The 59,086-nt window shown below is 39.6% G+C and overlaps 4 protein-coding genes and 1 long non-coding RNA gene across 8 annotated transcripts; 1 reads left to right on the forward strand and 4 right to left on the reverse strand.

The window, feature by feature from the left end:
- The first annotated feature begins 535 nt into the window (after positions 1-535).
- Positions 536-3,967, forward strand: LOC310735234 (Ig lambda chain C region). The gene is made up of 3 exons (XM_083557832.1): positions 536-896; positions 1,161-1,228; positions 2,001-3,967. Exons 1-3 carry the CDS (start codon positions 853-855, stop codon positions 2,324-2,326), a joined length of 438 nt encoding a protein of 145 aa, XP_083413958.1. The 5' UTR covers positions 536-852; the 3' UTR covers positions 2,327-3,967.
- Positions 3,968-4,248: 281 nt separating this feature from the next.
- Positions 4,249-12,503, reverse strand: LOC310735235. 2 transcript variants are annotated; one of them, XR_014536248.1, is made up of 3 exons: positions 12,472-12,503; positions 11,880-12,232; positions 4,249-6,395 (listed from the first exon to the last, which is right to left on the reverse strand). It is a non-coding gene; the product is annotated as an uncharacterized lncRNA (long non-coding RNA). The 2 variants fall into 2 exon arrangements; XR_014536249.1 differs by lacking the exon at positions 12,472-12,503 and having other exon boundaries at positions 11,880-12,352.
- A 10,295-nt stretch (positions 12,504-22,798) lies between these two features.
- arrdc2 (arrestin domain containing 2) lies at positions 22,799-29,443 on the reverse strand. 3 transcript variants are annotated; one of them, XM_083557952.1, is made up of 8 exons: positions 29,310-29,443; positions 28,891-29,154; positions 25,312-25,381; positions 25,072-25,219; positions 24,628-24,987; positions 24,380-24,542; positions 24,138-24,292; positions 22,799-24,045 (listed from the first exon to the last, which is right to left on the reverse strand). In XM_083557952.1, the coding sequence occupies exons 2-8, from the start codon at positions 29,147-29,149 to the stop codon at positions 23,992-23,994; spliced, it is 1,209 nt and encodes a 402-aa protein (XP_083414078.1). In that variant the 5' UTR covers positions 29,150-29,154; positions 29,310-29,443; the 3' UTR covers positions 22,799-23,991. The 3 variants fall into 3 exon arrangements, with proteins under 3 accessions (XP_083414078.1, XP_083414077.1, XP_083414076.1); XM_083557951.1 differs by having other exon boundaries at positions 28,891-29,151; positions 29,310-29,405; XM_083557950.1 differs by lacking the exons at positions 28,891-29,154; positions 29,310-29,443 and adding an exon at positions 25,651-26,051.
- Positions 29,444-31,923: 2,480 nt separating this feature from the next.
- homer3b (homer scaffold protein 3b) lies at positions 31,924-42,276 on the reverse strand. Its single transcript, XM_083557977.1, has 9 exons — positions 41,897-42,276; positions 39,811-39,967; positions 39,601-39,732; positions 38,427-38,534; positions 37,690-37,823; positions 37,275-37,431; positions 33,975-34,085; positions 33,493-33,573; positions 31,924-33,411 (listed from the first exon to the last, which is right to left on the reverse strand). Exons 1-9 carry the CDS (start codon positions 41,899-41,901, stop codon positions 33,199-33,201), a joined length of 1,098 nt encoding a protein of 365 aa, XP_083414103.1. The 5' UTR covers positions 41,902-42,276; the 3' UTR covers positions 31,924-33,198.
- Positions 42,277-45,971: 3,695 nt separating this feature from the next.
- On the reverse strand, positions 45,972-54,559 carry il12rb1 (interleukin 12 receptor subunit beta 1). The gene is made up of 15 exons (XM_083557825.1): positions 54,054-54,559; positions 53,530-53,653; positions 53,168-53,346; positions 52,724-52,860; positions 52,602-52,635; positions 51,676-51,798; positions 51,003-51,076; positions 50,068-50,278; positions 49,833-49,961; positions 49,650-49,748; positions 49,419-49,568; positions 48,665-48,823; positions 47,721-47,835; positions 47,565-47,640; positions 45,972-47,270 (listed from the first exon to the last, which is right to left on the reverse strand). The coding sequence occupies exons 1-15, from the start codon at positions 54,103-54,105 to the stop codon at positions 46,926-46,928; spliced, it is 2,007 nt and encodes a 668-aa protein (XP_083413951.1). The 5' UTR covers positions 54,106-54,559; the 3' UTR covers positions 45,972-46,925.
- Positions 54,560-59,086: the final 4,527 nt, after the last annotated feature.

Below are 59,086 nucleotides of genomic sequence, written 5' to 3' on the forward strand. Positions count from 1 at the left end.
AACTGTCAAATGGGCTGTTTTGTTTTTTTTTACTGTAAAATTGTCAGGTGCCTTTGGAAAACACCAACCGCAAATACACAAACACACAAAAACACCACGGCCTGTCTCTAATTACATTTTCATTAGATTAGATTAGTTTCAGTTAGATTAGTTTAAATTTGATCATTTAAAATTACAGTAGTTTAGTCTAAATTAGATCATTTTATTTTTAAATTAGATTAGTTTCTATTAGATTATTCTAGATTGGATTAGTTTAGTTTAGATTATTTTAGATTAGTTTAGTTTTTAGTCAAGATTAGTTTATTTTAGTTTATTTTAGATTAGATTAGATTAGATTAGATTTAACCTCCTGTCACTGTGCACAGTACAGGAATTATTAAACCATCTAAGTGATTTTTATATGGGGTGTAATGATGTTATGACACAGAGAAGTGTATCTACATATTCATTTAGTCATTCGGGTATAGTTTTCAATTCAAGGTTAAATTCAAGGTTAAATCATAGACAAATACAAACACAATAAAAAAAAACACCACACTGGTGAGGGTACAACAGAACAATCAGGAGAAATACAAATAACACGTCTATACACGTAAACTTTAGTCAACTACAGGGGGGTACATTTCATTAACGTGATATTAATACAACGAAATAACACACACACACACACACACACACACACACACACACACACACACGGAACAAGAGTGACGGAAAAGGAGGAACCTTTTTACTGGTTATGGAGGTGCAGTGGGTTGTGTAACATCAGATCATCCACACACACGTGCACGTGCACGCACACACTCACACACTCACACACACACACACACACACACTTAGAACACACTGACAATGAGAGCAGAGACCCTGATCCTTACAGGATTACTTTTACTGAGGTAAAGGATCTCTCCCTATCTCTCTTTCTCTCTCTCTCTCTCTCTCTCTCTCTCTCTCTCTCTCTCTCTCTCTCTCTCTCTCTCTCTCTCTCTATCTATCTATCTATCTATCTATCTATCTATCTATCTGGCTGTCTGTCTGTCTGTCTGTCTGGCTGGCTGTCTGTCTGGCTGTCTGTCTGTCTGTCTGTCTCTTTCTATGTATCTGATCAGTTGCATCCAGTGTCTGCAGGTTTGAGATGATCAGAATGTTCTGTTTCTCAGGTTCGGTCGAGGAGAACTGGACCCTAAAATCATTTCATTTAGTCGAGGAGTTCAGCTGTTTGTTAAAGGTAGGAGATTTATTCTGATTATTTGTTTATTTATTAATTTTATTAATCTTGTTTTTTTATTATTTATTCTTTTTTTTTTCGGGTTGTAACTCGTGCAACTTTTTTCAGATTTTTTTACATATAAAACACGTTTTTTAGATGTGATGCTCTCGTGTCCAAAAAATAATTCCCCACACATAATCACAGATTCCTCACTCGGTCTGAATGAGGAAGCTTACACCCTGTCAAAACAATGCAGCTCCATGCCACTTCTTCTGAAGGGTTTATTGCAGCTGGTCCTGGTGCAGAGCAGGAAACATTACTGCCTCCATGGGAAACTGCCATTGTTATGCTTAGAGACCGTTTTCCATCAGCCACTGCACGTCTCATGATCTCATGATCCCATTTTGAGATAATAAGCACTTTTATTTAAGTCTCCCCTGCACCTGACTCCATATCTCTCATTTATCCGTCCCTGTTGTTGTCTTTAGATGTTTCAGTGCTTCATGTTCCAGGTTTTGGTTGTTGTTTCTTTGTCTCATGCTTGTGTTGCTATACTTGCACTGTAAATACAATTTCTTGACTTGACTTCCATCTCCTGCTCACATTACACGACACCCAGGTTCTCTCAATCATTTGCTCAGTTTTCAGCTTTTCTTCCACCTCCCACTTCTTCCAAATGTTGATACGCAGCTCCCGGGGCTCCTTGACCTTTTTTTCTTTTCAGTTTTATTCTTCTGTCAGTTTCCTCCTATAAATTCGTGTCTCACCATAAATCCTGGTACCCACACAGGTATTTATGTCGAGGCTCCCAAACTGCAGATCCTGCTACCTGCAGGACTTTGGATGGAGACGTCCGACGCCGACATCTTCACGTGTATCATTACGGGATTACACACCGCACAGATACGTGTCACTTGGAAGATTAATAAGACCACAGTGACAGAAAGACACACTACGGCTGACATCTTTAAGGAGCCTGATGGCACGTACACTGCATTAGGGCACTTCTACCCCTCACCGGGGCACAAACTGACGACCGAGGAGGTATACAGATGTGAGGTCGAGCAAGCAGGAACGATTTACTATGAAGAAGTCTGGCCGTCTCTCTGTGATTAGACTCTGTGACACACAGTGGATTTGGCGTGATGCTTTATAGACTATTTTGGATTGATATGAAGGCCTTACTTGGGGTTGCCAGGTTTGTGTTTTCCAAACCACACAATAAATTCCATACACTATTAAGCATGTACATGGAAATAAATAAATGTTTGTGAAATGCTTTATAAATAAAAACCGAAGACTTTAATTCATGATACTAATTCATAATAATAATAATAATAATATGTAATATTAATAAATAATAATTCATGTATTATAAGACTATTGTAAGACTTGTTCATAAACCTGTTCATTCATGCACTTATCCATCACCTGCTCATTTGACCAAGTTTTTGGGTGATCCTGCACCTTCTCCTTCTACTGGCTCTTAATCCTGTTCTTGACATACTGTTTGTTCTGAGATGCTGTTCCGTTCACCACGGTTGTAAAGACTGTGGATATATGAGTTATTGTATCCTTTTTGGCAGCTGAGATGTTTGAGGAACATGTGCTTGACTTGTATTTGCATGATGAGGGAGGTGGTATCATAGTGGGTGAGGCATTGGACTTTGGATCAGAAGGGAATTAACATCCCAGCCACACCAAGCTGCAACTCCTGGGCCCCTGACCAAGGCCCTTAACCCCCTAGCTGTTTAGTTGAGTGATTAAGATGAAGGTAAATCACTCTGGATAGGTAAGGATGTCTAAAAAAAAATGTTGTAAATGTAAATGCATGAAGTCACATTGCTGTTATTTGATTGGCTGGTGGGTTAATTGCATGCATATACAGGTTCCTATTAACTTGCCTGGTGTGTGTATTTGGTAATGATTTGTGATCTGTTTTATTGACCACTGGGTTCCTTTTTAAAATCCATTAGTAAGGATCTATTATGCATTATATGGCAACCATGTTTAAATATTAAATGAAGAACATTAAGAGCGCCACATGGGGGCGCAACGTGTCTGTAGTCTGGACTGGAGTCACCGTGTCTGACTGGAGTGTGTGATGAGGGAAAGACCTGATTTATAGTTTACTGTAAATCTGAGACAAAGTGTGTTTAAATCCTTGTGAAAACATTGTTAGGGAAATGAATTCAGATAAAGTATTTATTTATATCAGATCAGATCCAAGTTATTTTATTTATTTTCTTCATTTTAAGTCTCTTTCGTTCATTCTTTCTTTCTGAAATGTTGATAAAATGAGATTTTCATATCCACATATTTATGTATTACTATAATTGACATTTTGTACTTACAAAAACCTCACACACCACATAATCGAGTGCGCGCACACACACACACACACACACACACACACACACACACACACACACACACACACACACACACACACACACACACACACACACATAATGTTTCCAAAAGTATGGGGACACCTGGATTTTCCACACACAATTGTATCAGACGTCTGTGCAGCTCAGTGGTTCAGGTTCTGGGTTACTGATCAGAAGGTTGGGGGTTCAAACCCCGGTATCACCAAGCTGCCACTCTTGGGCCATTAAGCCAGGCTTTTAACCCTCTGTGCTCCAGGGGTGCTGACTCTGCACTCTGACCCCAGCTTCTGAACAAGCTGGGATATGAGAAGAAAGAAATTCACTGTGCTGTAAGGTATATGTGACAAATAAAGGCTATTCTATATGTGTGTGTGTGTGTGTGTGTGTGTGTGTGTGTGTGTGTGTGTGTGTGTGTGTGTGTGTGGCTGCACACACATAAACAGCTCAAAAGGGCATACACAGTGGCACACACACACACACACACACAAACACACACAGGAAGGCAGCACTCTGCAGAAGCATCAGCAGTCTGTTGGGTTTAAAAGCTGACGTTTGGATGAATTTAGTTTGAGGTTTGTTCGATGTTGTGAAGATAACAGCAGAATCAATCTCATTTCTGCTGACGTAAGCATTTATTTTCTGTGAATTTCTGTTCCTTTAAATTGATTCCTGCAAATACAATGCAAGAGAACGCTGTAGATGTAATAGGTTTCTTCACTGCATACCTCGTTAATGGGACATGGTCATGTGTGTGTGTGTGTCAATAAAGAAACATAGAGAGAATTTATGGTATTGTTTTTGAACAAACTGGGGCATAGGTTAATGCATTGTACAGCAGCTGAGATGAGAAGCTCCTCCTACATGCAGAAAAAAAAAAAAAGAAAATAGCGTTGACTTCATGTCAGTGTCTGCCAGCACACTAATCACTCCGAAGAGGAAGTGAAGCGAAGGGAACGTGAAGTGTGCGACCTGGGAGCAACATGGCGTGACGGCATGCCTGCAGAACCGGCTCATGAACCTTCATGTTCTACAGACAGGCTGGGACATGTCTCCAGAGAAGAGACAAAATTAGGTTGTTTTTTTGAGAGGCAGGGTTTGTCTGCAGGGATGATAAACATTTCCCATCATCCTCAGCAAACTTTTGAAAAAATTCATAAACAAGCTGGGGGGGGGGGGGGGGTGTTCTGTATCAAGGTAACAGATTCATTTATTTATTATCCACTTCGTTAGACCCCCTGGTCTACAGCGATGAAAAGATCCTCATCACTTAAGATTTTACCACACATAAATTAAGTTGTAGAATGTTGTAGGTCACATCAGCTTCATGATGAAGAAAAAACCCACTGAACTTCATTAGAAAGTCACACCGGCTGCATCCTTGGACTATTTATAAGATGTGCTGCATCAAAGCGGAGTGAAATATGGAGTGAAGGTTTCATGATCTCTCTGACCATGAAGTCATCTGTGCTCAAGTGGCTTCCTTTTCAAATCAGGTTCAACTGCTGATTATAAATAACTTGTTTATTACACCGCTTTGGCAGATGTACAGCCACCAATATCATAATAAACAAAATCGATCGGAAAAAAGTATTCAATCTTATTGATCTAATTTTTGGGTTTCAAAGTAACAATTACATGGCAACAGTGGAAGAACGTGTACTGTGTGTAATCCAGACTCCAATAACATGTTGGCGTGCCTTCACTGTTTTCTTCTTCTGTTCTCGGAATGAGCAGCAGTAACGAGTAGCTCAGAGCCTCAGGGAAGCTGTTTATGAGTGTGAGCATATCTGTATCTCTCTTATTTATTTTCTCATCTCTCTCTATCTTTCTCTATTGGCTATTCCAAAAGTCTGCTCTCTCTCTTTTCTTTTCTCTCCCTCCCTGAAGACAGAATGATGACTAATGCTGGCTGCTTCCCAGTTCACTGTTTACATGTCTGCATTTAGGAGAAGAGGAACCGGTCTGAACCAGCGCATACTGACCCACAAAGTTATTCCAGAAGCCTCACCCCCTCGCTCAGACTGCAGCGCTGCATCAAATGTGGGTTCAAATTCCTGGAAAGTCACGGAGGATTCCCGTTTCATTCCCATAGGGCTCACAGGTGCCATCATAAGCAAATCCGAGACGTCACGTGGAACGTGTTTACTTACACACATGTTTGTATCTTGTATTTTGCGTTTTTTTTAGGTAATTGCCACATGTGGAGAAGTAGGAAGCTTCGGAGGAGATCATTTTTTAAACATAAAAACAAAAGAGTGAAATATCAGAGAGAGAATCCCAGAAGGTTGAACTCACTCCATTCTGGAGGAACAGAAGGGAACGTACTGTTACGTAAAACTGACATGAAACGATGGTTGAATAAGTAAACATGATGATGATGGATTGTTCTGCAGGTTAAGCAGGAGGTCGCCCTTCCCCCTGTTCCCTTCTCTGACTTGTATTACTCACACCAGCTTTTTCCTGACTCACTCGCTCTCAGTCAGCATTTCACAAACACCAGGCTGAAACTGTGGCGAGGCCTTTCAGACTTACTCACCGAAACACTGCAGGTCTGCACGATCGCATTGCCAGGTGTGTGAAGTGTGTGTCAGATTGCGGTTTGAACTAAACTCCCGAGAGCAAAAAGGTCTCCAGGAGTTAACAAAGTTGCTGAGTTAGCTTCTAAACAGCTTTCCTCAGGACATTCCCGTCATTGTGTCCTGTTAAAGCTGCTGTAAGTGATGTTATCAGCTGTTGCTAACTTCCTGAACTGAAAAGGGCTGACCGCTTTCCTACAGACCTACACCTTTCATCTGAAAATCCTGCTCTGAAAGAAAAAGAAAACAGTGTTGGTATAAGATCAAGAAAATTATTAACGCCTACAATGTGAATTTGTGAATTTTGGGCAGAATAATCACACGTTTTTAAGCTACATCTAAGAAAGAAACACCATATAACTGCATATGCTAGTTATGCTAGTTATGCTAGCACCTGAAATGGGGAATAAATGGGCCGCAATGAACGGCAGGATTTATATAATTTTTGTTTGTGTTCTTCATTAATCATCATTTATGATTTTCTCTATTGAAAGAAAAGTTTATACACAAACAATCAGGCCATTAATAAAAGTAAATAGAAACATCAGTTAGGACACCAAACACAACTACACTTTCATTTTTCAACTTGATGCTATTCAATGTTATTGATTTGAAACTTGATATTTTAATAAATTAGACATTTTTATTGTTGGGGGTGATGAATTTTACCCAATTTTGTGTTTTTTTCTCTCAGAAATATTTCCAAAGTGAGTTTGTATTTCTAGCTTTTAGGTTCATTCTGTACATATACTGAAAAACAAAGCTTTCTCCTTTATATATTGTCCATGTACTAGTTTTATACTTTGTATAGAAAGAAACAAATAAGGAATTTGTGGCATGAAATGCACATGTAAAAATCTTTCTGTAATAAAGAAAATGTCACGCTCGTCTATATTGTGTGTATTACACTTTGAGGATCACTCTAGATCAAAATGTAAACATTACTGATTCCAGAATAATGTCTATGAAGTGTGTGTTCGAACTTCACTTCAGTTTATATTCAGACCAGGTTTAATTTAAAGAAACCATATTCACATATTCACGAGGTCTTTTATCACATACACCTGTGGGTAAACATCACAGTCGTGTGTAAAGCCACGACATTTGACCTTTTGCTCATAAATTAAATAAAGCACATCCTGGTTCAGAGGTCATGTTTGTCTAGCAAACACCTCAAGATGTAATTCATGAGATCATAATGAAATGAGTGATCTCATAACTCCTGATTCACGGCAAAAATAGGGTGGAAATGTCAAAGCAATGATCGTGATGAACCTGTCTGGACCCAGCCAGAGAAATCGTTTCCTTCTGCTTCGGACCCGTCGGCGCTTTGTTTTTCCCACTGCATAATTCAAGCAGCGATAATTTTTTTTGCAGGTTTTTAAAACCCAAATACTTCAAATCAATTGCCGGAAATGCATTATTGGCTACATAATGCTGCGTTCGAGAACTTCTAACAACGAGAGGTCTTTTCCCACCTTGTAAGTTTAGAATGTCCAGAACATTCGAGCCGTTGTAATAAAAATATAATTTATCACGTTCTCCACGTTTTTGGTCCTTCCTGGTTTTCCCTGTACATTCTTCTGCTTACAGGATGAACACATCAGGCCTCAGGGGTCCCCGAGCGCTAAATGGTGTTTCTTTTGGAAGTGTTTCTGCAGAACAGCTGTGCGAGGGCCCCCTGCCAAGTGACTTTTTTTCACAAGCCCCCATTTCACACAGTTCACATGTTGTTCATGCTGAAAACCACAGCAAACACAGCAGGAAATGGCCGCTGCAGAACAAAGGTTTTCAACATTGTCCAAGGTGCTCCCAGTAGTAAAGATAAACCGTCCTGATGACTGCCGCCATCGTTTTGTCTCCTCACTGAGCGCTTCCTGTTGTTGCTCTGGTTTATTCTGGATGCCTGTGTCTGGTTTTGGGTCTGGTTAAGTGTAGATTAATTACTTTCAGGAAACATGACATTATAGGACTAATAACACTGTCAAAATATTACATAATGCACAGACAGCACATGCTGATTAACCAGGAAATGAAAATCATGAAGCATGTGAAGCTTTATACCTTCTGTTTGGTTTATTATGTAACTCGGTCATATGTTTTGTTTAGTTTTTATGCTCAGTCAGCAAAACATCTCAAACCAAATAAGTTTTAAAGTACAAGGACCAGTTTGTTTCTGATTTCACTCTGATATCTTTAGTGATGTCATTTGTTTACATCTGTTGCTCAACAAACCTCTCATGGGTCTCGTCGAGTGTTTTCATATTTTGAAAAGTGCGCATGATGAACAAAATGTTGTCTCACAGCCGAAAAAAGTGTGTATGATGAACGAAATGGTGTCTCACGGCCGGAAAAAGTGTGCATGCGCCTCAAGGATAAGGTTTTTTTTTTCCATCTTCACTAGTAACTAAATCACTTTGTTTTTAAAAATCCGGCAGAAGATCAGTGTTCACACCGCAACTTCATCCCCCAGACCTCGATTCTCCTTAAAGGGCAAACAACACAGTAAAGCCAGCAGGGATGCCATCCCCTCTGTAACCTCTCCACCCGAGCCTGGCGCTGGGCCAGAGCAAAAAGCAGCGCAAACCAGAGCAAGCCGGTCCAACCCTTCACAACCTCGAACACACTCACCCACCTCATGCATTTCCACTTCCTTTCCCTCGTTATATCTCACACTCTCGGGCCTTTCGCTCGTTTTCCTTTGTGTGTTTTCGAACTTCATGCCTGAGAAGCAGCTGTGTGATCACTGCTATTCGACTTCGCTTCCCAAATCGCAAAAGAGGAAAAAAGAGTTATAACTCTGAGTCCTTTTTTTAATGTAATGCACAGTAGTGTGTTTTAGTGAAATGTTTTGTTCGATACTGCATCAGGCATGTCTGTGAGTTTGAAGTGGTAAAAACTGCCTGGTCCTGCCACATGTTTTCAATCAAATCAGGTCCTGTGTTGAACAGGACTGAAAAACAACTCTCAAGTCATTTCTGAGAAAAATAGCTGAGTAACACTTCGTAGTAATGGCCGACTCTGAAGACAAAAAAAAAGCTGCTTGGTATGTGTTTGGCTCAAGGCAAACCCATTAGTCTTGAACGTAGCTCCAGTGTAACAGTTTCAGTGCCAAAACAATAAAAACAGCCAGTGTATTCTTGCCCATATGGGTTTTTATACATTTACTGCAATCGCATATCGAGTTCCCAGACAAGTTGAGTCAACGAACCTGGTCACCTTGTTTACTACATTTCTAAAGCAGCTATGGTATAAACATGCTTTCTTGAGATGCTATTTTAGTAAACGACCAACTACTATCTCCACACCCTTTCTGTTCCACAGATGGGCCGTGCCAAGGATCGCGTCTTAAAATAGCGAGGCTGTGACATGTAAACGCAGTATCATCATCCTGCCAGGAACAAATAATCCTAATCCAGAAACTCGTACATGTTACAACACTTCTTTAGGTTCATTTTTTGCTTGTTGTTAACTGTCCGAACGTTTTTCTTTTCTGTTATTGTGTTTTGTAGAGTAACATGCCCCCTCAGTGGACCAGGCTGTTTTCACAGGAGGAGGCCGTTTGACTGGCATTTGTAATCTGAACAGTCACAGACTTTTCCTGGAGCTCCTTAGCAAACATGGGACTTGCTTCTGCAGCTTTCTTTATACGAACATGAGACAATGAACTTATTTTTTCAGGCCGGTGACTAAATATAACACCGGAAAAAAAAACATTGAGTCACAGCCATCAACATTTTATTTGCCTGCGAGGAGAATCAGAATGGATGTCAGTCACATTGCAACCTTTATGAACCTTAACCTTGTGGCTGCAAAAGTAAACAAGTACTTGTTTGCAGGGGTTTCCAGGGGTGTGCAATTTTTGCCAAATTACGTGATTCTTTTTTCCAAATTAGCTTGCGACAATGAGAGATTTACACTCACGACCTTCCAATAAAAAGCACAATGCCTCAACCTGACATGGGCAGAATATAATTTCTGAGACTTCCTGTAATTTTTCACCAAGGTGAAGACAATTCCAGTGGGATCTTGGTCCTTGGCTTGGATTATTGAATATTCAGAGGCTGACACTTGTGTTAACATGACCGTCTTATAGTTATTGTCCATTCCAACAATTAATCTTGCATTAATTCTTTGACAAAAATTAGGTTATATATGTTGGGTTAAAGTTGCCTGAAATGCTACCATCAGCAAAGAACTTGGTCCCTCTCTCTCTCTCTCTCTCTCTCTCTCTCACACACACACACACACACGCACACACACACACACACACACACACTTTTCTTCTTCCTGTTTCCAAAAAGTTCACCCCGAGTGTTTGTCCTTGGCTAGAAATGTTCAGAACAAGCAGTACATGCATGCTTCTTAACCCCACCATTTTTACAGAAATGTGGGTGTGAGGAGAAACTTAATTATTTTCCAAGATGGAGGTGAGTGACATTAAGCTCTTGCTCTGTATAAACAGAAATGTAGGAGGTTCCCCCTCTGCTGTTTCTTCCTCCACTGCTGCTGTTTGTGGTTAAATGCACACAGACCACAGACAAAGAAAAAACTTTTTTGTTCCATATCATTTCCACACACTACAAAATTGTACAAACTGCATAGCATTCATATTAATCTTCATCTGAATTTGTGTAGTGTTTTTTTTAGCAAATATGATGTTTATTGTTTAATCAATAGGATCGTTATGGTCTTGTGTATTCCATTGTGCCTGTGCATAACCACAAAATCTGATGATGTAACCATTGATCATCAGACACTGAGCTGGTTAAGACGAATGACAGATAAAAAAAAAATTATTTTTGTTTTATGCCACAAATCCAATTGGCTTGAATGATTTTCCACACTTATTCTATGTGCATGTGGTCCAACATTCCAATATGTTCTCACCTGTAGCATAGTTTAAAAGTGGATATCATTATAGATTATACCAATAGGGCACCTTTGACAACTTGTAGATCAATTGGTGGCCGCTACACTAGTTTCTTTGGTTTGATGATGATGATGATGATGATGATGATGATGATTAAATGTGTACACAAACACTACATGGACACTATTTGGTAATTTAATGGTGAACAGCTAAAGGTCAGTAGTGGTATTTGTACTGAAAACCATTAGAATTTAGCTTTTTTTTTTTTTTTTACAGCAGGTATTGTTTTACATGTATTTCTCTACCAGTTTTTTACCAATTTGAGTGTGTTTTGTGAGACTGATCAGGCTGCAAGTGAAAAAACAGCAATAACAGCAGTTACACTATCAAACAAACTGCACTGTGTTATTGCACTGTTTGAATTGGGGGTTTTTTTTTGCACAAATTAAAAATCAGTATCAATCCTGGTGTGATTTGCATTTCATTGCATTTTTTGTGTTGATTTGTGTTTGTTTGGAGCTGATCATTTTGTGCATGCTGAGAAATGTTCTGCCGTATCTGATGTTTCTGACACGTGAAGATCAACTGATATAAATGTATAATACAGTCTACTTATATTACTTTCTTCTGTTATTTCAATGTATGTTTGGCTTTTCTGCTAAATCTTAGTTTACACTGTATTTTATTTCTGCTTTTATTTACTCTATTAAACTATTTTCCTTTTATTTCATTCTCGATTACATGCATCTCGCTCTTTTCTTTTTTCTTTCACAACATTGCAATTGAGAATTGTAAAGTGCAGTTGTGCAGCATGTCACACCGCGTACCTTTAAACGACTGCGGTTGGGTTTGTTTAAAGGCCTCGTGATGTCACGTGGTGTGTTTATTTTCCGACTTGAAAGAAAAGGCTGCGTGAAAAAAACGGGAAATTCTCACCGCGATCTGATTGGCTGGGGAGATGTTCTGGGGAGGCCTGGAGACAGGAGAGCCAATCGGAAGAGGCGGGGCGTGGCCTAATAGCGGCTCTCCGCGGGAGGTATGGTTTCCTCCGAAACCGCTGCGTTACATCCGGGTGTGAGCCTTTGCGCACGGGTTCAGCTGCACGCGCTTCTGCTGCAGCGTCAGGATGGTTTAGTTGCGTGTTCTCAGCTGAGCAGCAGAAGATCAGATCTTCACAATGCTGAGTGTGTGCGCAAGTTTTTGGGCAGCAGGTGGTTTTAAACACACACACACACACACACACACAATGCATGTTAAACACAGCTGTTCTGACAGTCACAAGTTAAACCATGTCAGAAACACACACATACACACACACACACATACATACATTTATACTCCCAGTTCTGTTCTACTGGATTTCTGCTGGATGCATGAGTGTATCTCTATCTGCCACATCTCCCTGCAGCACAATCAGACCTTTGTGTCCAGTCTTGGCTTCGTGAGATCCTGGCACGGTGTTTTTCCGCTGTACAGTTCTACACACACAACTATAGCGTGCACCTGGTTTTGTTTCCGCACCATTCAAACTTTTTATTGGTGCCGAGCTCCGGTCCGGTGTCAGAGCTGAAATCTGAGATAAGAACGCTGATAAGGCCTGTGCTGGCTCCTTATTGTTTGTCGAAAGCCTGAGGCCGTGAAGGACATGATGTGATTGAATTGAGTACAACCTGTTTCCTACCATCAGAAATGACAGGTTAAGGTTTTACAGGTCACTGAAAAGGGCGTTAAAGAGAACTCGAGGTTCACAGTTGAACACTATGCTGAGTGTGAGTTACACGACTAACGTAAAGACTACCGGTCTGGCCTGTGTTCATCTCCAGCTGCTCAGACTGATCTCGATTGTTAGGCCGAGATGAACTAATGAGAGCAAGAGATTTTTCAACCTGCATCACCTTCACATCTTCAGGGTTTGAGTTATCAGCATCGCCTTGCTTTTTCATTTCAAGGACAAACTTTGAACATTATGTTCCCTCAATAGTTGTTTAGTCTGAAAACGCAAAGCGCGATTTACACGGTTAAGTGATTTCATTGCTGAGAAATAATAATCCCATCGATTATTATTAACACTAACGCCAGAAATGTACCCAAAAATTAAGATTCCATTGTTTGACGTTCTGAATGGTACAGCAAACTCCTGATTGCTGGTTTATCTGCTATAAACGCTGTACAACTTGTTCAGTTGTAAAACCTAATTGCATTATTCCACAAGCTACAGAAGGAGACATTCTTATCTGAGCTCATTGAAGCTGTAATGTCTGGTGGTGATATTAGAGGAGATCTAACATTTATCAACAGCTTGACAAAGAAATGATATTAGTGTTAAACACTGAGTGATGTGGGGTAAGAAACTTCATACATGCAATTATATTAATTTAAGGTAGTAATGCTCTTCTGGCCTAATGCCATGTTTCCACTGAATACAAGCTGCTATGCTAAAAAACCTTTGTTCAATTTAAATAAATGACATGACGGTTCTGGCATCTGTCTGTGTGTTATTAGTACTTTGATTGGACAATGTGCTCTTTGTAAATCTACCTTGAGTTTTCACTTCATTACTGTTTATTACATCTGCAACTATATTTCTCATGTACCTACTCAACCGTATAAACTTGTACTCTATTTTTTTGTATTTTGCCTTGGAGTACATTTTTACTAAACACGTTATATTTCTAAAAGAATATCAGCGTATTTACAGCTTGACTTTTTTCAAGATGAGGTTCGACGGAGGCCTGATGAGTGTAATGAGTCAGAGATTATGGTATATTTTGTTATTGATCGACGAGAGCGTCAGCCTCTGCCTCAATTTGATGTGGTTTGAATATGAGTAGTGAGACAGTGTAATAACCAGCGTGCGTGACTGATATAAAATCAAAAGTGAAACTAAATTTACTTTTACCGTATTTGTTATACTGTGCAACAGCTGACTGTATTTGGAAAGCAGAAGTTTGGCTGTGGACGATTGTAGGGAAATTCCAGCTGACGTACTGAGGTGTTGCAACACCTGTGTAACTCACTGTGTAACTCGGCTGATGGATGACGACGTGAAGTGGTGTGATCGAGGCCATTTGCACGTATACACCACATTCTCATACTTCTTTTTGTTTGCATGTATATTAGCGTATAACTCCTGTCCCTGTCTAACAGTTAAAACATGTGAGATTTGAATGGAATTCAAACTGATTAATGTTCACTTCATAAATTTGTGTTACATCAATGTCCTTCTTTGTCTTTGGAGACTTTTCTGGATGCTCCAGCAAAAGCCAGCTACTCCTTTTAATTGCTGGTTTATCTGATGTACACTGTTCCACTGTACAATTAAACCAGTTGTAAAACCTAATGACATTATTCCACAAGCTACAGAAGTCTTATCTGAACTTTCCAAAGCTGTGAAGGCTGAGAAATGTCTATCACTATCTATCAATAGCTTATCAATAAAACTTAGGATTGAGCAATGCATATGTCGAGAGTAAGAATGCTGTGGGGCAAGCATACACACACACACACACACACACACACACACACACACACACACACACACAAACACACACACACAAACACACACACCTTTATAAGTCTTTTATGTAATTTGTACATTGCTTTGCCTTATCTGGTTTTCTTTGTCCACTCTGAAGTTCTTCTCCAAAGGCGATTTTGGCCAATAAATAAAGAAATAAATAATAAAATGCAATGCACATTATAAATGTGTTGGTGCCTTCGACTGGAATAATGTTCGAGTATAATTATATTATGAAAATACTACAATTGTTCTGCAGGCGATTTACATGCAAAAGAAAGTTTCCAGTTTCCAAGAAGCCTGTAGTTTTTCAGAACTTTGTGTAAACACAGAAAATTGCATTATTAAGTCATGTGACGGACTCTCCCAGGCTGAACATGAACGTCTTCAGACTTTCCCCTTAAAGAGCCATAAGACGCAATCCGAGAGAACTTGCATTTTATATATAAACGTCACAAATGCTTCACTTTGTATGTTAAAACCTTTACCCTGATAGTGTTGGTAATTATCACATGGTCTCCAGCTCTCCTCAGAAGTTCTATGTCCAAGTTCTTCTTCAGGGGCTATAAAGTTCCCTTGTTTAAACAGGATATCAGCTTATTTGTGATGATTTTCTACAATGTAATATCATGCATATGAATGTACTACGAGGGTTCTTATCTGAACATGCGATGCCACTCTAGGAACTACAAAAATGCACATTAGTGATTTACTCTTTAAGAGATTGTTTACTGCATACCAGAGTTCGCTATGAATAGGGACTTTGTGTTCTATACATTTTGGACAGAAACCTCACGTTAAATCTGTGTTTATAACGCGAACATTCAGCCTGGAGAATTGACGCCAACAGCTATACTTAACCGTGTTTTTCAGTAATTCGACACCCGCTTGCGAGGCGTGGACACCATCAAAACATTCCTCTGGACATGAAAACTTAAAAGGTTTTGAGTTCCTTCAGGAGTGACAAAAGCAAACATGGGAGAGAGAGAAATATGGGCAAGGCCAGAGGAGAGCTGAACACACTGAAGCACTCATCGCCCGAGTGGGTGTGCAGGTAAAACGCTGGGGCTCTGTTTCATGGCCTCCTCCTTCTCCGTCCCGGCTGTGAGACGACCCTGATCTGTAAGAGATCTTAATTCTCCAGCGTGTGAGAAAATCGTACAACGGTATCACATGCTCTCGTGTCTCCTTCACCTTTCTCGCATGCATTACATAGAAAATCCGGTATGTACTGTCCATCCTGGTGTAGAACACATAGTGTTAAAAGTAGTACAGAATTTTAAGGATGGAGTTACAGTCCTGGGAAGTCAGCCTCTGGAGAACTTCAAGCATGCCATGTGGACAACTTCACGCATGTCTTCACACAAGGCTGACTCAGGTCAGCAGAATGCTCAGTCAGACTCTCAGGTTCTACCTGATGAATCACTCGCAGACTACACGAGTGCCCTCGAAGAACCCGGTGATACAGTAGTTCAACTTTTAACTTCATCCCTGTTCTTCTTCAATAAGCTTGTATAGGGTATTAGGACATTTCTTGCAGAAGTTGTTCATCAGTCAGTCATCAATTTATTCTGGATTAAAAAGTACACTGCATTCTCTGCTCTTTTTACTCCATGATTTTACTGATATTATCGATGCTACTGGAATTTCTATCCATAAATGTACATCCTGTACATTATTTTTCATAGTGTAGCTTGCATAAGACTCCCAGTTTGATCTTTGACATGTGGACGAGGACTTAAGGAGGGGCCTCTACATTTAGTCAATTTACTGCCTATAACATAATTGTAACCATGTGTTGTTTTATAACTGAATCACGGAGCTGTAGTGATCGACTCTTTTTATCATAGAAAAGTCTTTCGGAGTTCTCTGTAACATGACAAGCTGCATTATAATGAATGTAACTATAAAATCTACCACTCATCCTTTAACTCAAGTAATCTAGTCAGCGGTAATATTAACCCACCACCCGGTCGCGGATTATTTTAAAACATCAGAACACCCTGTCATGTTCCTCCATACGAGTGAACTACAGAACCGTTAGTAAGAAGGTTACACAACATGTTAGATGGAAAATTAACACCGTGTTCTTCGTTTATCCGCGAGCCAAGTCTTCTGCAAATCACAAATATGATATTCCTGGTTCTCTTATGAAACAATTAGTCGGGTGTCGTCTGTGTGGTGTTGGATCTCTTGTTATGCAAGATGATAACAGGAAATCTCATGAACTTCAGGGCTGTCATTTTCATGGCCCTGGGTTCGACTCACAGACGCTAGGCATTGTATATAGAAAGAAGGGTGCCAATACTTTTGCAGCAACCAGAACAACAGGTTATCTTTGCAATCTTTAGTTACAACATTTTAAAGATTATGATATTATTGTTATATTTGTTTATTATTATATGTTATATTTATAATATTCTTTAAAAACTAAATAATCAGTGGCTCTTTTTCAGTCTGGTCTTCTCATCATCCGCTCATCATGTTGATCTGTTGAGTTTTCCTTTTTTAAACATTTAAAATCGTATTGACAGTCACTACAAGATTGTTTATATCTGCCGCATCCCCTCGTGTGCCACTGTTTACTTGTACATAAAGTTTGACGTCAGTAGACTAAAGGACATGATCTCCCCCGGGGGTCTCGTAAAACGATAAGCGTATGAAGGATTCATTCCCACCCCTCCATAACTTCTGATATATAGTATTTGTGCTGTATGCGTGTAAAAAAACAATCTCAATCAAAATGTCAGTAAATGTGAATTTGTTAAAGCTGAGTTTATATACATTTATTTAACTGATTTTAGATGCTGGGGGTGAGAGTAGAGATTTTGTGTTTAACTGTATATAAATGATTATTATATAAAAATATAAACTTGGATTATTGGTTTAGTTTGAAGACAACAAACTGAATGAATATGTTGTTGTACTGTATATTCTAGAACAGAATTCTATTTTGACATTATTATTATTATTTATTTATTTTATTTTATTGTATTTTATTATTATTATTATTATTGCTGCTGCATGCTAATTGTCTTCCTGAAGAATGCACGGCATATTTAATTGCTGATAAAGATTTTTTTCTGGCTGCTATTTTTTGCAATAGCATCTAAAAGCGAGTACAGTAGGGTTGCCAGGGTTTAGATATTCCCTTACAGATGTCAGACTGCGTATTCCAGCACAACAGGAGTGAACACTATAACTCCGGTGTTTTAATTCGATGTAAAGTAAGTATTTGTTTTGTAAATATATATATATATATATATATATATATATATGCAATAAAATGTGTACATTGTATAAAATACGGGATTCTTAATGACTTATTAAAATTATCGTACATTTGCTCAAAGACGACAAAAAGTTTATTTGACTTGTATAATAAGAGGTACTGATCTTTAAGCATAAGGGAGATGTGCAGACCTGCAGTAACTACAGGGGAATTAAGTTGATCAGTCACACCATGAAGTTATGGGAAAGAGTAGTGGAAGCCAGGCTGAGAGAAGAGGTGACCATCTGTGAGCAACAGTATGGTTTCATGCCGAGGAAGAGCACCACAGATGCCTTATTTGCTTTGAGGATGTTGATGGAGAAGTATAGAGAAGGACAGAAGGAGCTGCATTGTGTATTTGTGTATTTAGAGAAAGCGTACGACAGGGTGCCGAGAGAGGAGTTGTGGTATTGTATGAGGAAGTCAGGTGTGTCAGAGAAGTATGTGAGGGTGGTGCAGGACATGTACGAGGACAGTGTGACGGCAGTGAAGTGTGCAGTAGGTACGACAGACTGGTTCAGGGTGAAGGTTGGACTGCATCAAGGATCGGCCCTGAGCCCTTTCCTGTTTGCAGTGGTGATGGACAGATTGACGGACGAGGTCAGACAGGCGTCTCCCTGGACTATGATGTTTGCAGATGATATTTTAATTTGTGGTGAGAGTAGTGAGCAGGTTGAGAAGAGCCTGGAGAGGTGGAGATATGCGCTGGAGAGAAGGGGAATGAAGGTCAGTAGGAGTAAGACAGAATACATGTGTGTGAATGAGAGGGAGGGCAGTGGAGTGATGCAGTTGCAGAGAGAAGAGGTGGAGAAGGTGGAGGAGTTCAGGTACCTGGAGACAACAGTGCAAAGTAATGGAGAGTGTGTTAGAGAAGTAAAGAAAAGAGTGCAGGCAGGGTGGAGTGGGTGGAGAAGAGTGACAGGAGTGATTTGTGATAGTAGGGGATCTGCAAGAGTGAAAGGGAAAGTTTATAGGACTGTGGTGAGACCTGAGATGTTGTATGGATTAGAGACAGTGGCATTGAGTAAAAGACAGGAGGTGGGACTGGAGGTAGCAGAGCTGAAGATGTTAAGGTTGTCGTTGGGAGTGACGACGATGGACAGGATTAGTAATGAGTTTATTAGAGGGACAGCACATGTAGGATGTTTTGGTGACAAGGTGAGGGAGGCGAGATTGAGATGTTTGGACATGTGCAGAGGAGGGACATGGGGTATATTGGTAGAAAAATGCTGAAGATGGAGCCACCAGGTAGGAGGAAAAGAGGAAGGCTAAGGAGGAGGTTCATGGATGTGGTGAGGGAAGACATGCAGGTAGTTGGTGTGAAAGAGGCAGATGTAGAGGACAGGGGGGGTATGGAGACGGATGATCCGCTGTGGCGACCCCTAATGGGAGCAGCCGAAAGAAGAAGAAGATAATAACATGATCTACACAAAATACAGGACCGTCTTATGCCATTCTTGACATCTTCCTATACCTAAAGGCAATAGTATTTAAAAAACATTTAATAATCAGTGATCTGGCACGTGTTGTAAGCATGTAAGCGTGTTTGGCGTTAAGGCTTTAGAAACCGGAAGGCCTCTGCATGTCATTTCTTATAGCTTTTAGTAACTATAATTTTAAGTGTCAAATCAAAGCGTTTGGTTTGTAAAAACAGAAGTAACGGTGATGCGGCGGACTTTCATTTGACATTGACACGATTCTCTTAGCAGAGAGTGTGAGATCTTCTTGTGTCAAAAATCTGAGACAATCTATTTGAGTGAAGCATTCGATCAGAATAATTTCAACAAACAAAGAGGATCTGTTTGGGAAACAAAGCATACAAGCACTTATACAACACACCATGCATCTGGAAAAACCCAACCTCAGACCTCTTCAGCTCAACAAACAGCCTCAATTATAACAAGAACACGAATAATAATTAGATTAGATTAGATTAGATTAGAATATCTTAGAATCAACTGTATTGCCATTGCAAATGTTATGATACAAAGCAATGAAAAAGAAGTGCATTTGTAGCAGAGGTCAAATATTTACATATGTACAGGTTGGTAAGGTTGTGCTATATGATAGATATAAATAACTAATGATAAATGAAGGAATAATATGAATATAAATAAACAGTATAATAATAATAATAATTATAATAGTTTTGCATGAGTAGTTATGATGAAGACTTTGTAGCATGCACATTTCTTCTTGGGATTATTCCAACTGGCTCCTGGAGGTGTTACAAGAGCCTCATGGATTGCACAGGAAGTTCTTGTAGTTTCCATGAATCTGTTACTAGATCCTCCCTCTGCACCATAAACAGCTTAGTTCCAGACGCATCCCTCTAAGCGTCACTGTCCCGTGTAAGAACAAGCTCGCCTGCATGTTAAAACCTAATCCACTGCTCAGTCAGTCAGACAGTAGTGTGCAGTTTCTTCTCTCTCTTTATATATATATATAATTAAACGTTTCACCCTGTGTTTATGGATTAATCCTCTCTGTGTCCTTGATATAGGTGGGAATTGTAACTGTAAACCAGACAGTTAACCTCAGGACTAGACATTTGGCCTGACCAGTCCCCAGGATGTGCCAAGAAATGTGTCAGAGCCTCGTATCTTTCTCAAAGCTTTATTGCGAGTAAATGAGATCGAGACTGACCTGGAGTGTGCCAAAAATTATTTTCATTTTCATTTATTTTGGATCTAAAAACATGTTTACTTGTTACACTGAGCCAAACAGGATAGTTCTGGATTTTGCAGTCTATTTACAAGCCTGTAGATGTTCGTATGGTAGTGTGGTGTATATATCTGGAATATTTTTTAGCCTTCACTTAATGTAGTTTACAGAGTAAGAGTCTTAAAGTCTATATTTAGATCAGATAAAAGCGGTAAAAATTCAATTAAACTTAGTCTCCAGTGAAATGCACCTTCTCTTGGACATGCATCTCGAAAAACCCAGGAGATATCAAACCAAGTCCAAGACAAAGTAAAAATAAATAAATAAATCCACAGATCACCATAAAGATCAAAATAAATATGGTAGAACTGCAACCTCACCCAACATCAGCGACCATGCAAGGAGACTGGAGCTGAGAAGATAGAAGATAGAATGCATGTGGATAAAAGTTCTTTAGGTAAGTGAGATCATAACACTACTCATCACTATAAGATAAGCGGATACCCCTAAAGAGATGCACCGTGATGGCAGCATCATGTGGAGCGAAAGCTGTAAACCTCTGGATTGCTTCTGTTGGCCCACTCATTTGGCAGACATTCAGTGGATGGTTTCATCTAGACCTCTAAAAAATCCAGGAGCTTCTAAAATACAAACCAGTCTGGTACCAACAATCATCTCACAGTCAGAACTCACTGGAGCACTTCAGCCTGCATCTGCATGATGTTTCACATCCTATATCCAGTATTAAGAATAAAGAATAATTATGTTTGCATGGTTTGTATTAAATATTCCATTTGTACACTTTTATATATATATATATATTTAAAAATAGGAATTCTTCAGTAAATTGTGTACACACACTTATTTCGAAGTTAAACATGCTTCTGAGGTTCTGCTGATCACTGTTCCTGCTCCTCTTCCCTCTGCAGATCTTCCCACTTTGTCCTGGTCTGCCTCTGGATAGTGTCCTCCTCGTTTGGAGGCGACTCTGTGCAGCTGGAGATGTTTCTCATCAACGCCTTGGGTGGATGAAATTCCCGAGAAGAACAGGAGCTGTGAGGATTTGGACTGTAGTTAATATCAACAGTCTGCTACACTGACTCAGGACTACAGTTTGCTCTGATCTCTATCACTTAATTAATAGACATTCGGTGGAACCCAGATGAGGATGAGGTTCCCTCTTGAGTTTGTTCCTCTCAAGGTTTCTTCCTTCTGCATCTCAGGGAGTTTTTCCTTCCCCACAGTCTCCACCGACTTGTTCATCAGGGACAAACTTACACTTATAAAGAATTTTTATCACCACATTATCTGTGTGAAGCTGCTCTGAGACGATGTTCATTATTAAAAGTACAACACAAATAAAGATGAATTAAATATAGTTGGAATTGATAAGTGTGGGTTCCCTCCTCTCGAGGTTTCTTCTCCACACCACCTCAGAGCCACTGTCTCGTTTATTAGGGACAAACTTATAATCATTAAACTTGTACATTCCACCTTTATAAAGCTGCTTTGGGACAATGTCCAATGTTAAAAATGATCTACAAACAAAACCGAGTTCGACTATTCATGGTTTTAGTTCTCGATATGTTCCTCATACCTCCTTGAGCCTGTACAAGTGAGCGAGTGCTTTGAGAAGAACAATACATGCTACGGCAATGTACCATACTTTATATTACTATGATCACGTGAGAATGTGCATAAAACCCAGAACGACTCGTTTTGTCCGTAAAAACCACAACAGACATGATCAGAGCAGAAGTGAACAAAAACCCTGCTCCGAATCCAAGCAGAACCTTCTGTTCAAACAGCAGTAAACGATGCCTGACTCAGTACACAGAGTTCTGTTTTCCTTTCTGTTGTTGTTCCTCTTTCAGTAAAAGTTGAGCAACTGAACGTCACGTGATCCGAGATAATCAGAGAGCATGAACGTAATCTGATTTACTTTCTCTTCTCTTTAAGGCATGCAAAAAAATAAAAAATAAAACAGCATGCGGATTGTTTGTCTTTTACAGGAAACGAACGACGGAAAACCACCAGACTCGCGCTCTTAGGGTTCGCTCGAGAACGTGGCTGCAGGCCAAAATCCGGTCTCGTTCACCGAAAAAAAACATTCTGAACCCTCCCTGCTTCTTCACTCGACTGATTCACAGCATGCATCGTTTAACTATAATCTACATTCGAGGAAACACGATGGTGAAGTGATGGAGTGAATATGGAGTTTGATTCGGATTAAAACATGTGGTGTACGAAATAGAATTAAATTAAATCAATGAAAAGTCAAAACCAAAAGAAACTTTGCTTGGTTTCACTTTTTATTAGAAAAACAATTAAGAAAATATACTTTTTACATGAAAAGAAAAAAAAAAAAACCCTATAAAATACATTCATTTATTTTCCATGAGTGCCATAAACAGTACATTCAACATGTTATTATTACCTGATGTTTTTTCACTATTTGGAATTTAATCTTTGGAATGTTCAGTACACTTCAGAGTGGTAGAACGATTTTAAGGCTGAACGCGTCGTCGTGTGTAAAATCCCTGCACTCGCTTTTTTGCGCTGCCGTTTTCAACAACAACACAAACGTAACGGCGCCGTGACCCATCATGGCTCGTTATCCAGCTGTGTGGCTGCTACAGGCGCTGCGGTGGTCAACGAACCACCGGTGAAAAAACACAGAAAAGCACCAAGTTACAATCGCGTTAAAGCCTTCAACGTTTACAATCGTTTCCGTGTCGACGGCACGATCATCATCATCATCATCATCATCATCACATGGGCAGGTTCCTACTACTCAGAAAAACCATCCTGCCTCCAGGATCTCCATGAAATATTGATCGGAATCCTTTTATTACACGTGCAGATTAGGTCAGGTCTGAACCTGCACACGGTTTTTTTTTTCCTTTACCCGCATACAACAAACACCAGAAAGATCTTCACGTTATGTTCCTAGATGGAGGACACACAAAAGGAGAAACAGCACTTCCACTGCGTTCTCGCTCCAGCTAGCAGGTGTTGATTACAGGATATGGAGTGGCACCGGTGCTGATTTTTACTAAATTAAAAAAAACACGCACACGTGTGGTTAGGCGTTATTCTCGAGAAGAAAAAACTAAACAAGGCGAACGTTTCTCAGTCCAGCCGCCTCCATAACACACAAAATAAGCTTGAGAGGTTGTTAGTCATTAGCGGGCACTGACCGAAGTCTACTCAGAGACGGAATAAAGACAGATACACGAGCGGAAAAATCTGTCCGTCTTGCACTTCTTTCTCAAAAGAAAAACTCGCGGATCTGTCCGAGCGTCAGTCCAGACGGTTCCTCAGTCTCGTCCGAAACCGGCGTGATCACGTGTGTCATCCCAACGAGATGAGCTCGATGAGCAGCGGCGCGCGCGGGTCTCAGACATCCAGAGCCCCTGGCAGAAAGCAAATCTCTGCTTCGTTTCAAATCATGACATCACACACCACGTGATGCTCGGCGTGATCTTCAACATGTCATGCAGCGTCGTCTGATGTTCACGGGTTCTGGATTCGGGTCCACCTGAGGGGCGGAAACAAAAACAAGATTCAGTATGGAAACGTTTTTCTTTAAAAACGCAGACTTTTTTTTCTCCTGAAGGTTCTGGAACGTACCTCGCTGTACACTGGTGGTGGTCTGAAGCGGAACTCCTGCACGTACGCCATAAAAGGGCGCTCCAGAACAGCGCTGAGGTCCTCCTCGATACGGGGGGCTGCAGAATTCTGCTCTGCCTCCTCGTCTGTGATGATGGAGCTGTAATCAGGAGGAGCTGTGGGAGAGAAACCACAGTGAGTAAGATGATTATAGAGAAGGAGAGAACTTCGGTAAGGTGGGTACAAGTGGTACAAGTGCTGACCTTCACGCTGCTCAGGAACGGTCATGCGGAACCACTCCAGGTTCAGACTGTACTGGCTGCTGACACTGGAGGTCCGGCTGCCGAAAGGATGCAGAGGGATGGTCCCCATGACCAGTGGAAGCTCCAGACACAGTTTGGAGGTGCCAGGAATGTCCACGCACACCTGATGATAGAGGAGGGTATGAGGTTAAGGATTGACATGGTGACGTCTCTGTCGTATCTAAACGAGACAGGATCGTAGATCTTACCCTGAGCGTGTACTCCACTTTGATGATGCGGCACTGGAGGATGGACGGACCGACCGGAGGGATTTTGATGGCGCGCCCGTGCCAGGTCTCTCGGCGCCGCGCTTCCACTACGTCTCCGCACAGCGTGGCTACGACGGCCTGCTTCTGCTTCATGGTGCCCCTCGCGATAAAGGTCTGAGTCTGTGTGATGTACGCTTTCGGAACCACGGATCGGGAAGTGGCGTTATCGAATTCGGCGAAGACCGGAATCACCTCGCCTGGTGTGTAGCCTTTGCGGTCGATCTTCGCCGTGACGGACACTTGTCCGAAGTTGTGGTACCACAGACGAGCCATCTTCTCTTTAGTTCCTGCCTGAGGTGCCTACAAAAAAACAGCAGCACGACTCAGAACACGTCTCTTCTGCCACCAACGCACCAATTCACGTCCTCACGTCTTAATTCTTACCAGTAGAGACGGCGTGTTGATGTCGATGGGCTCGATAACCGTAAACTCTTTCTTGATCTTCTTTACAGGAGCCCAGGGTCTGTGCAGCTTCACCTTGACCCAGTACCGGATGCTGCCGTGTTTGCCTTCGAAGGAGGTCACGAGCGTCCTGGAAGGCACAAAGTCAGGTCAGATGCGTGTTCACTCACACGAAGATATAGACGTTATCTGAGATGCCAATTGAAGATGGAGGAAACTCACTCTTCGGGGAGCTGGAAGCTGAAGGGGAACTCGTGTCTTCCTGCAGGAAGGGTCGTCATCTCACCGTTATCTACAAACAGATTCTGAAGTTAATTATCGATCAAAACAGAGCAAAAAAAAGTTTCACATCATGCAAAAAGTCAAACAGTAACACAAACAGTGTGTAGATTAGACACGCGTTATGATACTGTGTGGTGTCTGAGCTGGAGATGATGGTTGAAGGTGTCAGAGTGATAGAAGTGATGGAGAAACGGAGAGAAAGCGCGAGCGAGCAAAAAGGCGATGAAACATAAACAAAGCCATGTCCGGTCTGGCGTGCACGCGCCTCGGGGAACCGACCTGCCTGCAGGAGAACCTCTCTCCGGTTCAGGTACTCCACCTCGTCGCTGTAGTTCTGCGTGTACGCCGTGCTGGAACCTGCGCTCCGGGATTCGGTCCAGTGCACTTTTGCGTATCCCTCAGCGTGGAGCTTCACCGAGTCCACTTTCGTTTCCGCGCCGAGCTCGAGCACGACGCGTCCGCACACCACGTCCCCGCTGTGGAACAGGGGCGGGCAGGGGGCATCGCGGGAGTCGAACTCCACCAGGAACTTCTTCACCTTGCTGAAGATCATCTCAAAGCTCTCTCTTTCTCTCTTTCTCTCTTTCTTTCTTTCTTTCTCTCTCTGAGCAAAACAAAACCCACAAGCCTCTATGAGTCCTTTAACTAGCAGGGGGGCGGGGTTTCCTCGTAATTATGCGCGGTCAGGCGCGCCGATTGGCCTCGCCTAATAAACACGAGTGGGCGTGGCCAGCGCGCGGGGGCTTGATGATTGATGCTTGCAGGTTCTTGGTGAAAAACAAGTGGACTGAGCATGCTCCAGAGCAGCGCGTTCAAACGCAAACACGCGCAGACGCAACATTAAAACACGTGGATGAAATTAGTTTTCAAAATGAATAAAACACTGAGCTTTCAGTCGACCAAGAGAAAGAAGAAACGAAAGAAAAAGTTCTGATCGCTGTGTGTGTGTGTGTGTATGTGTGTGTGTGTGTGTGTGTGTGTGTGTGTATGTGTGTGTGTGTGTGTGTGTGTGTGTGTGTGTATGTGTGCGTGTGCGCGCGTGTGTTTGTTCACAACAAAAGTTGACTGTGAACATCGTGTACTATGGGTGTCCCGCGTATCTCTAGCGCCCTCTGGTGGGGAAAAATCAGAATCTTCTTCTTCTTCTTTCGGCTGCTCCCATTAGGGGTCGCCACAGCGGATCATCCGTCTCCATACCACCCTGTTCTCTATATCTGCCTCTTTTACACCAACTACCTGCATGTCTTCCCTCACCACATCCATGAACCTCCTCCTTGGCCTTCCTCTTTTCCTCCTACCTGGTGGCTCCATCTTCAGCATTTTTCTACCAATATAATTCCTGTCCCTTCTCTGCACATGTCCAAACCATCTCAATCTCGCCTCCCTCACCTTGTCACCAAAACATCCTACATGTGCTGTCCCTCGAATAAACTCATTTCTAATCCTGTCCATCCTCGTCACTCCCAACGAAAACCTCAACATCTTCAGCTCTGCTACCTCCAGCTCCACCTCCTGTCTTTTACTCAATGCCACTGTCTCTAATCCATACAACATCTCAGGTCTCACCACAGTCCTATAAACTTTCCCTTTCATTCTCACAGATACTCTTCTATCACAAATCACTCCTGCTATCACTCTTCTCCACCCACTCCACCCTGCCTGCACTCTTTTCTTTACTTCCCTAACACACTCTCCATTACTCTGCACTGTTGACCCCAGGTACCTGAACTCCTCCACCTTCTCCACCTCTTCTCCCTGCAACCGCATCACTCCACTGCCCTCCCTCTCATTCACACACATGTACTCTGTCTTACTCCTACTGACTTTCATTCCCCTTCTCTCCAGCGTGTACCTCCACCTCTCCAGGCTCTTCTCAACCTGCTCTCTGGGGAAAAATCAGAATGCTCCGTCATATTACCCCATCATTCCAAAATCTAAATACTACTTTTGTTCAAAGAATATTTCCAATAAAAACATAGAAAGCCAGTAATCAGCTTCTTAATGTATTAATAAAAGTGACAATTTTTTTAAACAGCATGACAAACGCTATACGGTCAAAAGTATTTGGACACCCGACCATTACACCCTTGTGTGCTTGTTGAATACCATATACAGACATTTGTTCTGTTACAGTAAACACTGCTCTTCTAAAAGAAAAAATGCTTAGATTTTGTAGCTGTGTGAATACCAGGGTGAAGGGATTGATTTCCAGTTTATCTCTTATGGAAGACATTTGAGTTTTTTCGCTCCAATCTCGGCTTCTGTCATGCAGGACAGTTTTGAGCCTCTTAGTATTTTTACAGTTTTACTTTAAGATATAAAAAAAAACAAAAAAACTCGACTTTATATTCAAAGCACCGCTGATTTGACTGCTGATGTGTCGTATTTGAGTGAACGAGTTCACAAGTTTAGAGTTTGCTCAGTTTGTTTTTTCTTTTTTTTCAGATGTAAATCATTAACTTTAAACAGCCAAAACATATGTATTTATTTAATGTTTTTTCAGCCAAAAAAACCTCTCAAGTTTGATTGTTCCTATTGATTGAGCTTTATTTAGCCCAGTCAGGCCCCGAAATCCGAAATCCCTTTTACCTCGAAGGTCTGGTAATAAACACTGATAATAAACACTTCAGTGGGAATTTCTTCTCTACTCGTCTCGCTTATAATATGATATCAGAGCATCAGTGGAAAAAATGTTATCTTTCCAGCGATTACATCCTCCATGACTTCTACTTTTCCACTTCGATCACATGAGACGATCAAGGTTAAAGTGTGTTTCTTTATCAGACAGAAGTCTTATCATGATTACAAGTGCTATAACAATTCACTATTACTAAATAGCTACTATAAATATGGTGCATCTCCAACGGGTGTAGTGTGTAAACTAACTGCAGTGTTATTTATAATGACATTATAATCTTAGTGATCACTAACTGGTTATTAGACATATTTGAGCATCCGACTGACAAAAGTGAATGGATTTATATACATTTGGAGCCCAAAGTGAATTACTGCTGATGATCATTTTTCTATTCTGTGAGCGTTTCTTTAATCCAACATCCTAAACTTAACATTCTTTACCCTAATAGGCCCAGAGAGTTCCTTCTGTGGATTTTGTGCGTATCTTAATTTAAAGCTGGAAGTTCATCACAGTTCAATGCACCGTCCTTGCATCCTTACCCACATTTCCAGCTGAAATATACATAATAATGGGGATAAAATAGATTGATAGTAAACTTAAAATAAAGATATAATTATGCCCCAAGTGTTTGATGGCTGCAAAAATAAGAACTGTTTTATTGTCACGGTGTAACTGGATGGAGAACGTGGTGTTTATCAGCATGGCATGTTGTGGAGCAGATAATGCGCCCTCTACTGGTGCACTGTTTAGTCGCTACAAATTGGTCACGCACAGTTGCACCAGATGCTCTGCGCACACACACACACACACACACACACACACACACACACACACACACACACACACACACACACACACTATAGCAGAGGATGACTACACACCTCGAATCAGGTGTTGTCTCTTCCTGAAGTATGTGATATTGGAGGTGTAGTCGTTGTACACGGTGTTGACCCCGACACCCCTGTGCTCCAGCCAGTGAGCAGAAGCCACCCCTCTGCTCTGAACCTTCAGGGCTCTGATGTCCATCTGCCTTTGCAGCTCCAGCACTACGTTCCCACTCAGGGTCTCCCCGCTGCTGTACACCGCGTCCCCGGGGCCGTCCAGCTCCAGGGCAAAGCGTCGGAGACCCGTAAAGTCCATATCTGCTGAAGAAGTCGAGTAGAGCATGAGAAGAAAACCCAAACATCTCCTCAGAGTTACAGCTGATCTCCAACCTCGCTATTATACATTCTTAACAAACAAGCGCATTCCTGTGAAATGGGGAAATAAATAACACATCAAGAAAAAGGAAGAAACCTACCGAGTCCAGTAGATACCCCACACCGCACGCGCTCCTCACCAGAAGCCACTCCACGCGCTGCAACAAGTCCGGTGTCATTTATCCACGCCAACTGTTTTTCTCACTACGCCTACGCAAGGTCAAGACCACGCCCACGAAACACTGTCCACCGCCAAGACCACGCCCTTCCAACTGCCACTGTCCACTAACAAGAGCACGCCCCCACTGAGGTCACGCCCCTATTCGATTTTTTCCCCCTGATTCCACATGGCCCGCCACCAAAACCACGCCCCCTTTTTTACGGTCGTAATCACGCGAAGCGAATCATTGCACAATAAATAAATAAATAAACAGATAAATTAAATAAATGGAAAAATGTAACTGAGGGAAATTTTCCCAGTTTAAAAATATATATATTTCTAAAATTTGAGAAAATATTTAAGAGCTTTGCTTATTTAAAATAGTAAAAAAAAAAAAAAAAGGTTTTAATATGTTTATTTATGGCATAATTATTCTTATCAGGTGATAAGATTCATATAAATCTATTATATTCCTAGAAATACTTTGTACCTGTATAAGAACAGGGTTGGATATGCAATAAAAATTTCTATAAAAGTAAAACAAAAATCTGATGTGCCACTTTGGAGAGATGGAAAATAAAATATACAATAAAAAATATTTAAATTAAATAAAAAATGCAACAAAATTCACTCAATTTCATTCATTCGCTCCATTCGTTTAATTGTTCATTCACTCAACTCCTTGATCTTGATGGAGCAGAGCATCACACTCATTTCCACAGATTATGTGTTGAACATACAGGCAATACATTTAGACCTGGAGATGGAGAAGATCCAATCAGAGCTGGATGGACACAGAAGTTCTGAACTCATCAGATTTTTGATCAGTTTAATAATAATGATACCAATGAACACTTTTCCAGCAGGTCGCCAAATTTCAATGAAAAACATTTGATCTTCTGCACCACGTGACCACGTTTTGAAACGTCATATTAGCCCTGATGTTAATCACTGATTAAAGAAAAGATTTGCAGATACATTATCTACTTTTAGAACTATTGTGTACTAGAAAAGTTCTTTAGCACGATTGTATTTGTTGAAAGTGGACAGAACTTTTGCTCCACAAGCTGGTCTACTGGACGAGTTTGTTTTGGTCTAATGGTAATTGGGAAACGGATTGAACGAACATCAAACAAAGTGAAAATAAATCATGGTGATGTTCTGCTGCTTCACTGTTGATGAAAACTGTTCTTTTGTAAAACCAGGACTCTCCGAGTTCAAAGTCTGTTCTGAGCAATCGGTTCTGTTTAATTACTGGAAAATCAACATGGATGTCCCAAGAGACCCGACAGCAAACAGGGGATCGATGTGATCCGTTAAATATTGTGTCTCCACATTACAGTGTACAGAACGACCTGCATGTCTAATAAGGGGCCTCCTTTTTACACCACATATTTACGTCACAACCTGCAAGATACCTACAGTTTCATTGTTCAAAACCATTAGAACCAACTTTAGAGTTGATGTTTACTCTCGCTGCTGGAACCATCTACTGCCATCAACAAACCCTATGGCATTGTAGGACTTAAGCATTTCACAGCAAGTCTCAGAACAGCTGCTGGTTCTATGCACATGGAACTGATTCCAACCTGAAAGCCTACTCATAGACAACACTTTCAGAGTTTCAGTTTCTAGGAGAAAAGATTCACAGCCTGCATTTCTGATGCTCAAGTTCATCTCACCTTCAAATGCCAGCACTCGACTGGATGGATAAATCCAAAGCTTGTTTTGAGTCGCATGTTTATACAGAGCTGTGATGCTGTAAAATGTCCATGAGAACTGAACTGAATTGGAAACATCTTGTGATGTTCAGCAAAATGGAAAGAATGTGAAGTGGGATTGAGGACAAACATACTGCTGTTGTCACAGAGATATTTCAAATCTGGTTCGTTCGATATTTTGAACTGAGTTGTAGCTCTGAGAAGAAGAACTGGTTGGTTGTTGCTCTCTTTTGGTTGCACTACATGTTTGTGTCTCCTCTAGATAAAGAGCTCAGAGTCACATTTCTTGGTAGTACATGAACCTTCTCTTGTGGAAACATAACAAATATAAAATAAAACAAGAGAAATAATAATATAAAAAAAATGCTGTTAGCTGATGATATTTGAGGTTAAAGTCAATTGAATTGGTTTCAAAACTGCTGTAATGTTTTGTAGATCGACAACAGATGAAATGTCGCCACCTGCTGTTGCAAAACCCATTTATACGCTCAACGACATGATCCGAGATGAACAGTAAAAACTCATTGTTCTGATCATTAAATATTTAGAATGAAAATATGAAATATGTAAAATAATAAAATTAAGAGCATATTATGATCTTATTTAATCTTTATTATCCATAGTTTTGTATCGTCGTCTAAATGTATAGCATTGTTATTTATGTCTGAACTTTTAAGTCACCAAAATCTGGAACCAAATTCCTCGTGTGTCAACAGATTTGCCCAATAAACCTGTTCCTGATCCTAAAAATAAATGAAATTAAACTTTTTTTTTTTTTTGGAAGTTTAAAAAAGTTGAGAGTTTCAGGTCTGATACAATGCAGAAGTCACCGTGTGAAGACAGAAGATAAAGCAGTACCTTTTATTGTCACTCAATACAAAAAGACATTTGTTGATATTTAAGCATTACAAAAATAGCATTTATGCACAAATGTATTTATTTTTATTGTAAATGAAGCAAAGATCTGCTCAGGAGGGAAATCCAACACCAAATACCATCAGTATCACTAGTGTGTTTGGTGAGGAACCGGAGCAGGTGTGTAGCTGCAAGTATGAACATTAGCACATTTTTGACAGATTTCATTAGTTTGAGTGGAAATTGTTTGTTTATGCAACTAAAAATCTATCTGAACAGCTGAAGTCCTTGAGGATGAAGTTACAGCATGTTGTTTAAAGAAATGCAAAATCTCATCTTTTTGTTAGATGTCACAAAATCTAGGGTCGAGGGCCAAAAGTATGCGGACACCTATTCGCTCTTAACATCTCAGACTAGATTTTTGCTGTAATGATTAGTGCTCTTTCATCTACAAGATCAGCGAGGAGGTCTGGTGTATAGTCATTAATCCACTTCATCCTCCATGTGTTCAGTGGGCTTGAGGAGGTCAAGGTTCAGGTTCCTCCACTTCAGACCTCCACAGCAGCACATCGCCATGCAGGAACACTTATTTTTCTCACTTTAACAGATGTTTCTGTGATTGAAGCTGCGAGCGTGATGGCCAGGTGTTCACATACTTTTGGTAACATAAGAGTATATGAGGTAATGATATTTACAATAATCAAGTTTCAGCTTTACTGGAAGTTAAATACACAGATTTACAAACCCATAAGCAGATAAACTAATATAAATGAATTGTTGAAAGCTTCATCTACAGCCGAGTCTCGACCTTTGACACAGGAAACTAATATAAAAGCGTGGTATAGTGTTTGTGTTTACACACGTCCTTCAAATCAGTAAATAGTTTCGACTACACAGATTCCATCATCAATGTACAATATTACACTTTTCTAAAAACATCTAGTTTAATCCCAGTAACAACAATCATCCAAGACTTTTGATCTCCCAAGTATCATTAATACATTGTGCTTCAAAATTGGAAAAAAGCTCATGTGTGCATTTAGATGAAGCACCAGAAGAATTTTTCCAACAGGAGAAAAAACAGGAATTTTTATCCGACTCGCTCATCCGACTGATAACTTTTAATACGAATGTGATCAAGAGCTGATCTATCAGCTTTCACTTTATTTCTTCTGAGATCTGAAGATAAGTAATGTGTACCACTGCAGTACCACATGATGCATGTTCAAGAGGAATAAAATGGAGATTCATGAGTCAGCATTCTGACGATCCACCGAGCTGGTCCTTATCTAGAAAGTTGGCCAGGCTCTGTCTCAAGCTGTTCAGGTCAAAAATCTTGATGTCCAGCACTTCGATGACTTTCCGCACTTCGTCCTCCGCCTGCTGCCTGGCGTCCAGAGAAGATGCCAAGCTCTGCTCCGCTTTCTGCACTTGCTGTTCGAGCTCGAAGTTTCTTTGCTCCAGCTCCTAACCACAAAGCAAAAAAAACAACAATACTGAATCAGCGTCCCGGCTGCACCAAGAAGAAACCAAGAAACTCCATCTTACCTGCATTCTTTTAATAATCTTCTCCCTCTCCTGCTCCAAATCCTGGAAATCAGATTTCCTGTTCTGTAGCTTGTTAATTTCCTGCAAGCATAGATTTATTCATGATAACTTAAATGGTCTGCCTTGCAAAATGTATTGGTGTGTGTGTGTGTGTGTGTGTGTGTGTGTGTGTCTCGAAAAAGAAAAAAAAAAAAAACAGTATCGGTAAACAAAACTGTAAAAGTAATGTGGAAACCTCTCCGCTAGGGGGTGGTATTGCACAAATAAAGCAAAATGTGCTGAACTATTGGCACCCCATAAACAAATATGAGCAAATCACTTTCTTAAAAAAAAATCTCAAACAAAAAAACAACAACAATATTTATATAAGGTTTTGTAAGTAAATACAAACAAATTATCGACAGAGCAGCGATGATGTATGCTCACGTTCTCTTCGAAAATGGACAAATCGCTAAATATACTACTATGATAAATGCTCGTACTTCATCTTTAGCCTTTAAAAGGGCCTCCATGTGTTCTACAGACTGGAACAAATCCTCGCTCCTGTTCTCTGATGAAGCAGCGTGTCCCTCTCGCTCTCCCAACTCGGCCACCTGGAAAACCCAGAACATTAAATATAACGAATATGATTATATACTTTAATATAAAAACTTCCTCCCAAATCATTAACATGTTCTTTTCCAATCTGACAAAAATACGAATGATACGGGGTCATAAAACGAGGCCTTGAAAAGCCCCGGAAACCTTAAAGCTCTGAAATGCAATTCGATTTGCAATTCAGAAGGAACTTTCCACAAACAAGGAAAAAACAGGGTCAGGATTTTCAGCAAACTGCTCATGTTTCTGCTTATATCAGAACAAACGACTAAACAGACACAAATTCCCCACAGTCATTTCTCTTTTTTTTTTTTGACATTGCTGTCAGGATGATACACGGTTCCTGCAACTTTTCCCACGAGACCTGAACCACAAAGCACCACCTACTTGTATTTTCCTTCATGCCCATGGGCCGTATTCAGAATATGCAAAGTAGGTTTAAAAATGAATGTAGGGAAAGTTGCAGGTATTCACTCTAAGTGCAGCATTTAATCTCTGAGCAGCTCCTTCAGTAACAGACTGTTACATTCTCAGTGTCTGAAGGAGCGACGCTGAAGGTCTTTTCTCCCTGCTGCTGTTAGACTGCACAATCAGAGCTGCTCCTAGTGAACCAGTCACCATAATGCACACTGTAATACTGTTTCTTTACACTGTGCATTAAACAATAACTTACATTTTTGTGCAATAACACCATTTGGAACTGTGCAATAATATCTAGTGCAATTTGTTTGAAAGTATTGTTTCTTTTGCGTTTATACACTTTACTGTATACAGTGAGGAAAATAAGTATTTGAACACCCTGCTATTTTGCAAGTTCTCCCACTTAGAAATCATGGAGGGGTCTGAAATTGTCATCGTAGGTGCATGTCCACTGTGAGAGACATAATCTAAAAAAAAAAAATCCAGAAATCACAATGTATGATTTTGTAACTATTTATTTGTATGATACAGCTGCAAATAAGTATTTGAACACCTGAGAAAGTCTATGTTAATATTTGGTACAGTAACCTTTGTTTGCAATTACAGAGGTCAAACGTTTCCTGTAGTTTTTCACCAGGTTTGCACACACTGCAGGAGGGATTTTGGCCCACTCCTCCACACAGATCTTCTCTAGATCAGTCAGGTTTCTGGCCTGTCGCTGAGAAACACGGACTTTGAGCTCCCTCCAAAGATTCTCTATTGGGTTTAGGTCTGGAGACTGGCTAGGCCACGCCAGAACCTTGATATGCTTCTTACAGAGCCACTCCTTGGTTATCCTGGCTGTGTGCTTCGGGTCATTGTCATGTTGGAAGACCCAGCCTCGACCCATCTTCAATGCTCTAACTGAGGGAAGGAGGTTGTTCCCCAAAATCTCGCAATACATGGCCCTGGTCATCCTCTCCTTAATACAGTGCAGTCGCCCTGTCCCATGTGCAGAAAAACACCCCCAAAGCATGATGCTACCACCCCCATGCTTCACAGTAGGGATGGTGTTCTTGGGATGGTACTCATCATTCTTCTTCCTTCAAACACGTTTAGTGGAATTATGACCCAAAAGTTCTATTTTGGTCTCATCTGACCACATGACTTTCTCCCATGACTCCTCTGGATCATCCAAATGGTCATTGGCAAACTTAAGACGTGCCTGGACATGTGCTGGTTTAAGCAAAGGAACCTTCCGTGCCATGCATGATTTCAAACCATGACGTCTTAGTGTATTACCAACAGTAACCTTGGAAACGGTGGGCCCAGCTCTTTTCAGGTCATTGACCAGCTCCTCCCGTGTAGTTCTGGGCTGATTTCTCACCTTCCGTAGGATCATTGAGACCCCACGAGGTGAGATCTTGCATGAAGCCCCAGTCCGAGGGAGATTGACAGTCATGTTTAGCTTCTTCCATTTTCTAATGATTGCTCCAACAGTGGACCTTTTTTCACCAAGCTGCTTGGCAATTTCCCCGTAGCCCTTTCCAGCCTTGTGGAGGTGTACAATTTTGTCTCTAGTGTCTTTGGACAGCTCTTTGGTCTTGGCCATGTTAGTAGTTGGATTCTTACTGATTGTATGGGGTGGGCAGGTGTCTTTATGCAGCTAACGACCTCAAACAGGTGCATCTAATTTAGGATAATAAATGTAGTGGAGGTGGACATTTTAAAGGCAGACTAACAGGTCTTTAAGGGTCAGAATTCTAGCTGATAAACAGGTGTTCAAATACTTATTTGCAGCTGTATCATTCAAATAAATAGTTTAAAAATCATACATTGTGATTTCTGGATTTTTTTTTTTAGATTATGTCTCTTACAGTGGACATGCACCTACGATGACAATTTCAGACCCCTCCATGATTTCTAAGTGGGAGAACTTGCAAAATAGCAGAGTGTTCAAATACTTATTTTCCTCACTGTATATTTGTTCTATTTCTCTCTCATATGCACATTTTTCTTGCTGCTGAAACAGAAATTTTCCCACTGTGGAACGAATAATTGAATATCTTATCCTATGGATATGTATTTTACCCCTCTGAGGTTGCCAGATATTTCTTAACCCGCAGGAGGCAGTGGACGAGTATTTCAGCAGTGTCAACTTGATCAAATGCACCATACAAGCACCAATTTTTTAATGAAATAATAAAACACGAATAATCACTAAAAAGAGGAAAATGCAAGCACTAAAATAATAATAATACTATATATAGTATAATAGCAATATATTTGGAATGAAAATCCCTAATGAATAATCCACTGCTGATTTAATTGAAAAATATGGCTTCCACGCTCGTTATTTTTATTATTCGGAAGCTTTTGAAAGTGCATCGTATCATTCTGCTTTTTTTTTTTTACTGTTTTTGTTTTTTGTTTTTAAACAGTATATAAGGGGAAAAAAGAAGTTGCAGGATGGCCTGAAAGCAGCATAAATGACGTGCTATAATAAATAAAATAAATAATCGACCACACGGAAATCATAAAGAAACCTTTCTGATGGTTTAAAGGAATCTGAATCTAAATCCAATTCAGAGATTAGATTTTCAGATAGAAGAATGTGTGGTTTTGCGTTTCCAGCCTGTAGGTGCCTTTATGTCTTCTGGATTACACACAGTTCAGATCAGCAACACTCTTTTGAACTTCCATTATAAGCAGACTGAACAGCAGCCAAGTCTGGTCTGCTGCACGTCTGATCTGTCTACACAATGAAGCAGGAGAAATCAACTGGCCTGGTCTCGGAATTGCTGCGTCTCCTGCTGATACTCAGCCAACCGATTCTTCCAGTGTTCAATGTTGCTGTTGGCTTCACGAAGCGCTGAGACAAGCTTTAGGTTGCTTTCCCTCAGAGTGAACAGTTCGGTCTCCATGTGTGTCTCACATATCGATCTACAGGTAAAGCAGAGCGTATAAGCGTAAGAGGTGATAAGGTGATATGACCTGGGACTCAAAGTCAACAGATGTTTATGTAAAACTAAAATAAATTGATTGATATGAACTACAAATCCGATGACAGAAATCCTCAAGTCCTGAACATATCATTATATTTACAAGCATGTTGCTTTCTGCCCTCTTCTGCATACATCAGCTCATAGACAACCACGATTTACTGGTGTTGCTCTGACTGGAATTGAACTGATACATCACCCTTCTGAGGGAACCTTTTTCACACACTCCTTCTTCGAGGCCAGCTCCAGGTCCGCACTCTTGCTGCGAAAAAGCTTTTCCTCCCCATTTACACCCAGGAGCGCTGTCGGAGATCTCCGGCCTTCACACAGAGCCTGAACAACAAGGACACTACAGTTAACCTCGTAATGAACTCTCTCATAAATGTTCTATATAAAGAAAATTATATTTTACACTTTTACTGGTAGACACTCTTTTACTATATATATATATAGTATTTTGAATATTTTGTATTTTGAAGCTGACTCTATCTTTCTTCAAAAAAAAAAAAAAAAAAAGAAAAGAAAAGAAGCTCCTTTCCTGTTCTGTGTGCAGGAAGTTACAGCTCTACCTCTGCCATGTTATTAATACTGCATTCCTGCACTACTGGTGTGATGCAGAGCTCTAAAAAGGCTTTTATTAATTTAAAAGAAGTGCATTTTTACTCCAATCATTCATAATTCATTCATGATACTCTGGGAAGATAAATAATTCTCTTTCAGTGATGCAGCCCTACTATAAGGAAGAACGTCAGAACTTCCATAAGGGAGAAGTTCAGGACTTCTGAGCTAATAAGCAAGAACTTGGAAGATTTCTGACACTGTTGGTTTTAGTTTCCAGCCTTTGCGTCTCAAACAGAGAAGGAGTTTTGTACACCGAAGTTCACGTCACTACACTATAAATATAAAAGTGTTTTATTGTAAACGCAAGTAAAAGACCTGTAGAGGAGCGATGGTTAAACCAGGACTGATCAGCTCAAACTTCTCTTGAGATTTCTCCCTCGCGAGACGTGCAGCTTCCTTCACTTCTTTAAACTGTTCTGAGAACTGGATAGAGCACATGGAAGAAAAGTGAACAAGCAGCAAATATTTTTATACTGTATTTAATGACATTACATTGGATTTCTGGACTGGAATAAATGAACGGGTGTATTTTTGATGGATTATCACTGAGAGTTGGAACTTGGGTAGATAGAACTGGGATAAACAAGACAAGGAGAAATAGACTTATGATGGAATCTGGATAGTATTAGAATAGATTAATATAGAAACGGATATGGATATAATTGTAATTAAAAGGGGGTGGAGATGAGCCTGAGATGGGTTTGGGATAGAGGAATGAAAAGATGGATGGATAGGATGGAGATGGATTGGAATAAAATAAAAATGGGACTGGGTATGGGTGAGTGGAGGAGTATGGAGTGGAGTATGGGGTAAATGGTGAATGGATAATAAAGTAGATGAGTGGATGAATAAATAGATATATGATGGATGGATGGATGGATGGATGGATGGATGGATGGATGGAAAAGTGGGCTGGTGGATGAATGGGTAGGTATGAGAATGGGTAGAGGAATAAACGGGTATGGGGGGAAATGAAGGAATGAATAGATGAGTGTATGGAGAAATGAGTATGGGATAGATGGATAAATAGATGGATAAGTGGTAACTGGATAGAAGCATGGAAGGGTATGGTGATGAATGGTTATGGAGATGGGTATTAAGATAGATGGATAGATAGATGGGTAGGTAGGTACGGAAATGAAAGGAGATATGGTTGGAGGAATGGATGGGTTTTGAAGTAAATGGATAAATGAATAGATGAGTGGATGGATAAATAAGTATGGGATGGATGGATGGATGGATGGATGGATGGATGGATGGATGGAAGGATGGAAGGATGGAAGGATGGATGGATGGAAGGATGGCTAGATGGATGGAAGGATAGATGAATAGGGGAATAGATAGATGAAAGGATGGATGGATAAATGGATAGATGGATGGATGGATGGATGGATGGATAAATATTTTACTGGCCTGGAACTAATTTGTTACAGCAGTCAATCACAGAACATTGAATCTTTTTTTGAACTTCTGAAGCACAACTGCATACCTGTTGAAGGTGCTGCTCTGTGGAGAAGCCCAACCCATACACAGTGTTTGCCCTGCTGTCCGCCCACTGCCCAAATTTCTGCGACGTCTTGGTGAAGGTCATGTTGGGTGTTACGGTGCTGTTTATAATCGCCTGAGTCAAAACAGAAGTGGTGCTTAACTCTAAATACAGACTTAAAATCAGATGGTGCTGTGGATCTGGAGCTCGTACCTTCGTTCCTCCTACGCTGATGATGCGATACACAGTCCTGCTGGCGTCATAGAAGAACGATACGGCGACCGCGTGTTTGCTGGCAGGAATCCAGTTTCTCTTTGTCGCAGGGTCGATCTGGAAGACGTGTGCTTTTGTGCTGAAGAGCGGCTGCTCCCTGAAGAACATCACACACTTCCATAAGAACATTATTATGGCTTTAATTTGTTGGCGTGGTTTAGATTTTACTGTCGAGTCATTTTTTTATATTCATCTTTGCTGCATAAAATTTTCAGGAATTGTTCTCCAGAAAGTTCTCGAGCATCTACGCTCTACAAATATTTTATTCCTGTAGAAATTATTTTTTTCACTGCAATTCTATTTTATTATTTATTTATTTGCTAGTCCTCGCCTTTCGTGGCGATTTGAAGAACGCACTTGGGCCGAACCCAAGCAGGTGTCAGGGGTCATTCAGTTTCATTCATTTAACAGATGCAATATAAAATCCTGTGCACAATCCTGGGGTCTATTTATAGAAGCAGTTCCTTCATAAAACTGAGAAATGTATTACAGGACGTCGCCTCTGATGGGATGAAAAAAGCTCTTATCGATTTAATCACTGAGAGAGAAAAGCTCGGTGTAAGTGCTCGGCCAGGCAGCGTCGGTGAGTCCACACACATACTGGTGAACTTCTGCCAGCTGAGTGTGGAGATGGAAATAATGGACCACATTTTGTTCCGTATAAATTTACAACACCAGTAGGTGCCATCTTTATGTTATGCTGTATGTAGCCTTCGATATGACGTCACCCTCCTGCTCTTCTACTCAACCAAGATACAGACCCGTGTTCAAATTTTATACTGGGACGTGATGAAGGAAAATGGTGGATTGTATTTTATAAAAAATTCTACTTTACATGTACCATCTACAAAACAAGAAATTAACAATATCCTCTTTGCTGCATCCAACACCAATAAATATAAATATGGTGATTGGATATTAAAGATTTGGGTTTGTATTTCCAGGAGTTTCATTGACCTTTCATTGATGGTAATACCAAGGTTTTTACGCCAGAGCACTGATGCCTTTATTTTTTAAAAATAAATCTCTGCTGCATCCACTTATATATTAAAGCATATTCATATATATACATTTTTAGCCATATTTTTAAAGGATGCCAATAATGGAATCATGATAAAACTCTGATGGAAACCATAACCTTCATTGATCTAGATTTCTGAAAGCAAGGTTTTTCAATAGATTTCTTTTTACAGGAACATTTATCTTTACTTTCTGCAGATAATCACACAGTTTTCTGTCGATTTCTGTTTCTTCAGCTTCCAGGAAATGCACCATCTGATGGACTAATCTTCAGAGCCAAGTGTTCGAGCCACTCCAATGGCAGCGTGTTGAGAAATGTTTGAGAACGCTTGATCCTCTCTGTAATCTACTGTAAAGAGGAATCTCTGGCAACTTCAGCAAAAGACGTCCACTGTATTTCCAGTTTCATCCATTTGTGGTGTGTGTTCATCAAATTCAAGCCCCAAATTCGAGCTTTATCAGGGAGGAAACATACAAACGGGTGATTGGGCGACACCCCGAGTGAAATATTATCCGAATAGGGGTTTAGTCAGATATCATGAGGACGCATGGGAGTGTCGTATAAGCAGCAGAGAAAATGAGTTCTCGTTTGAAGCTTTCGTGAAAGTGGAGTTAAAGGTAGTGGGTTAAGATCAAATCTCTGGATTAGTTACATTTTATCAAATCACCACTTGTTTGAAAGGAAAAAGTATTTTAAAGGATGAAATGTAAATATTGTATGATGCTGCAGAAGGACTGAAAGATGAAGCATTCTCTAATGATCCTCATCTTCACATCTGGACTGCAGATTTAGGGCTCCGTCCACAACACCACACTATCACACTAAGAGCATGGGGCAGGTAGTCTGGCGCTCTTCAGCACACTGTTTGGGACCGAGCCTCAGATTGCCACGTTTATAGAAACATGAGAAGATTATCCGTGTTGAGCCCAGCCAGATGTTCCTGTTCGGTCATGCAGATGTTCAAACAAAACACACTCACGTTCTGGACAAAAAAAACACACTCACCCCATTTCCACCAACGAGTTTGGAAAGTAGCTCCAGAAGTCTAAAGCTGACTCAACTTTTTCTCTTCTTTCTCGTCCCTTTTTCCAGACAAACAGCACTAATCTCTCTCCAGATATCGCTCTTGCTTTCAGGGTTTGTTTGGTTTTCTTTACTCTCGGCACTTGTTTTATCTATTGGCATTCTTGCATGACGGTTTTCTTCTCATCTGTCGCTTTTTTAATCTTCATATCCGGTATGAGTGATGTTTGTTGTTGGAGAAAGAAAGAGAGAACCAGAAGACTGGAGAGGACTGGAAATGTTCTCAAACCAGCAGCGGCAGCAGAACAGCACAGAAACACTGCAGCAATAGGGGGGGGGGGGGGGGTACGTAAACGAGTTCTGCTGCCACCTGCTGTTCACTTTATAAACTACACACAGTCTTTCTGTCTCTTTCTATATATAATAAAAATTAATAAAAAATAAGTAAAAATTTAATGGATAAACAAAAAAGGTAATACAAAGTAGAATCGTGTGTGTGTGTGTGTGTGTGTGTGTGTGTATCTCTGTCTCTTATTACTATAATGTATTGGGACATACAAGTTTATCATGTTTGTAATAGAATCACGTGAACACTGGGGAAGGGTTGTAGGGTTGCGATCAAAGTAAATCTCTCTCTCTCTCTCTCTCTCTCTCTCTCTCTCTCTCTCTCTCTCTCTCAAGGTTTAAAATAGAAGCATATTTACTGCCATGTTAAAGGCTTTACATTACTAAAGCAGCTGAAACACTAAACTACAGACATGAACATTTACCCACCATCTACAATCCACAATTTAAAAAGTATAATTAAATAAAAGAAGTGGGGAAAAGCCACAGTGATTTGTTTTATCACTAAAGATAAAATTATTTATAATTTTGTAATTGTGCAGCTGGTGTTCCTGTTCCACGAGTTACTCCATTGTTTTGAAAGAACATGCAGCCAGGTTTGAGCTTGCTGAGGTTTTCTCTCGCTAGGTGTGAGAGTTTTTTCTTGTTCAGCATAAGATTGAAGTCTTTTCCATGGATTGTAAAATTGGGAAAAACGTTTCCCTGATTTATTTATTATTATAACATGTTCAAAAAAGAAACTCCAGTTTGTGTTGGGTTCTGGTTGGGTTCTGTGTCTACAGATAGTCAGGTCTATCTGTCTGGCCGTCTCTATGCGAGGTTGTGTTTTCTACATGGTCAGCAGATGATTCAGGAATTTCAATTCTCCAGGATTTTTCACTGTGCTCTGCTAATTTATAGTCTCGGTTTGGGGACAGATAGCATTCAAACTTTGTTAAGCTGTTGCTTCTGCTGCCCAGTGTTTAAAATATTTATCTTTGTGTGTCCTAAACCTTTTATTTTTGTCTGGCTGGACATGGTTTGGGTTGTAAGACCAGCTGACTACAAGGCCTTTCTCTGGTATCAGCTCTTGGTGTGTTATGGCTTTGTGATGGACAGTCTCAGTCTCTCTATCACAGGTTTTTAGTTAAGAATGAACTGTAATTGATTTTTATTATTATTATTTATGGATACAAACCTAATCAGACTAAATCTGTTCTGCAGGCATGAGCTGAAGTTTCCCACATTACAGCATTAACACTACATCAGAAATAAATTAAACACTGATTAAAAGTTGTCACTCTATAAACTGTTGTTTGTTTGGGAAGTGTTTATTGCTTTATTTATTCTTACATAAATTCTTTCGATTATCAAAACTATAACTCTAAACTCACATTTGTTTTTGGGTTTACTTGGTTTTTTAACGGCGGTTGGCACCAGCGTAAATGTGTGCATTACCGCCCCCTTGTGGTCCGGGGTGTGGAACAGAGTTTTATATTCTGTTTATCTTTAATAAAGTCAAAGATTATGCTATTTATTTCACTTGACCACTTTATTACTTCTTTAAAATGAACTAATTGGATTCAATTTCTTCTTATTTCTCCAATCATTTTTTTTCTTTCTTGTTCGTACCTTCTACATTAAAGAAATACATGAAGTATTGTTTTTTCAACATGACACTAAACCCACAAAACCCATTTCCTATTATTTTAAGTGTGGCATTTAACTTTGAGTGCCCTAACAATATTCTGTTATAGATGGTCTCTTCTTTCCTTGATTAATCGATATACATTATATTTTGATTTACTTTGGGTTTTTTTAGACTGTAAGAAATATAAATTTTCCCTTATTATTCCACCTAATGTGCCATTCCTTCACTCCAAATTCAGACCTTAATCTCTGCTTAACTTAATGGAACTTGTATCTCTATTGTTTCTTTCTGTACAGCTTGTTTTGCTGAATTATCCACTTCTTCATTTCCCTTTATTCCTATGTGTGCTGGAACCCATATAAAGCTGATTGCTGTATCATTTTGGACAATTCTTGAATGTAATTGTAGAATACTAAAGAGAATATCTTGATGACTAGATTTTAAAGATCTCAAACATTTTAAGACTGAAATTGAGTCAGAACAAATGAAAACATTCTCATGTTTGTGTTCCTCTGCAACGCCAAGAGCCCTGCCATCAATTCTACAGTATAAATGGCGAGATGATTTGAAGTTCGCTTTAGTCCACAGGTCGATTGTGTACCACTGTCTTGGACTAAAAAAGCAGCACCAGTTGTTTGACGTTCTTGACCCAGTAATTAATCATTAATTGTCTCCTTCTAAATTCTAGTGGCATGACCAGCTGCTGTTTCCTGACAATTGTTTTGGTCGATGCTGCGCTCAGTTTGTGTTGTAGTATCTAAAGCGACCAGCAGATGGCACCAGAAGACAATTATTATATTACAGAACACATGAATAACATGTGCAGCGGGTTTTAACACGATTATTCAAAATATTGTTTTGATCCAATGTGCATTTTATTCCCAATTCGGTTAATTACATTCACCACAATTCATATCTTGTGAAGTCTCTTCTGAACTGGAGAGCAGCACCAAGAGATCATTAACCATCTAAATTTCCCAGGTCTTCACATCAGTGATCGAGTGGCTATGAATGTTTTTCCTTAAAAATGACATGCAAAAGTTAATTGCCAAAAAAGAGTGTGTGATCATTCCAAACAGCATGTTGTCATGGAGACGGCATTTAGAAGTTGATTTCGAAACTTGACAACGTTGAAAATAATCGTTTGTTGCTTCAATATTTTGTACTTATGCATAATTTTTCCAACAAATCTTCAACTTCACATTTTTAATCATGGACCTGGTTTATGGTGCATCAAATCCTTAGTATAATTCTTTTCATTTTACATCTCTTTATTTTTTACCAAGTGAATAATCTTCAGGCCTGTTCTTCAGCATGGTCATGGGTGACATTAAATGCACAGAAACCTGTATGGATTTATTTATAGTTCAGGGAAACAGGAAATCATTATTCTGTGAAGGAAGGAAGAACAATGGAATAGAATAGCCTTGATTTTTTCACATATACATTACAGCACAGTGAAATTCTTTTTTCTTCATATATCTGAGCTTGTTTAAAACCTGGCGTCAGAGCGCAGGGTCAGCCATGATACAGTGTCCCTGGAGCACAGAGGGTTAAGGGCCTTGCTCAAGGGCCCAGGAGTGGTGAATTGGCAATACCAGGACTTGAATCCCCAACCATACAATTATTAACCCAGTGTGTTAACCACTAAGCTCCCACAATGGATGGATGAATGGATGGATGGATGGAAGGAAGGAAGGAAGGAAGGAAGGAAGGAAGGAAGGAAGGAAGGAAGGAAGGAAGGAAGGAAGGAAGGAGAGGAAAGGAGAGAGAGAGAGAGAGAGAGAGAGAGAGAGAGAGAGAGAGAGAGAGAGAGAGAGAACTAAACTAAGTTTCAGCAAAATACAAACTCAGCTATTAACTGCTTCTTTGTACTTACAGTAAGAAACTATTGGTACTGAAACTATTCAATCTACAGTATAAACAATACTGTAAAGATAAAGATCAATTGATAAAAGTCACACTTGAGTGAAAAGGCTCATGTTACAGATTGAATGAGATTCAGAAGGTTATAAAACAAAGAATATCAGAACAAGTTCTTGTAAATGACCTGTTTTTATTTATTTAATGTTTTAATAAAAAATATATTTATATTTAATATATATAAATATAAGCCTTGACCAATCAGATTTGAGAATTCGACAGCACAATGGTGTAGAGTCAGTAAACAGTAAACACGTGATTCTTATATTTATTTTTTCCTTCGATTGAAACTCGAGTTAAACCACTACAGTTGATTCTGATCTGATCTGTGGTGAGATTCGGGATATAGTGATTTAATTGAGTCACTTTCAGTTGTCTGAGGTGTATATTTAAGTTGTTGTGTAGTTAATTCTCTTTTTTTCCCCATTCAGATGTTAATCTAATGCACTTGATGTTTTTGCCTTTGAAGTCGAGCTGTTTTACTCACAGACTGAACAGTAAACACTACCTTTTACCACAACCGGGTGTTCAAGTGAGTAATCACCACCAACTGAAGTTTAATGCTGAGAAGTCTTCAGAACATTTCTCAGAACCTGGTTATTTCCACAAGCTAGATGACAAAGGAAAAAAAAAAAACAACTACTGTGGAGAAGATGTGTGGAGACATCGAAAAAACAGTACTCGGTTCATCAGTACACGATATTCACCATTCCAGAAAAGTTGTGTATTTTCCAGATATTAATTTTGAGATATAGACCTTTTCTGGATGATGTCTGAATCCAAAGCAAATTACAAGTGAGACCGGGTTCCACAAAACTACAAATGAAGTGGCATCATTGTAATAAACACACACACACACACACACACACACACACACACACACACACACACACACATGCACACAGTATGTATTTGTGCATTGTTTTCCATTGGTGTCAGAAGACACGAACATTTCGACAGATTCTGTAGCGTGGAAAAGAGTTCAATTCATTCTCCTTTTGCGTATCACATGGTGATGTTCTTACCGGCGACAGATCAATATTGCAGTAATGCTCCCAGAATTCACTGTGTAATAATTGCACTGATGTCCCTTCATGGTCCAAACTTCTATTCTCAGATAAACAGGGCGTTTGAATACGAAGGTGTGTTGACCTCGCAGCTTTCTGTCTGCGCTCTGTCTGTGATTTCCAGAGACTCGGGAAAGCGAAGTAATTGCCCTTTATAATTAGGATTCTGAAAGAAACTTGGGTTGTCATTAGAGATAAAGGCTTTTAAATGGCTTCCATCTTCATCATCATCAACACAATCCTCTTCGTCTTCATTCTCCTCGTCTTTATCAGGACTGTCCTCTTGTAGTGAAGTGACGTGTTTCTGTTTCAGAGAGCAGCCGAGTTTAACCTGATCATCACGGTACAAGAGAATGACGTTGTCCACCTCCTCTGTCATGATTTTCATGTTCTACAACGATAAACCAGTTAGCTCAATTATCTTTACACTCACACACACACACACACACACACACACGAAGTTCTGAACTTTAAGTTTTGTGTGACTATATAATTATGCTGCTCTGTGCAACTCTGCACTCTGTTGCCAATAAATAATTGTGAGTTTTTCCCCTCCTGACTCAACCACAGCTCTGTAAAAAAGTAGGTCAAACGATAACACTGAAAACAGAACATCACTGGCTTTCAAGTTGAAAGTTAAAATATCAGCATAAACACTGCTAACTAGAGGATTAGAGCTTCACACCTGTTTGTCCATCTGAGGCATAGCTGCTGTTGAGATCACGGGACTCGGGATTATTGGGAACAGCTTGGTCCTTAGCCTGGATATTGTAGATCAGATCAGTGGAAATCATGGAAATCATCGTGTGAACCTGATTTAATAAATTAGATTTGCACTGACCTTCTGATAGCAAACGACAATGCGACTGAACACACCAGCACGACTCCACACACAATTAAGATGATCATTATCTCCATCCTCATCCCCGGGAGCAAATCATCCCCAGGTGTAGTTTCTATATCACACAGATCAGAGTTATAATTCAGTGTGACAATTGGGGTGATGGTGAAAGATGATAAGAACATTTTTTAAAAAAGGGAGCAAAAGAATATTGGCGTATATTTGATAAAAAATTAAATATTGTATGTGTCCTAACATTGCAGTGTCATGTGACTTAATATTATCCTCTCCAATATATATATCATATCTTTTGAATACGAGGTGGTGTCTAAGTTTCTAAACTCACTCTGCTAACAAGAAAGTAATTTATTTATCCACGTTTGCACAGTATCACCTTAAAAATAGTTCTCTCGTACAGTAATACAGAGCTCCAGCATTCTTGTGGAACGTGTCCTGGAAGTCTTCATTTCGAGTGTCATGCATCATCTCGATCCTCGCTGGATCTCTACAATGGTGTCAAAAGTGGCGAGCTGGATCTTTTTATCTTTTTGGAAGAGGTTGAAGTCCCTCAGGAGCAAAATCTGGTGAGTCGGGTTGATGCGGAACACTTGCACAGAGATGTACACAGGAAAATGACTGGCCACACTTGACTTATAAAAGTCGGTGCTCCCTGTGACTGTGCATGCAGCCTTGTGCTGCCATCTGTTGGTGTGTTAAAAAACTAGTCTTGAAACTTTTTGATACCACCTCATATATACCTCTAAAATATATAAAAATATGAGAATGTACTCAAATATGATATAATGAAAGGTTGTGCAGTTTTGATTTATATATATGTGTGTGTGTGTGTGTGTGTGTGTGTGTGTGTGTGTGTGTGTGTGTGTGTGTGCTTTACAATACTATTGTATGCAAATGCATAATAATTAAGAGAACATCATGCACACCGATGTCAGATGAAGAGTTGCTGAGCGTGAAGAAAGTCCTGGTGGAATTGGGACCTACTCCGATTTTCGTTTTCCCAGCAATATTGAGTGTATAAGAGGAAGCTGGTTCAAGGTTCCTTAGGAGGAAATTGGTTTCGTTTGCTGGAACCTGATTTAGACCTAAAAGAAAGGATGTAGATACAAGAAGTGGGAAAATTGTCAAAATGCTAAGACTCTGCTTCTGACTCTTATCAGTAGTAGTAGTAATTCTAGTACTGATAGTAGAAGTTCATGTATCAGTATGCCAGGACGTTGTTGTACTTTGAGTGGATTGTGGTTTCAGGTAAGTTGCTTATGCAACAGATTATAGTAAATACCGCGCACACACACACACACACACACACACACACACACACACATGAATGGACTCAGGTACTGATGTAGGTGAGAGGTTGAGGAGGCCTCGGGTGGAGTCAGCGTTCACATTCATACAAATAGTATTGGAGCTCTATAGCAAAAGCTTTTCCATTTCAACCCGTGTACAGCAGATCTTCATGGAGCTGGCTTTGTGCACAGAGCATTGTTATGCTGGAACAGGTTCGAGTGTTCATGCGAAGGGAAAATATGTGTGTCTTCAACATTACGGGGAAGAAACACATAAACAGTCTGGAGTCCCGATATTGTTTGGCCACACACTCATGTTAAAGACACAATCTATTTAAAAACCCTGTTAGTTTGCACATTTGGGTGTTGTCAGGTTTGCATGCGTGAGCACCTGAAAGTGTTTGTCCTTCTTTTGAAACCCATAGTAGGTAAAACATCAGAAACCCGTGCTGGTCCTGCACTGGAATGGGACTCCACCACAGCACAGCTGAATCATAACTGATATTCACAACAGTCACATTTTTCGGCGGTGAACTCGGTGCTGCAGAAAAAAAGAAACCATTATTAATATTTGATTCCCAACATCCTCTTTTCAGACTGACACAAACGTGATCCCACTTACCACCTTCTGTTGAATAAACAGGACACGCCCTGATGGTGTGCTGCTGCTGTTTTCGTCTATCGTGAAGAAAGTAGTAATAACGCACATATTCCTGCATATCTAAAACCAGAGAGATCGGGTTGCGATGCGTTATTGCAGACATGTGACGTGGGACCTTTTTAGTCATATATTTTCCATCCTAACCTTGTTTAATGTCTTCAAGTGTATTTTTCCTTGAGATGCTTACATGTGATGTCCGGTTCTCACCGTCGGCGAGCTGATACCACTCCCAGCAGTAGTGTTTCGGTAGTGAATAGGAATCATTGTGGCAGTCTTCATGAGACACAACCAGATACGCAAGTGAGAGACAACGTCTGTGTGTTTGTGTGGTCAAAATAAGGCAGGTTTCTTTTCTCCTAGAGACCAGTTACAGACTTACATTTGAGATGTTCAACAGGTGGGATGATGATCTCCTGAGACGGCGAGCTGCTGACGTCGTTTATAGCCACAACAGTCACCCTGGCTTCAGAATGAGTAGCTACGAATTTGAAAGTGTTGCTTCTAATTCTTTGCCTTTTCGTCTGTTTGCAAGGCAGTATCAGAGTCAGGTTGTATGAGACGCCTCCAAAAGAGGCTTCAGTAGGTGGTTTCTGTACAAACAAACAAAACAAAAAAAAAAACATATGTGCTATATTTTGCATTAAAGTTTTTTTTTGCAATCTTTATAAAATCATAGGGAGAAGAGGTGGAGAAGGTGGAGGAGTTTAGGTACCTGGGGTCAACAGAGCAGAGTAATGGAGAGTGTGTTAGAGAAGTGAAGAAAAGAGTGCAGGCAGGGTGGAGTGGGTGGAGAAGAGTGATAGCAGGAGTGATTTGTGATAGAAGAGTATCTGTGAGAGTGAAAGAGAAAGTTTATAGGACTGTGGTGAGACCTGAGATGTTGTATGGATTAGAGACAGTGGCATTGAGTAAAAGACAGGAGGTGGAGCTGGAGGTAGCAGAGCTGAAGATGTTGAGATGTTCGTTGGGAGTGACGACGATGGACAGGATTAGAAATGAGTTTATTAGAGGGACAGCGCATGTAGGACGTTTTGGAGACAAGGTGAGGGAGGTGAGATTGAGATGGTTTGGACATGTGCAGAGGAGGGACATGGGGTATATCAGTAGGAGAATGCTGAGGATGGAGCCACCAGTAAGGAGGAAAAGAGGAAGATCAGGGAGGAGGTTCATGGATGTGGTGAGGGAAGACATGCAGGTAGTTGGTGTGAAAGAGGCAGATGTAGAGGACAGGGTGGTATGGAGACGGATGATCCGCTGTGGCGACCCCTAATTGGAGAAGCCGAAAGAAGAAGAAATAGCAGGTTAGACACTTACATTCCATTTGAGTCTGATTTCCCGTTTTCCTCTGTGTGTTTCTTCTATCCAGTGGACAACAGGCTGCTGAATTTCTAAAAAAAAACCAGACAGAGACGTTTGTGTGTTTTTACAGCAACCAATCAAATGCCTGAGATTTAAACAGCGCCTTCACACAAGTTAACGTGGCATTAAATCAAATGTTCTTAAGTATATTGCTCACAAGATGCTAAGATATTGATTTGAGTCATGTGTTCGTCTTTTCTCACTTTGACTCCTGCAATGGTTTGTTAAATATGCAACTGACAGGTTCCAGTTTGTAAAAGCAAAACACGAAAAATAACACATTTGTCTGAAAGTCAACAGAAAATATATTTGATCTAACATGCAGGGGCAACATGATTCCTGCCCCAACAAGCCGTCAGTATGCATTCATATATACATACAATATGCATTGGGTACACATATATGATCTCTCAATATCATGATGATATTTAGCAAACACACTGCCTTTTAAACCAAACTACAATTCATTCTCTTAATGAAATTTAGATTTAAAAGAATGTGCTTGGTTGTTAAAGTTAGTAGTTATTGCTGAGTCTGCCAATGATGGTGTTTAATTATGGTGCTACACAGAAGCCTAAAAAATGTTTTATTAATTAATTAATTAATTAATTATTATTATTATTATTACCAGTGGGAATGTTTGAGATGTGACTCCAGTCACTCCAGAGAAGACTTTGCTTGGCCCTGCGTCGGATTTGGACCTGGTACCTTGTGTGCTCCTGCAGCTGCATTGTGTATGAATTCCAATCATCTGTAATGTGTGCAAACATTTTAATAGCCATAAAAGTTGCTCCAAAAACTCTAAACTTTACTTGCTCAAGCTTAGCATGGCACATTTATTACTTTCAGCCTCCCTGCTGTTGGTGTTTGGGTGGTTTGCTATATTCAATAGAATTACAGCGCAATGTAAAGCTACGTTAAAGTGTTTTTCCTTGATTACACTTACAAATTCGTTATGGTTTATATATATACTGTATTTTGCGTATGTACAGTGTCATTTGCGTTCTCTTCTAACTGCAAATAAAGAAACTCCGGTTAGTGGAGGAGTCTTTACCACTTTACCCATAACTCAGAATGAGTCACTTTAGGTTAATATGAAAAGACTCCAATGATAAAATTCTCTCAAAATCAGGGTACAGTATCATCTACACCAGAGGTGCCCAAACTTTTTCCTATAAAAGGCCAAAAATTGGACATTTTTCTTTGTAAATTTGCCACAAGCTCAATTTCGCCATAATGAACTGTTCGTCAAAGCCGTAATTGCACCTTGAAGTACGTATTTATATCCAATAAAAAGGTCTAGTTGATTTACATTATCTATATTTAATTTTAATGTAAATGTTTTCAGTTTTACTAAATTAGAAATTAAGATCGCTGAAATCAAAGATCATCCAGGGCGACCTCCACCCACAGGTTTACCCAGTTTGGGCATGTCTGATCCAGATCATCATTAAAATTCTGATTTGTTTAAAACAACCTTCCCAAAGCCAATCCAATGCATTTATTCTCATTTAAACGAAGCGTGTTTATAAAATAATAAGACAGGAAACAAACCGTTACTTTTGCCGTCCTCAGTCGTAAAGGTTTCCTGAAAATTAAAAATATATATTAAAACTACTTCACCCTGAAAGTGAATATAAAACATAACGGGGGGAAAAAAGGCAGAAATGTATTACGTTTTGCCATGCACCATTAAACGTCTTCCATCTGATCTCATGCACGGCACCTTTGTGGTCGTTCACTCTTGGCCAGCGTAATATGAGTTTTTCAGCTGACCTCGTCTTTTTCTGTACATTGGGTGAACTGTATTTAACTGTTGACAAAGTAAATGAAGTTTTTTATAAAGATTAAGCATTCATTTGGCAAATTCTCTCGTCTAAAATAGTACAAATGTTCTAGAAGTGTCCGATACTCGACCACAAACAAGTGCGAAAAGAAAGGTAGAAAGAACAAAGAGAACACGCCCGAACAACGCCTGCACGAGTGAGACAGGAAGTGCTACTGCTCAGGAGTGGTCCGAAAAGCTGCATGCATTGAAAATGCAATTTCACACCCTGGTGTAGGCCATAATACCATATTGAGCGTAGGATTTTTTTATTTAGTTGATTACTGGTTCCTACCTGAATTATCCAGGAACACAGAGATGTTCGAGGAGCTGCATGTCACGTCAAACACTTGCCTGAGCACCCATACGTCCAAAAGGCGTGTAGTAATTAGATATTCTACAGGAATTAATACAGACAACTTTTTGCCAGCTTTGAACTGGTTAGCGTATAAGGGTTCATTCAGAGTTGAAGTCCTGGAGAGAAACAGTTGTTATTCAGCTAGTTTCATAAAATGTTGGTACATTCTTTTCACTGTCACAATCTTCGACCAGAAATACAGTATAAATGACATCTAAACAATCATTTTTACATAAAGATATTCACATGTTGGCATCCCTGGTTAATGCAAAATACAATGAAATATATAATAAACATACTTCATAAAAATGGTGTAATCAGCATCTGGAGAAGGATCTCGGTCCTCCCATTCACACAAGAAATCATCATCGGGCTGAGTGGTGTTTTTATAACACTGTGGACTCGAGACACTGCATGTCGCACCTGGAACCACATCAGGATCAAGAGCATGTGGTCAAGTTCGCTTTTTTTTTTTCTACCGCATTTGTAGATACTGTGCAAAATGTGTTTATTCAAATAGAAATTCAGACCTTGAAGATGAATTTAGTTAAAACACTATAGTCACCTGGTGCACTTGTTCTAAATGATGAGATTTTTTTAATCCAGTGAAAATCCAGTGAATTCTCCAATATTCTCTGGAGCTATAACTATTTTATATCTAATGATTTGATATTTATAAATCGGGCTTCCATGTCATTGATTAAATCCACCGAATGTATGGTTAACCTCTGTCTTGGCTGTGCAGAGCGCATCTGTAACATCTGTGTTTCGTGGTTGTTGATCGAGTATGATAAGTACTATATCAAGATATCACCAAACCTACCTTGGTCAACAAACAGAGCAAAAACAAGCACCAAAAGTCCTCCAGTCTTCATGATGTCCAGTATGCAGCCTGGTCCTGATCTTAAAAGACCTCATTAAACATCTGGAATAGTCCGGTGCATAACTCTTCCTTCCATATTTGGCAGAGTCCTGAGGTTCTGTTCTGTCTTAAAGAGATGTCATCTATCGTTTTGTCTCAAACTGAAACCGTAACTCATGTCAGCATCTTAATACTTTTTGTCGAGCAGCGCAGCTAATCTGCATCACCACAAACCACACACTGTGTATGGGAGGGCTCTGAAGAGACAAGTTGCTTTCAGATCTCACACGTAAAAAACAAAACAAAAAAATCGTTTCTGCTCGATTCAAACTTGGATTTTTACAAGTTGTTTCTTTGCTCCAGGACTTTGGATTGGTTTGGATTTTTTTCGGACCTGCTCAAGACATTGTAGATAATCTGATCAATCCGAAATGTCAGAGTAATTTAGGATTTGACTCCTGAAACCTGTTTTTACATCCTCATTCCAATCTAAATAAATACACTTCCATTTCTCTAAAAGTCAAACCTGAGCATTCTCACAGGCTGTTTGTCCTGTTTTTCAACTCTACAGTTTCACAACTCATCAGCAGCCTTCTGTTAAAGGATGCGTACATTTTTTAAGATAAATTTGATATTAGATGCACGAGTTGCTACGACTCGCTTCTGTAACCAGGATGATTTCTTAACATTTTTAGATATTTATAGCTATAAATCGTGCAGATGTATTTTGTTGCTTCTTCTTTCCTTAATCAAGAATAAACCCCTCAGTCTCTCCGGGTCTCACTGGGCATGAGACACTGAACACATCTGGTTTGGGATGTCGGTTTACCAGGAGGAGCTGAGATCCACCAAACCACAACAAACACCTAAAAATGAGTAAGTAATCCACCATCCGGTGTGCTTTCAGGAGTCGAAGGGAATCTGGAAAATCCAAAAATGATAAAAAGGTGAGAAGATAATAAACGAGACAGTGTTTCAAAGAATCTGGTGTAATGTAAAGTTTATTATTATTGCAGTTGTATAGTGATGCAGATTATTATTATTATTATTATTAACATTTGTGATCAATGTTTGAACAGTTTATATTTAAAAAACAATTTTAAATTAAATGCCTAAATATTTTATAAACCAATAAATAAAATAGAATCAATCAAATTATTGCAATACACTTTTTGGTATATTGATTAAAGTGAGTCATTTAATTAAATTGGCACACATGAAATGTATTAAATAAAATTAAATAAATGGATAAATAAAATAGTTTATATTTGGGTATTACAGATGTGTGTGTGTGTGTGTGTGTGTGTGTGTGTGTGTGTGTGTGTGTGTGTGTGTGTGTGTGTTAATATGCTAATATATAATTATGATCTCACACACAGGGTTTAGGGTTTGTTTTTTTCATTACATGAACATTTAATTTGACTGAATTTTAATTGTAATTTTAATTTGATCAGCTAAACATTATAAATAAGTTAATTTCAGAATGTAGTAAATATTCATCAGGTTTAGTTCCGTTTTTATCAGTAAAGGCTTTACAGCTGAACACGTGACCTGTATGTATATGTAGAAACTAGCTATCAGTAGGAATCATCATTATTTATCACTCTGATATTTTATTGTGTTAAAATTGTCTGTTTAAATGCGGCTCCAGGAGACATCTCAGAAACCTCAGGATGAGGCAGAGGAGTTAATGATGCAGACAAAAACATGCAGAAATGAATCCTGGATAACGCTCGGAGGTGGAGATCAGAGCAGCGCAGATCATTCACACATCTGTTACTCAAATCCCTTCTTTTAGATCAAATCCCAACATCGAAAAATGTCATTTCATGTTTTTGCACCGAAATTTTTAATAAAATGAATTCCTATGAACTGCACTTTCACTCTGCTCGAGATGTGTTTTGTTCCGCTCATGTTAAAGACCCCCAAAGTGCACAACTGATCTAGAAAAGCTCTGTACATACAACATGTGTACACAATCACTTTCTATTGAAAAACACACCCAAACATCCCACCGTTTACTTTATTCTCAACTTGAACACAATACAAACATGAAACACGCTTTTTCTGCTTCTTGTTCACACTGATAGAATTATTTTTCACTTTCACCTTCTGGTAGGACTTTCTATTTCTTTGAAATCACTAACATATTGTAAAGAGCACACATCCTGGTTAGATCACGTCAGCACTGAGCCATGGGTGGCTGCAGGTTGCTTTCTGGGTTTTTCCCTTTTTTTAATTCAGTCTGTCATCAGAGCTTCATTATGTGCTCTTACAGTGTAATGCTGAGATTTTATACAGTAATCGTAATAGAAATGTAATATTCTATATATAAAATGTATTTTGCATTATTATGTATTATTAGTGGAAGCAACGACACAACAAAAATATCAATAATGTCTCCACTTTGTCTTGTCTTGTAATTAATGGATGGGCGTCATGGTCTCCTTTCTGAATTTCTGTGGTTGTGGCTGACAAAAGACAAATATTCAAACCACGTGTTTGTGGTTGAAAAGTGGGTTTGATTGTGCTAATATTGATAGACAAACCAATTAAAAAATAAAAAAAAACTTCAGTCAAATGCGTCACCGGGAATTCGCAATAATGTCAGTGGATCCGGTGTTTCTCAAAGTGTGGAGCTTTTTTACAATTTAATATACAGATATCTTATACAGATGTGCGAGTGGGAAGTAGTGCACATAGAAAAAGAATGTCCTGGATATTGCACATGAGTTTAAAAAGGAAAATCCTTGTGTCTTGTAATTCTGGTCCTCGGTGCTCAGGATCCAGAGAGCAGGTGTTATAACGGTGGTATAATTTCACTTAGCTACATTATACAATAAAAATGTAATAACATTGAGATATTAAGGAACATCTACAGCGTTTATTTGAGCTAGCTGTATAGCTAATGATGATGTTATAGTAAAAGCTGATCCAATGACAACCTTCATCAAGGCCCATGTGTTCATGCAGCTCAAGGTGAGAAAAGAATAATGTAGCAACATAGTAGTGAGGTGAGAAAAGGAAGTGTTTGGCTGACGTTTTTATTTACTGTGAGAACCCTGAACAACCACTTCCACATTTTATTGACACTTTCTGCTCAGATTACAGACAACATTATATATAAAAAAAAAAAAAGGCAAAGTTTAAATGACTGTACAGAGCAATATGTGTTTATTCTTTATACTTCATGTACAAAACTGAGTGTGTCTCCTATCATTTTAAAGTAGAGGTGCATCATGGGAGAAAAAAACATACTGTATATATGTGTGTGTGTGTGTGTGTGTGTGTGTGTGTGTGTGTGTGTGTGTGTGTGTGTGTGTGTGTGTGTGTGTGTGTGTGTGTGGTTTTACTGTAAAAAGCACCAGAATTAAGAAAATAAATATATAATAATAACTATAGTCAGTTCTGAGTGTCATGAATACAAATTATTATTTCAATTTATTATTATAATAAAGATTTATTTTTATTTTTTTTAGGAATAACTAAGGAATTTCATGGAATTTTAGTTCAGTATAAATAGTTTTTGAACCCCCGGGAATTTGTATTGGCACAGAATTATCATGGCACGTCTTAATGTATTCATATTGATGAGCACTGAAATGAACACCTCTGGAACATCTGGGCTGCTGAGTGATAGCCATGTTTCATATTTATGACAATGTGTGTTAGATTTATTTGTTTCATTTCACACAATGTTGCTGCAAAGTCACACACTGAGTGCTTTATTGCAGCTTTTATTACAACTCTTTAATTAATTGATTGATTTATTTTTATATTATATTATATTAGTGATATGAAATATGAACATGTGCAGGTGCAAAATTGGACTGATTCTCTGATTAATGTAGATTCGATTTTAATCATTCCAAATAACTATAATCATTTCTCGAACTCTATTTGTTTAAATGTGTTTAAAATGAGGTCATTGGAATGACAAATTGTGCCGTGCGATAAAAAAACAAGTCACTCGCGAATGTCAATGTTAAAACCTCGAACATGAAAACTCCAGACAGTCATATGAAACCAACCTCTAACATCTGCTTTTTTTATGTGATGTGTGTGAAAGTGCGTAAATGGGTCACTACAGGTTCCTGGAACTGCTGTTTTCTGAACTTCAGATAAAAACTTGGTTAGGAAGCCATTTCACTAAAATTTCAAGTGTGTGAAGAAAGGAGAGAACTTTTTGAGTAATTCTGAGTTCTTACCTGATATTAACCTATGACTCATTACAAGAACATTACATTGTGGGAAGGACGTAGCAGTGACCCATTTGATGACATGGTTTAAAGTGATTTAATGGATTTAAAAACTCTTTATATGTTAAAGAAATAAATATTAAATATTAACATTTAAGTGTCAGTATGGCCTTTTAACCATGAAGGATAGATATAGATATTAATATATATGTTGTGTATCACAAACACAGCCTCTTTCTACACACACACACACACACACACACACACACACACACACACACACACACACACACATGTACAGTACAGACCAAAAGTTTGGACACACCTTCTCATTCAAAGAGTTTTCTTTATTTTCATGACTATGTAAATTGTAGAGTCACACTGAAGGCATCAAGGGCTATTTGACCAAGAAGGAGAGTGATGGGGTGCTGCACCAGATGACCTGGCCTCCACAGTCACCGGACCTGAACCCAATCGAGATGGTTTAGGGGTGAGCTGGACCGCAGAGTGAAGGCAAAAGGGCCAACAAGTGGCAAGCATCTCTCGGGGAACTCCTTCAAGACTGTTGGAAGACCATTTCAGGTGACTACCTCTTGAAGCTCATCAAGAGAATGCCAAGAGTGTGCAAAGCAGTAATCAAAGCAAAAGGTGGCTACTTTGAAGAACCTACAATATGACATTTTTCAGTTGTTTCACACTTTTTTGTTATGTATATAATTCCATATATAATTCCACATGTGTTCATTCATAGTTTTGATGCCTTCAGTGTGAATCTACAATTTTCATAGTCATGAA

This window comes from Silurus aristotelis (genome assembly GCF_946808225.1).
Source record: "Silurus aristotelis genome assembly, chromosome: 13".
NCBI classification, from domain to species: Eukaryota; Metazoa; Chordata; class Actinopteri; order Siluriformes; family Siluridae; genus Silurus; species Silurus aristotelis.

What these genes read in the sequence shown, in the direction of transcription:
- LOC310735234 (XM_083557832.1), top strand. Translation starts at nt 853, where the DNA reads ATGAGAGCAGAGACCCTGATCCTTACAGGATTACTTTTACTGAG. An exon ending in ACAGGATTACTTTTACTGAG is followed by an intron (nt 897 to 1,160) that starts GTAAAGGATCTC and finishes TCTGTTTCTCAG; the next exon opens with GTTCGGTCGAGGAGAACTGG. An exon ending in AGTTCAGCTGTTTGTTAAAG is followed by an intron (nt 1,229 to 2,000) that starts GTAGGAGATTTA and finishes GTACCCACACAG; the next exon opens with GTATTTATGTCGAGGCTCCC.
- homer3b (XM_083557977.1), bottom strand. An exon ending in CAGAGCAGCACCTTCAACAG is followed by an intron (nt 38,535 to 39,600) that starts GTATGCAGTTGT and finishes TGCTCTATCCAG; the next exon opens with TTCTCAGAACAGTTTAAAGA. An exon ending in CGCAGCAATTCCGAGACCAG is followed by an intron (nt 34,086 to 37,274) that starts GCCAGTTGATTT and finishes TGGGTTTTCCAG; the next exon opens with GTGGCCGAGTTGGGAGAGCG.
- il12rb1 (XM_083557825.1), bottom strand. Translation starts at nt 54,105, where the DNA reads ATGAAGACTGGAGGACTTTTGGTGCTTGTTTTTGCTCTGTTTGTTGAC. An exon ending in TTAATGGTGCATGGCAAAAC is followed by an intron (nt 52,636 to 52,723) that starts GTAATACATTTC and finishes TTTAATTTTCAG; the next exon opens with GAAACCTTTACGACTGAGGA. An exon ending in AAATCAGACTCAAATGGAAT is followed by an intron (nt 50,279 to 51,002) that starts GTAAGTGTCTAA and finishes TTGTTTGTACAG; the next exon opens with AAACCACCTACTGAAGCCTC.
- arrdc2 (XM_083557950.1), bottom strand. Translation starts at nt 25,924, where the DNA reads ATGATCTTCAGCAAGGTGAAGAAGTTCCTGGTGGAGTTCGACTCCCGC. An exon ending in AGAGGTTCTCCTGCAGGCAG is followed by an intron (nt 25,382 to 25,650) that starts GTCGGTTCCCCG and finishes ATCTGTTTGTAG; the next exon opens with ATAACGGTGAGATGACGACC. An exon ending in CACCACCAGTGTACAGCGAG is followed by an intron (nt 24,046 to 24,137) that starts GTACGTTCCAGA and finishes TCCGCCCCTCAG; the next exon opens with GTGGACCCGAATCCAGAACC.